The sequence below is a fragment of the Hemitrygon akajei genome, chromosome 3 (assembly GCF_048418815.1).
Source record: "Hemitrygon akajei chromosome 3, sHemAka1.3, whole genome shotgun sequence".
NCBI classification, from domain to species: Eukaryota; Metazoa; Chordata; class Chondrichthyes; order Myliobatiformes; family Dasyatidae; genus Hemitrygon; species Hemitrygon akajei.
The window spans coordinates 128,468,693-128,540,781 of NC_133126.1; positions in this window are offsets into that span (position 1 = coordinate 128,468,693).

The following is a 72,089-nucleotide window of genomic DNA, read 5'->3' on the forward strand; positions in this document are numbered from 1 at the left end:
AGCTTGCTAAAATGGCTGATAGTCTACACTTCGCCAGGCAGAGGTGCAGAATTCCTCCTCCTCCTTTCCCTGCCTCAATAAGCCCAGTCAGCAAAGCTTCCAACACACGCACTCCCGTGACTGCAAACTGCACAGCACCAGGTCTGTGCTTTTACCACCCTCATTTTGTTATGAACACGAGGAAGTGCCAACCAGCTAGTTGGCTTCTCAGCAGCATTCTACCCTCTTCAGCACCTATTCCTACCTCATTATGGTGCCCTGTTGACCAACATTCTGCCTTGCTTGTTTATGTCTGCCATGATGCACACCAACATCTCCTTTGGCCCCCTTGTGATGGCTCGTTCCACGTTTTGGAACAGAGAGGAATAACTTTTATCATAGATATGAGGGCTAAACCTGAATGCAGATATCCCACCTCTCCCGGAAGTTCCGAGAGTCTCCCGCAAATTGATAGCAGCTCCCTGACACCTGCAAATTATATACAATATCCCGGAAATCAATTTTTTTGAGAGCGAGCAAGCGAGAGAGAGAGAGAGCGAGAGTGAGCAAGAGAGAGAGAGAGAATGAGTGAGAGAGAGAGAGCGCAACATGGCAGAGTGTTCCAAAAAAAGAAAATATAAAACGTTCTTCACCCCAGACTACACCAAAGTGTACCCCTGCCTAATAGGGGTCAAAAATAATGATAGTGTTGCTCATTGCACTGTTTGCAACAGTGACTTTTCTATTGCCCATGGTGGGTTAAAATGTAAAATACATGTTGAGGTGAGTTTAACAGGTGTCATTCGTTCATTAGCATAGCTAATGTTATTTAAGCTAGCTGCTAAGGAGCTACTCTATTGCAGACATTCCACCTCTCCCGGGAGTCTCCGGCAATTTGATCGTGCTACCTCCCTGAAATGAGTTTTTGCAGGGTGGGATGTCTGTGAATGTGTTTTGGTAAATCGCCTTATACCAGACCTTCAAGATTTAAAGGATTCCTCAACCCCTGTCAACAAGTCAACCCACTTCTGGATGAGCCTGAGGCACCTGTTGTGATTCTTCTCATGGAACATTGGACCCGAGCCAGATGTTTCATCTAAGCTCTAGACAGGTTCACAATGCTAATTTTGATTAATTCTGGGGGGGGGGGGATGCAGGCAGACCTCTGTAGAGTAATGTAATGGGTGGAAACATATGTATAATTCACAATCACTTTCATTGAGTTGGGGTTCACTTTAAGAAGCTGGTCTGATGTGATGACATAAAGTTTTTTTTTAACCACACTTTATGTTTGACGTTTGGTTGAAAATGAAGGAGTTGTTCCAGTTTCCCTTAAACTTAAAACAAGTTTGCTGTTTTATTTACGAAAAACCTACATTCTAGCCTAGAGAGAATAACCTAAGTTTGTCTAAACTTTCCTTATAACTCAAACCCTCTAAACCAGGCAGCATCCTGGTAAATCTCTTCTGCAGTCTCTCCACAGTCCCCATATCCTTCCTATAACCTTTAGTTCTAGTCTCACACAACCTCAGTAGAAAAAGCCTGCTTATCTCCCTTATCAGCCCTATCTATGCCCTCATATTTCTGTATATCACTATCATTCTATTATGCTCTAAGGGAAAAATAAAGGCTTAACCTATTCAGCCTTTCCCTCTAACTCATATTCTCAGGTCCTGGCAACATCCTTGTAAACGTTCTCTGTACTCTTCTAATCTTAACATCATTCCTGTAGTTAAGTGACAGTGCTCCAAATTTGACCTCATCAATGTCTTATACAACTCAATACTCTTATTTATGAAGGTCAGTGTGCCAAAAATTCACTTTATGACTCTATCTACTGTGATACCACTTCCAAGGAATTATTGTTCTGTATTCACAGATCCCTGGTTTACTACACTCCTCAGTGCCCTACATTCACTGTATAATACCTATCCTAATTTGTCCTCCCAAAGTATGACAAGCTTTGATGATCTTCGTCACTACCCGACCAACCTCATAGAAAATGCAGAAGAGTTTTGACTCAAAAGCAGAGCAGCAGAATTGATATGGCAGGAAATGATATTTTCCTAATAAACTGCAAAATAACAAGCCACATGGAGCCACAAAACAAGAAAGAACAGAAACTTAACACAAGAAAGTAACTGAAGTCCAGGAGCAATTGGTTGAGGTTGGCTGGTTAATTTGAATAAACAAGGATTGTGGATGAGAGATGGGTTTAAATGGGCTGCAAGTGATGACTTGGAAACAAGGAGCAGTTAACTACTGCTAGCTGGGTGGAAACTCAGGGTGCCTGCCTTTACAGGCCTGACAGGGGACACCTTTTGTATGGCTGGCACCTAATGGCCCAAGGCGATCCGATTGGGTCCAGTGGAACTTCTTGATGAGCAATGGATCCAAGGTGAAACTAGATGGATGCTTCCCAGTTGACCAGGTACATCCACAACAACATGAATCCATCAACCAGCAAACTGTGTACACTACACCACCTTCCATCATCCCTGGTTCTGGAGGTGCAGGCTCAGGTGGGTTGAGAGGTCCATGGCAACTAGCTTAAGGCAGGACATGTGGAAAATTGGTGTGATTGTCAAGGACGGTAGCAGCTGAAGGTGTTAAGTGACAGGGTTGATGCGATAGGTAATCTTAAAGGGACCAATGAACTGTGGAGAGAGTTTATGGAAGCTGATGTGAAGGGGCAGACCTTAGGTGGATCACCGACATGGTTCCCAGTCTGGAGTAGTCTGGCTGGGCACCAACGGTGGTTAGTCTGGAAGTAGTAGACGTGGTTGGCAGCGAGGATGGCCCTCCATGCACTTTTCCGAGCATTCCAGCATTGAAGCACTTCTAAGGGTGACATTCCTGTGCAGAGGAGGTGTGTAGATTGTGGGACGGTTTGGCCCAGAGCAGATACTTCTTCCATGTGGAAGGGTTAGAGGCGGCAAAGCATCACAGAAACTTCTCCACTTGCTGACTGGCTCTCTCTGATGTCCATTGGTCTGCAGGTGATAGCCAGAGGACAAACTCACTGAGGTGTGGAGAAGGGAGCAGAAGACCCACCAGAAGCTGGAAACGAATTGTGGGCCCTTGTCCAACATAATGTCCTGGGGGAAGCGATGGGAGCAAATTACTGTTGGAGAAACAGGACTGCCATTTCAACAGCTGATGGAAGTTTGGAGAAATCAATGAATTGGTTTTCCTTGCAGAACCAATCCACCATTGTGATGATCACCATGGCCCCAATCTTTTTCCCATCATCTGCCTGTCCTTCACAGTTTCACTACACACTGCATCTACTTGTATACTAATTGCCCCATCTTCAGCCCTGTCACTCTGGTTCCCATCCCCCAGCCAAATTAGTTAAACTCTCCCCAACAGCTCTAGCAAACCTGCTTACAAGAATATTATGCCTGTTTTGAATTATTTAAAAAATAATGCATTCAATTAAGCTAACTGTTCATTATTCCCTCAGTTGCCTTTAATTTTTTTCAGTGCTCATGGTCCTTATCCAAGTTTTCTGCATAAAATTGGAATTTGTATGGTAAAAAAAAGAGTTTGACTGAAACAACGCTGAAAATCCAAAATAATAGAAAAAATACTGGAACTATCCAGCAAATCATGTGGTTTAAGTGGAGCAATCTCCTTTCTCTCCTGACAGATGCTGTCAGATATACTAAGTATTTCCAACTGATTCAGTTACCTGGTACTAAGCAAAGCAGTCTAATTTGAAACATTATGTACCACTAGCACAGATATTCTGGATTGGTATTGGATTAAAAAGGCATTTAAATGCCAATGAAGCAACTAATTGTACTACGGTAAATACAGCAGTAGAGCTAATTAATTCCTGAATTAGTTAATGCTAAAATAGAGAGTTATAGGTCAACCTTTTGCTCTAAATATCTTTCGGATCAATGGGAAGATAGTTTAGCAGCAACCATTTGGTTTTCTTTGAGGCAGGGGTCAGCAACCTTTTTTGCACCGCAGACTGGTTTAATATCGACAATATTCTTGCAGACTGGCCGACGGGATGGGGGTGGTGTTAATCATGCCCGCAGTATAGGTGATAAGTCAACTATGAGTCACTTATAAGTGGCTAATACACTCAATTTTGTTTCTAAAAGGGTTTATCTAATGAATTTAATATTAAACACACAGCTCATATTTTCCTCACATGAATATAGTGATAAGTCAATTATAAGTCAATAGCATCATACATTTTGAGTAGCGTTTGGATATTAAACACACAGCGCATATTTTCCTCATATCGACATATAAAATCATTGCAACGCACCAATATTGCTGAATCAGTGGGAGCCCTGGGCTTGTTTCCCTGCAACAAGATAGTCCCATCGAGGGATGATGGGAGACAGCGATACTCGAAGGGGGTATCTTATGTCCAGTCTATTCCGCAATTTAATTTTCGTGGCTGTCAGCACTTGCTTCTGTCCCACTTGCTCATGTTTTTTCTGCTGAAAAAATTCAATGGGTTTGTCTTTAAGTGCAGGGTGCTTGGACTAAAGGTGCCAAAGCAGTTTTGAGGGCTTCATTGCCTCATTAGACAGCCTCCGGGCCCGAACTCCAGCCTCCCGCCCGCCCGCTGCCAGACACCTTGGCCAGGTGTGGGTGGTCATGGGTGGGGTGAGAGGACAAGGCAAGGGCTGGAGGTCCCCGTACCAGGGCTGCTGTGGTCGCAGTCCGGAGAGAGCGACCGACCGAGCAAGGAGTATGACAGGACGCTGGCCCACCCTCCTTGTAGGTAGGTAGGATCTATCGGTCAACCAAAGTTTGGCTCGAGGGATGACTTTCAGTAGATTGCAGCAAGGTAGCTGCTCTGCTACTTATGAAACCCTGAGCCCGAATTAGGTCATCTACGAATATTTTAGCACTGGATTCCCCACGAACATTCGATGTGCTAAACAGGTTTAGAGGCAGCACCCATCTGTTCGTGCTCCAGGCCAGTAGCAATGGCACTTCTCACCGGCCGCTTGAGGCAGCCGGTTACCTGAGGCCAACCAGTGATCCCTGGCGCTAGGTTATAACTGCATTTAGGCAGCTGATGACCTTGCGTGTGGTTCAAGTTCAACAGTGGACGTGACAGGGAATGAGGAAAGGTGCAGCTGACTCATATCGTTTCATATCGCCAAATCATATTGTTTCCTCGTGGCCCGGTAGCACATGCTTTGTGGCCCGGTGGTTGGGGACCTCTGATTTGAAGTACAAGTAGATGCAAGAACAGTGCACACTTTTAAATTTAGATTTATTCTCATGGTTGAATTCATAGTTTTAAAAGCAGAAGTACAGTAAGTTACTTAGCTTCTCAAACCTTCTCCAATCTTTAATAACATAATGTATGAATCAGACTCTAACCTCAACTCTACATTTCCCTCTCCACTCCAGTGACATTTCACTCCCTTGTTAATCAAAAATATGCCTTTAAAAATATCATCTACTCTGCTTCCAATGTCATTTGATGAAGAGTGCTCCAAAAATGCATGGTCCTTTATTAGAAAATATTGTTGCTTCACTTCCATCTGAAGCAGACAAACCCTTTTATTTAAACAGGTTTATCCATTTATGTACTGTATCCCCACAAGTGTAATCATGCTCTCCCACTTTATCAAGATTCCAGAGACCTTATGTACTTCAAACATCAAATCTCATTCTTCCAAATTTTAGTGGATACAAGATTAGTCACTCCAACCATTTCTCATTGGGTATCCACCCATTCCAAAGCAGAGGTTTGAGGTCCAACTATTTCAACTACGGGAGATCCTCAGGTTGGAGTTCTGGGCCTCATCATCTTCAGTTGCTTCATGAAAGACCTACTACACACTACAAGAATGAAAGTGATATGCTTTGTGATCAATGTGAAAAGTTCAGAGGAAATGGTAATTTTGAAATTAAAATAACCTCCCATGATGCAAGTAGCAAGTCCTGAACCGTAGCCAAGTCTAAGCAGATAAATGGAACATAACAATCACACTAAAGAAGAACTAGACAAGGAGCACCTACAGAAGAATAGCAATCTTGCTTGGCATTCAATGGTTCAAAGTTCATCCTTGAGTGATGTAGAGTTTACCTTTGTCATGGCTTTTCAATTGTATATTTTATTCATATACTTGGAGATACAGCACTGTAACAGGCCTTTCTGACTCCTTATCCAGTTACACCCATGTGACCAATTAACCTACTAACCCATAATTCTTTGGACTATAGAAGGAAACCGGAGCACCTAGAGGAAACCCACATGGCCACAGTGAGAACTACAAACCCTTTACAGATAGTGGTTGCTGGTACTCCAACAACATTAGGTTAACTGCAACACTACTATGCAGGACAATCAGACTTCTGTTCCGAGCCTAGGAACATATCACTGTATTTAAACTATCAAGCTCCATAAGAACATTATATGTTTCAGTTGATTGGTGAAAGAGATACAGGGCTGGAGAAGGGGTATTCTAATAGGAGAGGACAGAAGACCATAGAAGAAAGAAAAAAGGGAAGGAGCACCAGAGGAAGGTGATGGACAGGCAAGGAGATAAGGTGAGAGAGGGAAAAGGGGATGGGGAACAGTGAAGAAGAGGGTGGGGGCATTACCGGAAGTTTGAGAAATCAATGTTCATGCCATCAGGTTGGAGACCACCCAGACAGAATATAAGGTGTTGTTCCTCCAACCTGAGTGTGACCTCATCATGACAATAGAGGAAGCCTTGGATGGAATTGTCAAAATGGGAATGGATCTCATTGATATACAAGAGGTCATACCGGGAGCACCAGATACAATAGTTAACCACAAAAGACTCACAAGTGTAGTGTCACCTCATCTGGAAGGATTATTTGGGGCCCTGAATGGTAGTTAGGGAGGAGGTGTAGGGGAAGGTGCGGCACTTGTTCTGCTTGCAAGGATAAGTGCCAGGAGGGAGATCAGTCAGAAGGGATGACTGGATAAGGCAGTCATGGAAGGAGCAGTTTCGGTGGAAAGCTGCAAGTGGGAGGAAGGAAAAGATGCACTTGGAGTTGGAATCCTGCTGGAGGTGGTGGAAGTTACAGAGAATTATGTTCTGGACACAGAGGCTAGTGGGGTGGTAGGTGAGGACAAGAGTAACCCTATCCCTGCTAGAGTGGCGGGAGGATGGGGTAAGAGCAGATGTGTACAAAATGGAAGAGATACGGTTTAGGGTAGCATTGGTGGCTGAGGAAGGGAAGCTCCTTTCTTTGAAGAAGGAGAACATCTCCTTCATTCTGGGATGAAAAGCCTTATCCTGAGAGCAGATGCAGCAGTGATGGAGGAATTGACAGGAGGAGATGGCGTGGCATTTTTACAAGCAGCAGAGTGAGAAGAAGTATTGCCACCAAACTTATAGTTCCTTCACACTGCATCTACCATTTCTACTTCCTACCTAAGATCCACAAACATGCCTGTCCAGGTTTCAGTTCGTTTCAGATTGTCCTTGCCCCATTGAACTCATATCTGCATTCTTTGACTCAATCTTAACCCCCCACCTCCCCACCCCGGTTCAGTCCCTTCCTACTACATCCATGAAACTTCATACAGTCTTGATCTTTTTCATGATTTCAGGTTCCCTGGCCCCTATCATCTTATTCTCCCCATGGATGCCCAGGCCTTACACACCTCCATACCCCACCAGGAAGGCCTTAAGCTCTCCATTATTTTCTGGACACCAGACACAAACAGTTCCGTCCACTACTACTCTCCTTCGTCTAGTGGAACTAGTGCTCACTCTCAATGATTTCTCCCTAGGCTCCTCCAACTTCCTCCAAACAAAACATGGGCACTCGCATGGGTCCCAGCTATGCCTGCCTGTTTGTTGGCTATGTGGAATGGTCTATGTTCCAAACCTACATGTGTCACTCCCCCACTTTTCCTACACTACATTGACAAATGCATTGATGCTTCTTCCTGCACCCATGCCGAGCACATCAACTTCATCAACTTTGCCTCCAGCTTCTACCCTGCCCACAAATTTGCCTGACTATTTCCGACGCCTTCCTCCCCTTTCTCGATCAGTAATGCCCCCTTTCTCTACACCCCATCCCTTTTTCCCTCTCTCACCATATCTCCTTGCCTTCCCATTGCCTCCATTTGGTGCTCCTCTCATCTTTTTTTTCTTCCATGGCCTTCAGTCCTCTCCTATTAGATTCCCCCTTCTCCAACCCTGTACCTCTTGCATCAATCAACTTCCCAGCTCTTTACTTCACCCCTTATCCCCCAGTTTCACCTAATACCCTGTGTCTCTTCCTCCTCGCCTGTCTAACTCTGACTCCTCACTTTTTTCTTTAAGCCCTGCAGAAGAGTCTCAGCCCGAAATGTCAACTGTAGTCTTTTCCATCGATGCTACCTGGCCTGCTGAGTTCCTCCAGCATTTTGTGTTGTGTTGCTTGGATTTCTAACACTGTAGATTTTCTCTTGTTTGTGAGAGTATAGATCAAGTCTGTTTAATCCTACTCTGGGAAACAGTCCTCTGGACTGCAACAATGTTGACAGAAAGCTTCAGAGACTCTGTCTGTGAGAAATCCTAGAACAAACTGGTCATACCCTGTTCTTCGGACTTTGCCTTCCCCTGAATCCTCTGTAAAAGGCATTTGTTAGATGTTAATAAAGTACAGAATTCACTCACTCACTGCTGACATGAAACAAATATCGTAAACATTTGCCTTACCTAAGGAAACATTGATACATCATTGGGCATTACCACCGACTTCAATAATTACAATTTATGACACCATGACATTTTGGCAGCAGGATCATTATTTCTCCTGAAGGGTTTATTACTGCCCTATCAACACTCCCGTTGATCAAAATTATTGTTTTGCTATAATATGTAAAATAGTGACATAAATAATTCATAAATTCTGCAAACTGCATTTTTATTTTGAGTGCAGGAACCTACAGAATTTTAAAAATTGGCAGCAGTGATTGCAGTCATCACGATGCACGCATACTTACTGCAGTTCTCTTGTTTCCTCTCATTGAATCTTGACTATGTGTAGATGTGGAAATGTTTCCTCATTAAAGTTGGCACTGTGTCAACTTTACTATGGATAATAGATGACTTGCTTCTCTATACCTATCTTTAACTTTTTTTCTATTCTCCGGTGACAGAAAGCAAAAGAAAACATTAGCAGTTTCTACAGCTGTCAAACTGTAAAGAAATACAAAAGAAAAAGTGCCTAAGAGGAGAAGGAAAAAAGAAAATGAAAGAGCAATAAATAATGCACATGCCAATGCCAGCTGATGATTCCTTGGAGGCAAGTGATCGAGGTTCCAAATGTATGTTAATAACAACAGCTTTACATCTTGATCACTCTCTCAACACATCCACACACCAGGTGTGTTGGTCTAACATCCATCCCTGCACGATTCCCAATTTCCTTCAGCTAATTATTGAGATTGAAGCTATTGTCTTCAATTCTCATCAGTAATTGCACACCTTTGCACCATTTCCAGCCCCATTCCTTTGTTGAATTGCACTGTTTCCAAATGGAGCATCTTATCTCAAGCACAATGTATTTCTGTACTTTATCTCGATCCCATAAGCATATATTGCCACTCTCATGGGTTATGGATGAGTGCGGAAACAAAAGAATTAGCTGCTCCATTTAAACTGCTCCTTCAACAATTCAGTGAATATTTACTATCAGTATTATACAGTTATTATATAAGAAGTGTCCAGATAGTCTCAGGTAGAAAGATGTTACAAACATTTATTTATGCAGCATAAATAGCCTAGAAAGTACTCCAACCAAAAATAACGTCTACATAAGTCAATTGAAATTCCTACAATATAATTAGGCTTTGTGAACTCTAAAGAAAAGCAAAATTGGCATATTACCAGGAAATACAATAGTATGTATGTCCCTTGGATTTCTTGTTTTCTAAGTCTGCCTTTGAATGTACAAGAGTGGAATATAAAAACATAGATAACCAATGTGGCAAATGATCAAATACTGATTTGAGATATTGTCATTGCTGTTAGCATAGAACAAGAAGGGGTTTTCAACTGCTTGACACCTCTTAAAACTGTAAGCCAGAAATATACATTACATTTCCACAAATGTTGGACACCTGTGGGTCTCAAATCTTTGAAGGAGTATTGTAAATGATGGAAGTTGCCGAGCGCAATTTCTCCTTGTGTCAATGATTGACGTATCACTTGAAATGCTCTTAAACTACATATACCCTAGTCTAGCTACGTCTCTACTGGATAATGAACCCCACTCTTAGCAATGAATTTTGCTTTTATAAATCTGAATTTTCTTAATCTGTCTTTCTATGTTATGTCAAGAATAAATTGGGCTGAAATCCCATTTACAAATGACTTAAGAAAGAATAGGTTTAGGGTTGGTAAATCAGTTTCATCAGGTTATAACCCTCAGCTGGTTATAATTTTAAAAAATCTGATTAACCCTTCCTTTTCTTCATTGTTTCTTACAATAACTGATTGAATTGTGTTTTAAAAAATGTATATATATGATCCCGTTCCCTAAAGCAAGAGACATAAAGAAAAACCAAAGATACAAAGTAGTGATGTAAAACCCTAGTCTTAACTTCTACAGTATAAGCTCATGAGTTGAGTGGACTATGGTAAAACAAACAATACCAGTGCCTCACGGTGTAATTTGATTATGGCCTGTGGTGCTGTCTGTGTGGAGTTTGCATACTGTCCCTGTGGCTCCGTGTGCTTCAGCTGGATACTTCAATCTCCTCCTACAAACACTTGGAAATAGAGTATAACACTGGACAGAGTCAACATGAATTGATGAAAAGGATGTTACGTTTAACAAATTTGTTTAAGGTTTTGAGATTATACTTTGCAGGACATGTATCACATATAAGCAGTGGGACCTTGTTGAATATGATCTCTCTTCTCCCCTGCCCCCATGGGGACCAATGGTATTATATGCATGACCCCACTCTCAGTACATCCTAGACCAAGCTGTCTCTGTTGCAACTGTAAAACTAATCCATCTATTTCTGATTCTAGGAGTTGTTCCTTGAACACCTGGAATGAATTGCCACAGATGGCTGCAGAGGCCAAATCACCAGCTACATATAAAGCGGAAGCTGCTAGGTTCTTGATTAGTGAGGGAGTCAAGGTTACATGGAGGAGGCAGAAGAACGGGGTTGAGAGGTATAATAAATCAGCCCTGATGGAATAAGCAGAGCAGACTCAATGGGCTGAATGTCCTAAGTCTGCTTTCATGTCTCATGGTCATCTCTGAGAAAAGATTCTATTGCCACATCTTGTACTGGAAACTACTCCCACACATGATACAGGAGCAAGGTTTCAGATCTCTGGATCACTGGGACCTCTTCTGGGGGCGGGAGGGAGTGGAGGTATGACCTATACAAGAAGGACGGGTTTCACCTGAACTTAAGGGGGACCAATATCCTTACAGGCAGGTTTGATAGAGCTGTTGGAGAGAGTTCAAACTAATTTGGCAGGCGTTGGTAACTAGAGTGATAGGGCTGAGGGTGGGGCAGTTGATACACAAGTAGATGCAGTGCGTAGTGAGACTGTGAGAAAGAACAGACAGAGGATAGGGAAAATAGCACTCAGTGGGGTGAGAAAAGTGTAAAAATAGGTGCAAATCGAAAAGGGTGATGAATACAAAACTGAAGTTGTTATATTTAAATGCAAGCAGTCTACCAAATAAAGCAGATGATCTTATAGTGCAGTTAGGATTTGCCAGGTATGACATTATGGGCAACACTAAGTCATGGCTGAAAGAAGATCATAGTTGAGAGCTTAAAAGGATGTAAAACAGGCAAAGTTCAGATAGTCATGGGGGATTTCAATAGGTAGGTAGATTGGGAAATCAGCTTGATGCTGGATCCCAAGGGAGGGAATTTGTAGGATGCCTACGAGATAGCTTTTTAGAGTAGCTTTTGGTTGAGACCACTAGGGAAAAGGCAATTCTGGATTGGGTTTTGAGTAATGAACCAGATTTGATTAGGGAACATACGTGGAATGTAAAAATGAGGCGAGAGTGGATATTAGGCTGCTGGAAAATGACACTGGAGAGGTAGTAATGAAAGAATATGTGGATGAACATAACAATTATTTTGCATCAGTATTCACTGTGGAAGACACCAGAGGTATTCCAGAAATTCAAGAGTATAAGTGTAGTTGCTATTACTAAGCAGAAGGTATTTGGGAAGCTGAAAGTAGATGTCACCTGAACTAAATGGACTGCACCCCAACGTTCTGAAAAAGTAGGTGAAGAGATTACAGAGGCATTATTAATGACCTTTCAAGAATCAATAAATTCTGGAATGGCTCCAGAGGACAGGAAAATTGCAGATGTCACTCTATTCTTCAGGAAGGAAGGGAGGCAAATGGAACAGCTAGACTGACTCCAATGGTTGGGAAGATGTTGGAATCCATTATTAAAGATGATGTTTTAAGGTACTTGTAGACACATGACAAAATAGCCAACGTCAGCATGGTTTCTTTAACAGGAAATCTTGCCTGACCAAATCTGTTGGAATTCATTAAGGAAATAACAGGCAGGATAGACAGTGAATGTTGTTTACTTGGATTTTTAGAAACCCTTTGACAAGGTTCTGCACATACGGCTGCTTAACAAGATAACAACCCATGGTATTACAGGGAAGATTGTCTGACTGGCAAGAGGCAAAGATTAGGAATAAAAGTGGTCTTTTCTGGTTGGCTGCTGATGACTAGTTGTGTTCCGCAGGGCTCAATATCAAGTCAGCTTCTTTTCACATTGTACGTCAATGCCTCTACTTCTTTTGGAGTTTGTGAAGATATGGCATGACACCTAAACTTTGTGTAACCTCTATAGGTGTGTGCTGGAGAGTATATTGATTGACTGCTTCACAGCCTGGTATGGAAATTTCAATGTTCTTGAACGGAAAATCTAACAAAAAGTTATCGATACTGTTATGTTGTGTAACTCCAAAATGAACTAATAGGGAAACAAGGGAGCTGAAAATGCAAGACTAACTTTGTTTTTAATTTAAGTGAGGCAAACACATATGAGTTGGGGTGTGATGACATATGCCATGGATATACTTTTACATATAACCCATACTGAATTATTTAAACAAACAAGAATGCTTAATCATACAATGTATTCACAATATTACTGAAATAGTAAATACACAACACTCTTCCCTACTTTTCTATGAACCTCACCCCAATACAGAAAGCAACAACTCAAATGCTGTCTAGTTTTGTATGTAGAAATATACACATCCCCTGAATAGTAAATTTTAATTTGTTCCATTCAGGCCTAAAGTTTTAATGACTATGGAGGATTCCTTACTCTTGGTTCTGGGGCTTCCTCTTTGTTGGTTGTATAAGTTGATTCTGGGACTGCAGGAAGTTCTTCTGACAGCTCTGGACACCATGCTTCTGGTCTTGTTGTCATCCTGAACAGTGTGTGGCAAGGTTCACTGGATGATGTGGATAATAATATCAGACACTAACATTTACTTTGCCATTTGGAAAGCCACCTCATATTGCTTTGTCCATTGCCATTTCTTCCTAATCTGTAGTAATGAGTTCAAAGGGTAGAGCACAGTATCCAGATTTGACAAAAACCTGTTATAGTAAATGACAAACATTAAGAATGACCACAACTGTGACACATCCTTTGGCCTTGAGTCACCCACCACTGGTTACATTTTCTCAGTGCTTTTGTACAATCCTTGTACGTCAATAGTGAGACCATAGTAGATGATGCTTGATCTAAAGAAACCATACTTGTTGCATTATGTTCTAATCGCATAATCTTCTAATCTTTTAATACTGTTGATATTTTGAAGATGTTCCTTTTCATCCTTACTGGTAACAATGATGTCATCCCGGTATCACTGAGTGCCTGCACAACCCTTCAGCACCTGGTCTATAGCTTTCTGTCAGAGTGCAGGTGTGGATGCTACTCCAACAATAAGCCTATTAGAGTATAAAGTATAAAGTGTTTCTGGTGAGAAGCACTTTGGACTCTTCTTCCATCTCCATCTGCAGGTATGCCTCAGCAAAGTTAATTTTGCTAAAGGGTTTCCTTCCAAAAAAGTTTGCAAAGCTATTCTGGATCCTCAGAACACAGTATTGATCTACTTTCAGTACTGGGTTGATGGTGACCTTAAAATCACCCCAGATTCTGATAGGGCCATTTTTCTTGCCTACTGACACCACTGGCATTGCCCTTGGGCTCCATTCAACCTTGGAAAGAATTCCTTCAGCCTCCATACGATCTAGCTTACTGGCAAATTTATCAAGGATGGTATAAGGAACCAGACAGGCTCTGCAAAACTTGGCTGTAGCACTTTCATTGAACACTATTTTATCCTTGATGTGTTTGAGTTTTCCAATGCCATCCTTACACACTGCTGTGGCATCATCCAGTACCTTTATTAATTTGCTTTCAGTTGACTCTATTGCAGAGCATGTGGCATGCAAACTGCAGATGGATCTCCAATGAAGTTGAAGTTGTCTTGACAACTGACATCCCCAAAATGCTGGCACTCCTGTTTTTACTACAAGCAAGCCCAATGTTTCTTGTTGGTTGTTGTATTTCACTGTTACAAATGTCATTCCCACATATTGGATGAAATAGTGTGTCATCCATGAAAAGTCAATTCACAATACTTACACAAAAAAAACCTAACCTGTATACAACAGGATTACAATCTGTAAGCTATTATACACATTCTATTTCAATTTCAAAATAAATCAGTATCATATTGTCATTTCGAAGCATTTCTCAGTTACAACACTACTGAGCATGTTTCATACACAATTTATACACTCGGAACAGTAAAGGTGTTTTAACTCACCATATCCCTTGGTATAATTAAACAGAACTAATTCCTGGTTACACAGTACAGATCTTAGACACTATTCTTTGTCAATGTTGTCTCGTTATAGCCGTAGCCTCTCCTCCAGGAATTTCACCCCGAGAGTTTCCAGTGAGTAGGGTAGAGATAGTAACCTCTAATTACAGCCCGGTGGCTCATCTATCTTAATTTTTGCAAGATCTCTAGCACATTCACTTTCTTCATGTCAACAGGTTACAGCATATCAGCCTGTTCCACATTTTATCAAGGTCACTCTCACTGGTGAACATTGAAGTAAAGTGTTCATTAAGGACCTCTCCTACTTCCTCCAACTCCAAGCATATGTTTCTTCTACTATCCCTGGTTAGACCTACCCTCACTCTATTCATCCTCCTGTTCTTCACGTACTTGTAGAACGCCTTGGGGTTTTCCTTAATACTATTCACAAGGCCTTCTCATGCCCCCTTCCAGCTCTTCCAAGTCCATTCTTAAGCTCTTTCCTTGCTACCTTCCTTCTGTCAAGAGCCTTGTCTGATTCTTGTTTTCTAAACCTTAACTAAACTTCTTTCTTCCTCTTGAATAGATGTTTCATACCTCTTGTTAACCATAGTTTCTCTAGGTTACCATCCTTTCCCTGCCTGAATGGGACAAACCTATCAAGAACCCCATGCAAGAGTTCCCTAAACAATTTCACATTTCTGTTCTGCATTTCCCTGAATATGTTTGTTGCAAAATTACACTGCCAAGGTTCTGCTAAAGGCATCATAATTTACACTTTCCTAATTAAATACTTTCCCATACTATCTGCTCCTATTCCTGCCCAAATCCATGGTAAAGGTCAGAGCGTTGAGGTCACTGTCTCTGAAATGCTCGGCCTCCAAGAGATCTGTCATCTTACCAGGTGCATTGCCAAGTACTTGATCCAGTGTGGCCTCTCCTCTGCTTGGCCAGTCTACATTTTGTGTCAGGAATCCGACCTACCAAATGTTACTCGGACTAATTTAATACCTTTTTCCTAAAGTACTCAAATACAAACAAATGAAACTGCGTATCTGAGACGAACTTTTCTGATCAGCCATACCATGAGCAGATGGATCTCAACAGAATATTCTGTTGTGCTGTAAAAGCCTGGATGTTTCATTGTTTCAATTACTTTTGAAGAGTATAAAGAGTCACCAATCCCTTTCAGACACTTATCAATGGAAAAGCCTTGTTTATTTAATCTATCCTACTCTGGTGGCTTGATACTGTACCCTTGCCAAAGGCTACACTATCTGCTACACTCTTCAAAGTTTTTAATCCTAAACCAATAAACAAATCCTCCGGCTATTGTCTTTCTGTTCACATGACCAGGTTCTTTGAAATTTGCCTTCTCAACATATTCCCCGTGACAACTCTCTATTCCCCTTTAATACAATCTGCCTACACTAACATGAATGGTGGTCAGTTATGTTATTGTCTTCATTTGGACATTCTCTGATTCAATTCATCCTTAAAAATATTCTCATATGGTTATAATGTGATGATGCTTTTTGTCATCTTCAGTATCTCCATTATTATAACTAGAAAGTAATTCCTTCCATACACTTTCCAACATTAAGATTATTTTCTTGCATGCTTTCTCCAGGTTATTAGAAGAGAATTCGCTCAAGCCACAGCAAATGTATTTCCTTCTACTGCTAATTATGTAATTATGTCGTGTCACAAAGCTGACCACTGCTGCATTCTTAGTACTGATATTGTGGGATTTGATAATGTAGTACAACCACCAATTGCTAACATGAGGCTGAGAGTGAGGGGACAAACAACGGGTCTGAAAAATAGAAACTGAGAATGCTTTTCATTCTAAAGAAAAGTCCCAGAATCCTTTCTCAGGAAGTGATGAAAAAGATTTAAAAAATAATTTTCCACTGCATGATTAATAATGACTCCTATTGCACAATTTGGCTTAATGCCAATGTTGTATCATAGGTTACCCAGATGCCTAACTTGTCATCAGTAAACGATGTGATGGTGTTACTAAAATGCAACATAGAACATAATTAGTTTATGGAATGCAGTTGGTTTATTATCAATGTACTGAGATACAGTGAAAAGCTTGTCTTGCCTACTGGTCACACAGAGCAAATCCTTACATAGTGCAAGGTAACAGAATGTAGAATAAAGTGTAATGCCTACAGAAGAAATGCAGTGCAGGTAAACAATAAGTACAATTTCCATATTCTAGATCTGCAATGCTGTCAATGTTCCATTTTCCTTCTCTCTTCCTTCATTTTTTCTTTGATTGTCTGCAGGCCATTTGAGTCTATTTCTGCATGATTGCATAATTACAATATTTAAATGATGCTTGGACTGCTTCCTAGATTGGAAAGGTGTAGAAGGATATGGGCCCAATGGATGCAAATGGAAATAGCTCAAGAAGGCACATTGGTAGGTTAAGCTGGGTCGAAGAGCTCATTTCTATGCTGTTTAACTCCGTAACTCTATGATTTGCTTCTATTGAGCATTATATTATGTTCATACAGCTATCTGAATATTTCCTTGATTATTTTAAGATTTCCTTCTTTGATCCTGTAGCTTCTGTGCATGAATTTAAAATGCTCAGATCATTAACCATTCAGAGTTAACTGTAGTCATTAATTGATCAGTAACTATTGTAGACTGAAAGGCCCTAAGGAGATACCTTTACATCATAAGGTAGTATTTATGTTGTGTGTACAAAACCAAGGTGCATGAAGTGTCAAACATCACAAGACTAAATACATAAATGTACGTGGTAGATCTGATCTGCTGAAATCTTTACATCCTGTTCATTCTCCCTATATCTTGTAAAGTAAGAAATAATTATTTTTATTGTCATCAACCACATCCTACTGTAAACCATATTTTAATATTTGTACCTAGCATTAGTCAATATCCCCAGCATGCCTCAATGTCAGCTCCATTGATGTTATCGTTTTGCAGGCAAGATCAAGCATTGGATTCCATGACTTTAATCAGATTTGCTTGTTTCTTAAACAGCAAAGTAACAACACAAAATATACAATCTAAAAATGTGCCAAAATGTTCCAAGACTAAGGTAAATCCTTTTTGGAAGCAATATACTCACTGGCAGTCAGATTCTGACTTCTGATTCCTAGTTCTAAATTTTGTGCCTCGTTTTAATTTTTAGGGGTTGCAGACTTCCTTAAATCAAAATTCTTTGCTCTCCATTATATTAGAAGACTTGATAACATACTGTGTAGCTGTGAACCTTTTTTAGTCAACAGAACAGCTATCATGTTCTTGTGAAGTATTGTTTTCTACAGATGCATTTTCATCATTACCAGATTCATTTACTTAGTGACATATTTCATGTGTCATACACACCCAGTCATATAAGCCAAGTTTCGAGTCGACGCAGCCATTTTCTCCTTTTCTTTCTCACCAAGTCTAATAACATCACACCAGATTACGCCTGACGTGTTGAGGGATCCTCAGTAAAATTAACTACAATTGTTTTCTCCGGAGGAATTATTGGCAGGAAATGAGAGAAGAGCTTGGAAAACAATGGAACAAATGTTCTAGTATGCTATGTGATTTGATTGTTATACTAACCATTCTAACTTTCGTGGATACTGTTATGTTTTGTAACTTCAAAACATTAAACTAATTCAATGGAAGATGCGGATGTCAAGGAATGCAGATCTAACTTCAGGTTTACTTAAAGTGAGCATGTGGCAGCATGATGTATGCAATTAACATATTTATAAATATATCCCGTCGTGAATTATTTAAACAAACAAGAATGTTTAATCAACCAATATATATACAGGATTATTCAAATATTGTTGAAATATTAAATATATGCTGAGGTATAACCTCCAAGTCAATAGAGAATGTACCTCAGCTATATACACATAATACAACTACTTTCTAATGACATCCACAGCATGGTAAATTTAAAATTGTTCCTTTTCAACCCTGAAGATTTAATCGCCATGGAGACTTTCTGACTCTGGTAGGATAACAGCTTTTCTTGATGGGTGAGATTTGTGGCTGTGAAACAATCTCAGCTTTTGGGGCCTCCTCTGTGGTGGTTGTAGGAGTTGACTCTGAGACTGCAAGAAGTGGATCTGACAGCAGTAGCCACTTTTCTTCTTCTTCTACCTTTTCCTTCTTCTAGTTTCTGCACCTTGATCTTGAGATGGTCAGCTAGTTCACTAGAGTATTCTCTTATTAATCCCTCCATTGCTCCCTTTATGATCTGATCTCTCTTCTTGGTTTCCTCATCCACAACATCAAACGCCAGATCCTCTGCTTTTGTATCTCCATTGTCTCTCACTTGAAGTTAATAAATAACCTCCTGCACACAGAGTAGATTTTGCTTCTTTATACTCACAAAAACTAAATGCTTGCAACTTTCCTGAAGCTCCTTGAACTCTCTTTCAGCTTAAACCAAGCCACATTTTGCACGTAACTGCCTGATTAACATATCAGAATCTTTCTCAGATGTGTTGCCTATGAAGTTCCTTTTTACCAGGCATCTCTAGAGATGTGACTCATTAGCCCCCTCATTAACTGCCACTGGACTCAGCAGTGAGAAAACCACCTTTCTCACACTCCATTTGTCTAGAGTCAGTACAATTTGGGTCCCACCTAAACCGGGAAGTTGGATGTCTCGATGACCGGAACTCCAATCTGTACAAGTTCTGTGTAAGTACTGCCCCCATGCAATTAGCCATTGGCAAGGAATAACAGATCTTACACTACATACAATTATAAAGAAAGCATATTTACAAATTTCAGCATTATCGAACAGTTAGTAGGGATAAGAAAAGGAAAAAGAATTAAAAAGAGCCCATTAGAGCTAACCCAGTCCAAATGTGCGCATAAGTTGGAGCTCATCTTGCAGTTGTCTTCAATTCACTGTGTAAAAGCACACACCACCTTCCGAACATCGCTGGAAATTCATCACGAGCAAATGGGCTCCCCCACAGGAGTATTGGTCCTTCCCCTTTAAGCCATTCATCTGCACCAAGCACTTTATGCAACAGGGACGGCATCCTCAGCCGTCTTCTCCCAGCTCCCGCCAATAAGAACTTGACCCACATCAGTATCTATCACAAAGCCTCTCTGCCCAGCATTCTCCCAATTCCACCATCCTGACTGGCTGACACAACATTGCTAAGTGGAACAACATAGACCCTAGTCTTTAGCACAAACCCAAACAGGCTAAAAGCAGAATAGATTGTTCGTGTAGAACCACTGAAATGAAATACCTATGATATATTAGTAAAAATCTTAACCAGGGCATTGAAGTCAGACCATTGATCTCATCACTTTCATAGTTCCTCTGAGCAGCATAATCCTTCCTTGGTCCAATATGTTTTCCAACCAGGGGCACAGAGTTTGGCACCAACACCTGCTTGTCCTCTGTTGGGCAAAGCTTCATGGTGTACGGCATGAAGACAATTATGGCATCTTCTGGTAACTTTCTTAATTCATTTTTAATTGAGTTCTTTGCAGGAAATTTGGCATGCAAATGATGGATGAATCTCCAACCAAATTGTAGTTGTCTCACCCAATCACATCCCCATAATGCTAAAGTTGTATGAAAGTTGGCCTGCCTGTTTTTACAACATACAAGCTCAATGTGGCTTGATGGTTGTTGTATTTCACTGTTACGGATGTCATTCCCACAGGAGTTATCTTTGCTCCAGAACGAGTTCTTAGTAGGATACCTGTAGTATCTTTGAAATGACATTCATATTCATTTTGTAGAACGATGAAGCATCTACACTAGTGTCTAATGACAGTTTAATAAATTTGCCACTGGCTTCTGGCATAAGCCATATTGATTGCACATCATATTTATGTTAATTTACTATTGTTAATTATATTGTTAATTTTCATATGGTAAATCTTAAGGCTGCACTGTCCTGTGTCATTCTCATCATCATCAGATTTTTCATCAACAGCATGCAGAATAGTGCTCTTTTAAAAACTGTAACTTGAAATTTTATCTTTTTCTCATCTCTGTGTAGTGCACTGATTTTTGTCTGTCCGACATGCTGTTTGCATTTTCTGCAACTTTTGCCTTTAAACCTGCATTGGTCTGATGCATATGAGCCCCTGCCACAACGGTAACATAATTTATTCAGCCAGGTGGTTTTGATTTAGGTGCTGCAATTTTTTTACTATATTTCATTGATGACTGCAACCAAGTTGCATCTCTGGTTTTGCTTCGAACAATAGCATTGGATCTGAATGTTCCTGCATTATTTTGAAAATATCAGCAAAGCTTATTTCTGCTAGTTTGGTTGGAGCAGTTAAACTTCAAAGCTAATTGTATTCCTTTAAGCCCAATGCACTCAGTAAGATTAATATTTTTTTCTCATTGGCTATTTCATTTGCTTTAAAATACTGTTGAATTAGCTCAGTATATAATAAAGTTTATGGTCTATTCCTGTTGGTACATTCTTTAAGCAAAATTGGTTTCTTATTTCCACTTAGCATCATTGGGTGTCTGCATGTATTATTAGCAAAGTACATATATCCTTATTACTGGGGCAAAGGGCCTCACACCTGAAAAGTTAACTACTTGGCATTCCACAGAGTTGAACTCATTCCCTGTTGGAGTTGAGCTTTTGAACCGCCTGTACAAATTGGCATTTCTGCAGTGGGAACTGAAGCCTTGAAGATTCAGAATAGTTGCAGTGTGCTGTGTGTGGGATGAATCAAGGTGGCAGAGTCCAGAAAAAAGGGAATGACTGGTGCGAACTTGGAGGCAATTCGATACGGCAGAAGGTGGTGGGGCCCGGGCCCAGACATGGGCCTGAGAGTGAGGAAAGGCTCAAGGTTTGATCGATTTAAGTGCTGAGCCATATTGCGAAATTTTGCTATGGGCCAAATTGAGATGGCAGAGCACTGGCCCAAAAGCATATTGAAGCAGCAGGTGCTGGGACGGAGGGCAAAGAATAACTTGAGGTTTGAACGATTGAAAAAGTCAGGGTGTCTAGGCCAGAGGTGAGGGATGGGATGGTCCAATTGCTGCTCTGCAAGTTTTACTGAAATCTGCACTGAAATTCAGCTCATTGCTCTCTGAGGTTTACTCATCTCTGGACCAAAATGTGGTTGTGGCTTGCAACTATCAAGACTCAATTTCTGTAAACTTCAGTTTTGAATGATACTTGCTTAATTTTATTGTTTGCACATTTTTTCCCTGCACATTGGATGTTTGATGGCCTTTGTTTTATTAAACGGGTTCTACTGCATTTCTTTGTTCTGTAGTTCCCTATAAGAAAATGAATCTCAAGTTTGTATAAATACTTTGATAATAAATGTACTTTGAACTTTAAACTTTGAACAGATGCTACATCACCTGCTGAATGTTTCCAAAGTTTCTATTTTTATTTAACACCATTGCACAATTGTCCACTTTCCTCTTTGCCTTTTCTGAAGCCATTGCGTGACATTAATGAATCACTTCACAGATACTGGTGGCAGTCCAGCATATTTCCCCAAGGGAATTTCTTCAGCTGTAATCTCGTAATCAGTTATGGCATGCAAGTCACCACAGGACATCACAGACACACAAATGCACACTCAGTCTCAGCAGGAGTTCTTGGGCAGTATGCATAACTAGAAAATACTGTTTATCAAGCCTTTAACCTCTTTATCCCTCGGAGCTACCATATACACAATTCAGTTGCAAATGACATAACTATGTTTTTACCAAGCTGTTACCAAGCCTGCATCTTTAGGTTCTCTTCCTCTCTTGTTCTGTGCTTGCATGCACTAAATTGATGGGAATACCATAGGACCATAAGATAGACGAGAAGAATTAAGCCTGTTGGCCCATCAAGTCTGCTCCACCATTCAATCATGGCTTTCATCTTCAACCCCTTTTGCTCATAACCCTAAACACCCCCACCAATAATGAACTCATCAGCCCCATTCTCCTGCCTTTTCCCTATAACCTTAAACAATCATACAACTTTAGCCCACAGAGTCTGTGCTGACCACCAGTCACCCAATTAAACCAATCCTAATTTATTTTCCCTATATTCTCATCAATTCTACCCAAAACCTACCATCCATCTACACACTGGGGGCAATTTACAGTAGCCAATTGACAAGTGATTCAAATGTCCTTGGGCAGCAACTAGAACAATTGGGAGAAACCCTCTGATACAGGGAGAGCATGCAAACTCCACATAGACAGCATTTAAAGTCAAGATTGAACCCGGGTCTCTGACACTGCAAAGCAGTAAATCTACCAGCTATGCCACTGAGCTACCTACAAGTGAAAACATCTTCTCCATGTCCACACTATCCAGACCACTTGGTATCCAGTAGGTTTCAATGATATCTCCTCTCATCCTTCTGAGCTCCTTTGTGTACAGGCCAAAAACATCAAACAGCTATCATACATAAAGCCCCTTTCTCCCAGGATCATTATTTTGAAGCACATCTAGACCATCTCAGTACATCATTCCGTAGTTGCTACAGACGGCTGTGGAGGCCAAGTCTTTGGGTGTATTTAAAGTGGAGGTTGATAGATATATTGCTAAAATTGCTAATTAAGCTGGTGTTCTGCATGTTTTTTTTCATAAGTGCCTCGTTGGTCGTTGGGCATGCATGCTGTGTTTGATAGACGTCATTTTTGCCAGTAAGATGTTTACTGATACATTCATAGCAATTATCACCAATGCAAATGCACCTCAAGAAAGCAAAGGTAATCAAAGATAATCACTTGCAACATGCAAATCTACCTTTGCACAGTGATACAGGGATGTAAGCAATTTTACTATGTGAAGTTAAGGAGACTTTTTCTTTTAGCTTTATTTCTACAACTGTGTAATGTCTGTGGTGCACTGTCACACAGGAGTTGGGTCAATATTAATGTGACACTGCCAAGATAATAAATTGAGGGTGGACCACAGACCTCAAACACTAATGGATCACTGATTTCTGTAATGGCCTTAGAGTCACATTCTGCTGTTTTGTGGGAGTGGTGTATCTCTTAGCAGTGGCACAGCAAATGGGCTTGTTAATCTTCTGAAACAGAATGACACCATGACTTCTTCCGCTCCAGTTAGATAATCTTGATGTATCAATGGAAAAGAACTTAAACCTGGCACTGATAATTAGGCAAAATAACACTGCACTGCTGAATAGAATCAAGATTTTCAGGCAGAGTGGAATACAGAATTGCAAGCTGCATTAGCAATGACAGACATTTGGGAAAAAAGGAAGAAATTTCAGCCCTGTCTCTTCAGTGTGATTTTGTGTGATGCAGATCAAAGTATATTTTTATCAGCATTAATTCCACCACTGTCTCAGCCTGGAAAAGGACTTGTTTGATTGTTTTCTTCTGAATACAAGCCATTAAATTATACCTGGACCTAGTTAAGTTTATGCTGATATACACACCAGTGAGGAATTGCTTCAAAAAGAATAGATAATATGAAGAATCAGACATGTCGATTTTGCCTTTATATTGTAATCTTTTGGTCATTAATGAATGACACATCTCCCTCAAAGAAGGGAAATTCATTCTTTTAATTCTCTTCTGGGAGGGAAATATAATTGAAATCCTTTCTGGTGGGCCTAGTTAACAAGCGCTGGATTTTTTCAAAGTCAATGAAAAATAGAAGTAAATGAAAAATATTAAATACCACTTGCAATACACTTAACTTTCATAAGAAACCTCAGCGGAATCACTGATCAAGATGATTGTGCCAACTCAAATCACTGATACATTTTATCACTAGTGCTATGTATTTTATATAAACATTATCCCTGTTATCATAATGATGAGAATGTTTGCCTGAACCTGTACACCATTTTTAATGTTCTTAATTGCACTAAAATGCTTGCTACATATTTCTAGATCCTATAAATCTATTCCTAGCCCAACAGAATACCTATCAATGATGGATAATTTATCAAGGTAACTAGTTGATAGATTGAATTTCTAAACCAAACTGGCATTTCAAGATTAAGGTTATTCTTTGTACAATAAACCAATAATCCCTTTCCCTAACTACATATTTATATGTATTCTGTGTGTATCAAATGGATAATTTCACATTCTTTCCACACAAGGTCATGATTTCTCTAGAACAACGAGTATCCTTGCCTGTGCAATGGTAGAGTGGCAGTGTTTTCTGTACAAAAGGGGGAAGACATTAATTTCAAGAATTGCTCTGTTTTGGAATAGATTAATATTATAACTAAAACCATGACTTGAAAGATTAGGTTACTGTAGTAAAGTAGACAAGGCACTGCTTCAGCGAAATCTATTCTATTCCTAATCATATTCAGTTGTAGAGCAAACATTTTGTCATTCATGAGGAACGAAGGTCTCCATTTATCCTGTCAGAGACAAATGGTGTTTACCCAGGGCCAAAATGTTGTTTATGCCTGAGGCTGGCAGAGTTAGGGCTTGGTGATGACTTCCACACAAGTGATCCATGGCTTGCCCCTGCACTCATGCCAAGGAAATTCTTGTCATTTTTAAGGCAATGGACTAATTTGCATCAGGATGGGGAGAGGGTGCATATTGAGGGGAGTTCTGGGGGTTGGTTGTAGCACTGGAGAGGATGGATTCCTGGCAGAACTGCTAAAACTGAAATAATATTCTTCTTAACATTTTCTGGCCCTTTCAGTTCTTGAAAACCTAACTGCTGTAATAAAATAGGTCTAGAAAATGGATCAGTCTCCATGTAACATTGAACAATGTGCAATGATGTCAGATTCCTTGTCCATTCCATTAGGGCATGAAAGGTGCCAGGAGGTTGTTTCTGCCCATTACCACTGATGGTGCTCATGCTTAAGATAGAAGTGAGAACAGAAGGAGGAGTGACTCACAAGTCCATTGGTACCAAGATACTGAGGTCAATGTGTGACCATTGATCATTGAGATGTCTATCCCCAGTTCAAATCACACGCTATGTTATAGAGCCATAAAACTATACTGCATGGAAACACGTCCCTTGCTCCAACTGGCTCATTCCAACCAAGTTGCAACTTCCAGGATTGTCCCATTTGCTAACATTTGGGCTGTAATCTTCCAAATCCTCCAGCTTCGACTGCATTCCAGAACACTTGTCTCCAGACGCACAAATGACCCATGTTCCAAATTCTCCCAATCCACGTTTCTGACCACTGGCTCTAGCTGCGCACCTGACTCACATTCCTGACCACACACCTTTCCCTCAATTCTATCATCCACCCGATAATATCCTCCTACCATTATCTGTTAGTAGTTTAATTGCTGACCACATTTACAAATGGATATTTTAAAAAAACAGAATTCTGCTTGAGTGTAATTGTCATGATTCACATACTGCCTTGTCCAGCACTGACAACACTGCCTCAAGGTAATGGCATGTATCATCAGTGATCCCACCATCCGAGCCAGGCCGGCTTCTGGCTACAATCGGACAACAAGTACAGAAGCCTAAAGTCCTGCATCAGCAGGTTCAAGGACAATTACTTTCCTGCAACCATTGGGTTCTAGAGCTGGCCTGCACAATCCTAATCCTTCCTCAGCAATGGCACATTATAGACCACCTCCTGCACTACCATGAACTTGGCACTGATTGATTTTAATTGCACCACATTTTTCTTCACTGTCTTGTATGAATGGGGCAGATGGGATTACTCTCCCATGGTCTGGCATGGACACAATGGGCTGAATGTCCCTCTACATCTTTAGGGTGCCATGGTAGGCTGGCAGTTAGGGCCACACTTTTACAGTTTGGGACGTACCAGAGTTTGGAGTTCAATTCCAGCGCTGTTCTGATAGGAGACTGTATGTCTTCCCTCTGAAATGCATGGGTTTTCCCTGCATGCTCCGATTTCCTCCCACAGCTCAAAGACATACTGCTTAGATCAAAAGATCATTGTAAACTGTCCCCGATTAGGTTAGTGTTAATTGAGTTTGTCAGGGTTTGCTGTTGTGGCATGGTTTGAAGGGCTGAAAGGCCTACTCTGCACTGTATTGGTAAATAATAATTTATGTATAATTTAAGTTCTGTGTGTTGTCTGAATCTCCACAGCCTGCTCCAGCACTCCAGCATTTCCAATGACCTGTGCTGTTTGTTGTTGTTTAAAAACATGTTCCTGTGATTTTGGTGGGATATTCAAAATCAATTTTTGTTACATTTTAGCTCAGGTTATACAGGTGTTCACTTGTGTGTTTGTGGGTCACCCTGACTGTAACCAGGGTGTGTAATAATCACCTCCCTTGTATGTATGTGACTGAGTGGGTTCTCTCCATGGGTCATAGTGCCTGGTCTGTTCTTGTGCGTGTCGCAAAATGGATGTTAGTTGAGATAAATGAGCGTTTCTCGTCTGTCATCATACTCTGAATACTCGCAACGCTGGTGTCAGGAGTGGGATTAGAAAATGACAATGAGATTGAAGAGCTACAATGTCTGATGGAACGTCTAAAGACCCTGGGGAAGAAGTCAAGGGACTGGGCAGTTTGACTCTCCCGACACCTGGGCTGGGCTCCTGAAGACGGAACCCGGAGGGAGGACCTAGGAACCAAGCATCGTGCCTTCCCCAGGGAGCCCCGACAGAGCGAATCTACCCAGGCTCTCCAACCCGGGGGAACTGGTGGAGTGCATCACCCTCCTCCCTCATGGCCCACACTGGGAAACCCAAAACCCTGCAGCCATGGGAGGACAGGCAACATGGCAGGCACCACCGATGGCACTAGAGTAAGAGCAGGACCAACGGGCCTCAGCAATTAACGCCACAAGGTCCACTCTGAAGCTCCCCAGATACAATGGTACCAGCTGCCTGGAGCCCGACCTGGTGCAAGTCAAACTTGCCACATGGCACAACGGGTGGAGCCCCACTGAGATGGTGGTACACCTTGTTGTGGTCCTCTAGGCCCTCCTCACCCTAATGCCAGCTGAGCAGCATGGCTACAGGGCCCTTGTACTGCACTGGAGCAGCATTTTGAACAGTGGCCATTGGAGGAAGCTATGAGGGAAGAACTGTGCAGCAGATAGCACCATGTGGGAGAAAGCTTGGGGATGCTTGCAGCAGATCTCCACCACTGTGCTTGGTGTGGTTACCCCCAGTTCCCTCCCACGGCCCAGGAAGAGCTTGCCCTCCACACCTTTGTAAAGGCGTTGATGCCGGAGCACCTTCTGTAGCTTGTTCGCCTGATGTCACCATCATTGCTGGACGAGGCGGAGAAGGCAGAAGCAATTTCAGCCCCCCAAGGTGTTCCTGCACCCACTCCCTTCAGGCCATGAGCCCGGAATTGTGTTACTGAGGTGAAGGAGGGAACTGACAAGGGGCAGCCAATGAAACAAGTCCGATCAGTGCCACGCCGGCCCCATTTTGTGCCACAGAGTAATCTCTGCTACCGGTGTGACGAAGCAGGCCATGTTGCCCATAAATGCCTCTCACCAGTGCCAGGGCACAGCCCAGCACAGCCATCAAGAAATGGCAAGCAGGCTGCACTGCCCCAGAACTCCAGCAGTATCCCTCCATTGTTGCCCCTTCAGGTGGGCAGTTTGAGTGAAGAGCAAGGCTTACCCGTTATGTTGCCCTTAAGGCATTTGCTTAGCTTTATTACATTTTCGCTTTAGTAATTTGTTTGTAATTATTTTCTAGTTAAAGTTAAGGTTGTTGAAAGTAAATTCTTTGTCTGTGATGTATCGCAGCATGCGATGACGTCACACCCGGTTTCACCGTGTCTTGTGGGAAAATACCGGTTTGGAGAAATGGGAAGGAGGGGGCTTGTGTGTGCAGCATCAGCACGAGAAAAGTTTTCATTCTACACATTAAGAAACATCATAGGAGCAACGCTGTCAGTTCATAAGACAATCGATATGTTGGAGTAAAAATGTTAACGTTGATTCTGTTAAAAGTAATGATGGTTGATAAAGTTTATTTTCTTGTGCTATTGAAAGCGTTGCTGGACAGTTTGTGTTGAAGTGTATTTAAAGCTGTTGATGGCGTAGGTAGATCCTGACTGTATGTTGTACTTTAATGAGACTTTAATGTAATATAGTTTGTTGTAGTTTTACTTTTACAAGTATTTATGATGTAAATATGATGCCAAGAAGGAAACAAATACTGTATATATTTTGTATTGTTTTATCAACAGTTTTCACCATACGTTAATGTGGAAGAATGAACAGTAAACGGTTAATTTTACTGTGATCCTGCCGTCATTGACTACGGTTTACCTCGGTGTTTAGTTCAGAGTTCTCTTGCACATGTACGAGAACACTACAGTGAAAAGGCGGCATTACCAGGTGTTTCTACAAATGGTATGATGGCCAAGCGATCAAGCGTCAAGTCGTTGCCATCCAGCGCCAGGAGCAGTGGCACATTAGCAAATAAGGCTGCCCAAGCAAGAGCTAAAGCAGAAACTGCCAAGGTGCGAGTGTCGTACGCCGAACAGGAAGCAAAATTGAAAATGGAAGAGGCTGCCAAAGAAGCCAAAAACTAAAGGGAAAAGGCTGCCAGAGAAGCCGAAAACCAAAAGGAAGCGGCTGCCAGAGAAGCCGAAAACCAGTTGGCAAAGGTAAGGATAGAAACAGAGTTAGAAGTGCTGGCGCTACGCCGAGAAGCCAATACTGCCAGGGTGGAAGCAGAAATATTAGAAAGCGCTGAAGAAATGCACGTTCTAGATGAAGTAAAATTTACTTCAGAAAGGACCAGATTGGAACGTACTAGTGAATACGTCTGATCTCAAATGGACCTGAAGATTCTTTCTTCCTCTCCATACTTATTTGCTAATGTCCCACTTCATGAGGAGACAAAGGGAAGCCCAATTGCATCGCATCCATCTGTAACCCCCTGGGTCGCCTCAGGCTCGCTCAGCTCGTTCTCGTCTAGGGGGAGCAGCCTTCGGCCCCGCCAAACTGGGTAATCAGCTGGTGTGGATGCTGTGTGATGTCCCCGCCTCGCCCAAAAACAGACAGTACACCATATGCGACTAAATGAGTACAATTTATAAAGGTTACTATAACTAAGTGATTAATAACGATACAGTATACATGAAGGGAAAATAATAAAGAAAAGGCACCAAACTTATCAAAGTCCAAACCACTTTGTGCACAACCATTGCAGCTCAATTACTAAAGTCTTCTGGCCACCATTTGATCCCCTCCGAACTCCTCGACTTGCAGCTTAGGACCACCCGAAGTGGTCAACCAAGCACATCTAGCTTTATCTCCTCTCCTCGGAGTACCTCCTGGCCTTGGACCCCCGCTTGGGGTCCGTTCCTCGCCCAGCTTACAGCATTGCGTCCTCTCTCTCTCAACCCCTCGCGCCGATCTCCCCAAAAGCCCGCCAACAATAGCTTACAGACTCAGAAGAAAGAACAACATTAATCCCAATTGGTTTACAAAGGAATACAATTCTCGTTATCAGTAAATTTTAACCCAAACAAGCTTCCAGCACTCTCTCGCAACAAAGAAGCATTCCTGCTTTTAACAAAACAAAGAAGCCATTTTGATTACATACACAGTAATAAAGAAAAAAAAAGAAACCCCCTTTACACAACTGAGGAAGACAACTTACCCTTGCAACTTTGCGACAAACTCAAGAATGAAAGGGCTGACGACAAATACTTCTCGACACCAAACTTACTAGATTTGGCGAGAGAAGAGGCAAAGTCTGAATTCAGAACAGCAAATCCCATAACGAATGTACACCCTCAGTCATATGCCCGCTGATATATTCCCCCAGCCAGGGTGCCACTTGCAGTTGAACCCATGGCCCAGTATTCAGCACGACGAGATCTTGTCACTTCAGGACTATACCAGTTTGACGATACGCCTGAAAATTACCGTGCATGGTACTCCTCATTCGCTAATGCAACCAGCAGAGTCCAGCTCACAGCAAGCCAAGAGTTGGATCTTATGACAAAATGGCTGGGAAAAGAATCATGTGAATAGGTGAGATGCAAACGTTCAGTGTACATCAACAACCCTGAGCTAGCCTTACGCAAAGCATGGGAGAGACTTTGTGAGTGCTATGTGGCCCCTGAAATTATTGAAACAACACTATTTCGAAGGCTGGAAAATTTTCATAGGGTGTCAGCCAAGGACCACACTAAGCTAAGAGAACTCGGAGATTTACTCATGAGATTGAAGGCGCTAAAGAAGATGGCTATTTAACTGGCCTGCGGGAAAGGTGGGTGTCTGTTGCCTCAGAGTACAAGGAAGAGAACAGTGGTCGATTTCCTCCCTTTAAGTATTTCACTAGGTTTGTGTGCAAGGAGGCGAAGAAGCGAAACGACCGAGCTTCATGAGTCAAGGTAGCAATACAATTCACACCAAGCCAACCAAATCCACTTCGAATAATTTTAACATCAATAAACCTGTCTCGGTGCATAAAACTGAAGTCTTTACAACTAACAATGACCCTAGCAAGAATTGTCCATTGCACAACAAACCCCACCCCCTCAAAAAATGCAGAACGTTTAGAAAAAAACCCTTTGATGAGAGAATGGCCCTTCTCAGGGAGAAAAAAAAAATGTTTTACATGCTGTTCCTCTACCTCTCACCTCGCTAGAGAGTGTACGTTCTTCATGAAGTGCTCGGAATGCAACAACACTAATCACGGAGGGGCCATACATCTTGGCCTGTTACTGCAAACTGACAAAGCTCCTTCGCCCTCATAAGAGGACAGCGGGGAGGGAGAGGATCACTCCAAGACAACTGTTGTTAGCTCGAGCTGTACAGAAGTTTGCGGTCAAGGTCAGTCAAGCCATTCTTTCTCAAAGATCTGCCTCACTAAGGTGTACCCTAAGGGAGCCAAAGACAAGGTCATTAAAGCCTATGTAATTCTGGATGACCAGAGCAATCGCTCGCTAGTCAGACCAGCGTTCTTTGACTTGTTCGACGTAGAGAGCATTCAGTTCCCATACTACCTTGGAACTTGCTCAGGCAGCATAGAAGCATATGGCAGGAAGGCAGAAGGCTTCCAGCTCGAATCGCTAGAAGGTAAAGTTGTCATCTGCCTCCCTCCGCTCTTAGAGTGCGATGAAATTTTGAATAACCGCACCAAGGTTCCGAAGCCAAGCACAATGTGCAGTGCGACACCAGCCACATCTCCACCACATTGCCAAGCACATCCCAGAACTGGATCCAAAAGCAGAAATACTCCTGGTACTCGGAAGAGACGTTCTCCAGGTGCACAAGGTCAGGCAGCAGGTCAATGGACCACACGATGCCCCCTTTGCCCAATGCCTGGATCTGGGCTGGGTGGTATTAGGAGAGGTGTGCCTTGGCAATGTACACAAACCGACAGTTAATACGCTCAAGACCAATGTGCTAGAGAGTGGCTGCCATTCAATTTCTCAACCCTGCACAAGCTTCATGTGTATCAAGGAAGCACAAGAAGGTTTTAACAAGTGTAATAAAGTAACCGAGAAGACACTGGGACAGTCAGTCTTCGCTCAAACTGAGCATGATAATAAACCTGCTCCACCAGCAGAAAAAACTCAAATGAGTGAGACATTTGAGCTGATCAAACCCGAAAGTGACTCGGAAATTCGGCCACAAATACAAACCGGTTTCACCTACCTGGAAGAATCAATAAGCACCACTGAACGCTTTCAGCGGTTCTCCACTTTGAATTCCTTAGTGAGAGGACTTGCGTTCCTCATTCACATGGCCAGATCACACAAACACTCATCGTAAAATAGAAAATGCAAGGGATGGCACAAATGTAACTTACCTCACACTGCGGACGAATTGGCCCAGGCAAAGGACGTCATCCTTAAAGCAACTCAAAGAGCAGCTTTTGCAAGGGAGTTTTCGGCCCTCCAAGCTGATAAACTAATACCAAAGGACAGCCCTTTCAGGAAACTCAACCCGATCCTGAAGAACGATCTTATTTGCATTGGAGGCCGGTTAATACACTCTCACCTTTCAGCTGCAGAAAAGAGCCCAGTTATCCTGCCCAAAGACAGCCACGTGTCCTTACTGCTCACACGCCACCACCACGAACAGGTAAGGCATCAGGGCCGTCACCTGACAGAGGGAGCAATCAGGGCAGCGGGACTGTGGATCTTGGGAGGCAAAACACTGATCATTTCAGTACTCCACTGATGTGTAACCTGCTGGAAACTGCGAGGGAAGCTGGAAGTTCAACGTATGGCAGAACTCCCACCAGAACGCCTTAATGCCTGCCCTCACAGCCGATGTATCACGGCATGCAATGACGTCACACCCGGTTCCGCCACATCTTGTGGAAAAATACCGGTTTGGAGAAACAGGAAGGAGGGGGCTCGTGTGTGCAGGATCAGCATGCGAAAAGTTTTCATTCTACACACTAAGAAACATCATAGGAGCAACGCTGTCAGTTCATAAGACAATCGATATGTTGGAGTAAAAATGTTAACGCGGATTCTGTTAAAAGTAATGATGGTTGATAAAGTTTATTTTCTGGTGCTATTGAAAGCGTTGCTGGACAGTTTGTGTTGAAGTGTATTTAAAGCTGTTGGTGGCATAGGTAGATCCTGACTGTATGGTGTACCATAATGAGACTTTAATGCAATATAGTTTGTTGTAGTTTTACTTTTACAAGTATTTATGATGTAAATGTGATGCCAAGAAGGAAACAAATACTGTATATATTTTGTATTGTTTTATCAACAGTTTTCACCATACGTTAATGTGGAAGAGTGAACAGTAAACTGTTAATCTTACTGTGATCGTGCCTTCATTGACTACGGTTTACCTCGGTGTTTAGTTCAGAGTTCGTACACCTGTATGAGAACACTACACACATTGTCTGCATGGTGGAGAGCACTGATGGACACAACTATCACCTTCATCCTCCGAGTGTCCTGTCCAACACGGACCAGCCATCCCCGCCTGGGTGGACAACGACTGCAGTCCAGCTGTGTACGGTGGCTGGCAACTGTGCAGCGATGAGAGAGAAGAGGTGCACAGGGAGAACTGGTGAGGGGCACGAGGTGTGGCTAGCTGACTTCTTGGAGTCCTGCATCATTGGCTGGACCTGCTGTCCCAGAGGGCCCATGTGGATGTGCCAGGGGCAACACTCTACCTCGGCGCTGAAGCTGTGGCTCTCCAGCAGGGCAGCTCCAGGTAGAGGACCGGCCGGATGCAGCAATAACCACCACCAGTCTCACAGTGCAGCACACCACGCCACGGCCCAACGCAACACAGTGGAACCAGGGGCAAACAGTAATGGTGGCATGTCAGGCCCAGCTGTCAGTGGGGCAGACCTTCCCACCATTGACCAGGAGTGACGCAGTGAACGGGTGAGCAGTTCCGTGTTGGCCCAGGTGAGGAGATGGCCGATCATGGGATGGTGGCCAGAGCGGGAAGAGGTCATCATGCTGGATCCAGAGACCAAGGCCCTATACTCGCAGTGTGGCATGCCGGAGGTGCGCGACGGGTTGCTGTTCCAACGGTGAGAGACATCTCCTACAGCTGATGATCCCCCAGGGGCTCCGCACCACGTTGCTGAGGTCGGTGCACGGGCTGGTGAGGATTGCCCATTTCGGAGTGCAAAGACTCTGGGCAAGTTGTGTGAGTGTTTCCACTGGCCTGAGTAAAGGCAGGCCGTGAGCTGTTCATGCACTGGTGCAACACTTGGGCATCCTAGAAGGGGCCGAAACGCCAGTCCAGGGTGCCAGTGCTGCAGTACATGGTAGGGGCGTCAGTATGGGTTTACTGCCCCATCCAGAAGAAGGGCCTATCCCCCCAAGCTTGGAAGCCACTAGAGGGAGTCAGGAGATGTGCTCAACTGCATCTCTAATATCGTTTACTGGGTGAGGTTGCCTGAGCAGCGGAAGGCAGCCATGTTGCATTGAGACCAGCTGGCAACATATCAGCCCTCAGCCACCACCAACCCAGCAATACTGAAGGAAGAAAGCGACACTTCAGGTGCCATGACTCTTACCTCACCCAACAATGCCTTCCATGGGGGGCGGGGCCACAGACATCTCCCAGTGCCCCACGTGGCAGTGTCAGGACTCTTGACTCTGCTCCAGCATTCCTAATTGCCAGTGTTATTCATTGTTTATGTTTTAAAATACGTTTGTGGGATTATGGTGGGATGTTCAAGTTAATTTATTGTTTTACAATGCAATTTATTGTAGTTAATGGCTTGTGTGTTTGTGGGTCACCCTGACTGTAACCACGGTGTGTAATCATCATGTCCTGCCCCCCCCCCCCCCCCCCCCCGTGTATGAGACTGAGTGGGTTCTCTCCCTGGGTCATGGTTTTGTGCTTGTCGTACTAAAAATAGCTGTTTAGTTAACAGAGCTTGCCTCGTCTGTAATCATAGACTGAATGCTCACCACTGTATACAGCTGCATGCAATAATAACCCAACTGCTTAATAGTTGCTGTGGTTATGTTTGTATACTGAAGAAAAGATAAATATAACATAATTTCCATTCTTAACCTTTTAAACAAAAAAAAATCAAATGGCTTTTAATGTTCTGCGATAATGTGATGTATTGGTGAAAATTTATGGAATCCAAATTCTGTTTTTTTTCTTAATCTATACAATTCCATACTGACTGTGAACAAGAAAAAAATGATTTATTTTGCTTTATTGGACATGAGATCTAAGTCACATATATGTGAGCTCTCAAAAATTCCTGCATCAGTCCAAAAGATACGAAGTAAGATCTTGCTTGCAAGGCAAAAACTGACAACTCACTTGACATCTTAAAATGTCACTGAGCTACGAGTGGCAAATAAAACTACATTGTGTTGGTTATTGTGGGAGATCTGCTGAATACAAAAAAAGCGGTCAATAGAAACGTGAAATTCTAAAATAAGACTTCACCAACTTTGAATTCCGAACGCAAGTAGTAAATTATATGAATATTTAAACATATTACCAAACAAATTCCTGTAATGATATAATTAAGTCACAATATCACTACATCCTGTTGAAAAACATTGCCAGAGAAATATTGTCAACAAGCTTAATATTTTCTCAAAATCAATTAATTCCACTAACTTCTGACTCTAACCCCATGAATCTGTCTGTCATTTGATTTCTTTTTTTTCCCATCTTTTTATTATCATTATTAATAACAACAACAAAAAATTGGTACATAGATAATGGGATTAGAAACGTACATATTTCAACTAACTATAAAAGATTACAAGAACAATGATTACAGTATAAATAAGTATTCCCACATCGTAAATGATACAATATACAAACAGACAAGGCAAACCTAGGTGTATCATAATATAAAATAAAAAGAAATAAGAAAAAGGAAAAAAGAAAAAAAATCATTATGCTGAAAAACTAATCTAAATATCTAATAACTAATAGAAAAAAAACAAAAAAGAGAAAAAAAAGGGCTGCTTATAATATCTCACAAAAATACAAAATCATCAGTGTCATCAACTCCAATCCTCCTGACATATATGAAATCAAAACTGGAAAATCAAATAGGCCTGGAACAGGGTCCTATTACATCAAATGAAAATATTGAATAAATGGTCTCCATATCTTTTCAAATTTAGTAGAAGTGTCAAATACACCACTTCTAATTTTTTCTAAATTTAAACATAACATAGTTTGAGAAAACCAATGAAATACAGTAGGAGGATTAATTTCCTTCCAATTCAACAAAATAGATCTTCTAGCCATTAGTGTAAGAAATGCAATCATTCGACAAGCGGAAGAAGATAAATGAAGTGAGTCCATCATTGGTAAACCAAAAATTGCGGTAATAGGATGGGGTTGTAAATCAATGTTCAATACCGCAGAGATAATATCAAAAATATCTTTCCAATATTTTTTCAAAAGCGGACACGACCAGAACATATGAGTTAAAGACACTATTTCAGATTGACATCTATCACAAATAGGATTTATATAGGAATAAAAATGAGCCAATTTATCCTTGGACATATGAGCCCTGTGTACAACCTTAAACTGTATTAATGAATGTTTAGCACATATAGATGATGTATTAACTAATTGAAGAATTTTATCCCAATTCTCAATAGGAATAATAAGGTTGAGCTCTCTTTCCCAATCATTTTTTTTGTCTTATAAAGGGGCTCTGAATGTATCTTCATAATTATATTATAAAGTTTTGATATAAGCCCTTTCTGAAAGGGGTTTAATTCAAACAAATTCTCCAAAATGCCTGAAGACACAAAGTTTGGAAAAGTAGGAAGTACAGTATTTAAAAAATTCCTAATCTGTAAATATCTAAAAAAATGAAATCTAGGCAAATTATATTTATTAGATAACTGCTCAAAAGACATAAAACAATTATCCAAAAATAAATCAGAAAATCGTAGTAATCCTTTAGTCTTCCAAGCCAAATAAGCTTGGTCTATAATTGAAGGGTGGAAAAAACAATTGGATACAATAGGAATATTTAAAACAAACTGAGTCAACCCAAAAAATTTCCGAAATTGAAACCATATACATAAAGTATGTTTAACTATCGGGTTGTCAATTTGTTTCAGCAATTTAGAAAGAGCAAAAGGGAGAGAAGTCCCCAAAATAGAACCCAGTGCAAAACCTGGTACCGATTTAATTTCCAGGCTCACCCAATGAGGGCTAAAAGATCCATCCCAATCTTTCAACCAACATATCAAATATCTGATATTAACTGCCCAATAATAAAATCTAAAATTAGGCAATGCTAATCCACCTTCCTTCTTTGCCTTCTGTAAGTATATTTTACCTAACCTAGGATTTTTATTCTGCCAAATATATGAGGAAATATATGAGGAATTTCTTTTTATAGACAAGGAACAAATGGTTGAAGCTATTTGGAATTAATAATAGTTTGTTTTAGTTTGCAAAGATTATAAACTTACACCCCTAAAATATATTAAAGTTTAGAAATAATTGTAAGACACATTCAATGAGTAAAATATATCATATTTTATTTTATTTTGACTGTTAAGTGTGTAGAAATTGATTTTACCTTGAGTAGGATTGATTCTGTGTGAAAGTATGATTACGTAATTGAGCAATAGAGAAAAACTGCTGTGGGAGCTTAACAGGTCAAGCAGCATCTATGGAGGAAATAAACAGTCAATGCTTCAGACCCAGACCCTTTATCGGTGTTATGGTGGGGGGGGGGGGGGGGAGATGTGACAACTCATCCCTCCCCACACATCTCCCACATGACTCTTATCCCTGCAAGTGTGACAAATGTTGTAACTGTCCCTACTCTTCCTCTCTAGGAGAGGCAATGCTTCCCTGTGAGTCTGTCAGGGTCACCTATTGTATCTAATATTCACAATGCAGCCTCCTCTGCATCGGTGAGACCCAAAGCAAATTGTGGGATCGCTTGGTTGACCGCCTTCATTCTGTACGTTGCAACAGATAGACCTCCCAGTGGACATCCATTGCAGTCTGACTTCCCATTCGCACATCGCCATATATGCCCATCACCTCCTCTATTACCACAGCAAGGGAAAGCTTCGGTTGATAGAGCAACATCTCATATTCCATTTGGGTAGCCTGCAGCCCGGTGGTATGAGTGTCAGCATCTCTAACTTTTGGCAACCACTTCTCTCCACTTCCCCCGTGCCCAGCCTCTTATTTATTTTTCTGCATCTGTAGGCCTCTCATCACTTCTCTTCTCCTCCCCCATTCTCATGACCTGCCCATCAGCTCCATCTGTTCCCCACCTCCTTCCTTTTCAATCATGGCCCACTGTACTCTCATATTAGATTCCTTTTTGTTAAGCCCTTTACCTCTACCACCTATCACCTCCCAGCTTTTCACATCATTCTTCCTCCCCCACCTACCACCCTTTTGCGTCACCTCATCTCACCTATCTCCTGCCAGTTTATATTCCTTCCCCTCCCCCCACCCCCTTATTTTGGATTCTGCCCTAGACTTTCCAGCCCAGAATGTCAACTATGTATTTCCCTCCAGTGACGCTGCCTGATCTGCCAAGTTCCTGCAGCATTTTGCATGTGTTCAAGGTTCCCAATACCTGCAGAACCTCTTTTGTCTCAAATTACATTAAAACTGATTATGATCCATTCTAATGCTCCTGACTTTCCCAACCAACTGATGGTGTCATTGTTAAGAAATACCCAAATTTCATAGAAGTGACATGAATTGGATTTCAAACCTCCACTCTATAAACATCATGGAGTAGTTTTATTTGATCTAGAAGCACTTTGCATCTGTTCTTGTGTTTCTTGCAATTTAAAGGGACAGTTTTGTAACTTCAGAAGGCCTAACTGGTCAGTTGATCAAACACCTCACCAATAATGCACTTAAAATAAGAGTGATTGTGCATTCTTAGCTGCTAAGATACCTAGTTGATTCAGGCCAAAGTGATGACACTGATTACTGGAGACAAAATGTTGTCTGTGACTCACCAGTCTAGGTGATCCATGAACTTGGAAGTCATCTATGAGGATATTATTTCCAATAAGTCTTCAGGGAAGCATCTCCCTCCTGGACTTCTCTTGTGAAGAATATATTTCCAGCTTTAGGTTTTTCTGATTTGACTTATCAAATCTATCTCTGAGAAGGCCATCTCATAATTTTGTAGCAGATCTATGTTCTTGGTGAAGGTCATGGATTCATAGAGCAATTCAGCTTGGATACAAGCCCTTCAGCCTAATTACTCCACACCAACGATGGTACCAACCCAGCTAGTCCCAATTTCTTGTCCTTTCCCCATATTCTTCTAAACACTGCCCCACCACATAGCTAAGTGTTTCTTAAATGACATTATTGTACCTGCCCCAACCAGTTCCTTTGGCAACTTATTCCATATACTCACAACCCCTGTGACACACCACTAGTCACTGGGCTCCATTCCATAAAATAAAGGTAAATGTGATTCCGATCTGTCCTACCACAGGATCATTCCAGGTGATTACAGCAAATCTTCCAATCTACTTTTCACTGCTGCATCACAGTGAACAGGTAGTGTTCTGGTAGAAAGTTAGTTTCATCTTCTTTGATTAGATTGAGGAGAAGGCGATACCTTGGATGATGACAGTTGGCAGCGTTGCATGCTGACCACAACAGCAGAGAGTTATACACATAAGAGCATATTTATTAGACTGACATTCAATGTAAGTGAAAATACACTAAGGGGCTAAAATTGCAAGCCAATTAAGTCCATAAACATTTAGTAGTGGGAAATCCATCATGAAACTCCAGTTACGTGTCATTTATGCCATTAAATCAATTAATCCTTTAAGGTACATAATGTAGATTAATTGATGACCACTCAAACTGGATCAGATCACTCCTTCCTGCAGAACGAATCATTTTTCATTGGCAGTCTGCACCAATACATGCAGGAAGTGTGGCTAACTACACCTACACTGGTAGGGCCAGGTAACCATATGGACAGGTGTACAGAAGAAAGGCACTTCGTGGTCCGTAAGTCCAAAGGTTGAGCACAAGTTTAATTTCCTAACATGCTGTGAAAGAACATAAGCCTCTATTTGTGTACAAGGTAAAGTAACAGGGAAACAGGGAGCCAGGGTGAGAGAGCAATGGAAGGATATATGTGTCTGACCTTGTGCAGAATGAATCCACAAAAATATAACATTCATAAACCAATCTTACAATAGACCCTAAATAATTCAAACTGGTCACATTTAGAATATTGTGAGCATATCTGGATTTTCTATCTCAGAAAGTATGTGCCGACCCTGGAAAGAGACCAGAGAATGTTCACAAGAACAACCCCAAAAATGAAAAGTTTAACATACAAGGAGCATGTGATATCTCCGGCCAGTACTCAGTGGAATGTTCAGAAGAAGGCTCTGCAGATGAGAAAGAGAATCCCGGATGGTACGTTGCCTCCACGGTGCCAGACTCTAGCATATCTTGGGTCAAATCATCAGCATTTTTAAGTGAGAGGGTGAACAGCCAAAGGTCATGGTCCATGTAGGTACCAATAACATAGATAGGAAGTGTGATAAGGTTCTGCAAAGTGAGTTTGTGACATTAGGAGCCAAGTTGAAGGGCAGGACCGCCACAGTTGCGATCCCAGGATTGCTAGCATGTGCCACAGGCTAGTGAAGCCAGAAATAGGAAGATTATACAGTTTAACGTGTGGCTAAGGAGTCAGTGTAGGAGGGAGGGCATAAGCATTTTGCATCATTTGGCTCTTCCAGGGAAGGTGGGACCTGTACAGAAGAGATGGTTTGCACCTGAACTGGAAGGGGACTAATATCCTAGTGGGAGGGTTTACTAGTGCTTCATGGGGGAGTTTAAACTAGAGTAGCAGGGGAATAGGACCCACAGTGCTAGAACAGATAGTGGAGTGGTTGCAGAGACAAATGTTTCAAATGTAGAGACAAAAGGACCTCAGACAAAGTCAGGAATCAAAAGGTTGAGTATGGTGCGATGAATGTTCTGAGCTGCATATATTTCAATGCAGTAAGTATCGTAGGAAAGGAAGATGATCTCAGGGCATGGATAAACACCTGGAATTATGTCTTCACAATCTCTTCAGCCACCACTTTCAGAACACTGAGCCATATTCTATCTGGTCCAGGTAACTTATCTGCTTTCAGACATTTCAGATTTCCTAAGGAACTTCTCCCTAGTAATGGCAACTTCACACACTTCTGTTGAGACAGAGCCTGGAGATATACAACCTCCAGGTCACCGCAGGGAGAGGGCCAAAGTTGCTCAAGTGAGGCTGTCAGTTGCTCTGTGGAGCCAGTCCATCTTCTGATCCTGGAGAGATTTGATCGTCACCTGAGTTCATGCCATGGCTTCCTCATCCAGTGCTCATTAATGTTTGAACTCCAGCCATCCGGGGTTCCATTCAGACAGCAGAATGGGGGCCTTCATTACCTCTATTCTGACTGAAAGAAGCCCTGGCCTGGGCCACCACATATTGGGAACATTGTTAGAGATTTTGGAGGAAATCATGGCCGTCATGAAGAAGGCGTTCCATCATTCCACCAGAGCCAGCCAAGTCTCGGACTGCCTGATGAAGATTCGACAGGGTGGAATGTCAGCAGCTGACTATGTGTTCAAATTTTGGACACTGGCACAAGAGAGTGGTAGGAACAGGGTTGCCTTGGCCACTCTATACTGCCATGGGCTCCGAGATGAACTGAAGGATGGCCTCACCTTGGGAGAAACAGCCGAGGAGTGAGAGGTTCTGATCGACCAATCCATACATCTTGATGATCATCTGGCAGAGCGTAAATGGGACTACATCAAGATGTCGAAGAGGGCTAGCCTGAACCCGGCCTCAACCCATCTTAGTTCCACACGCCCCAACCCCATCTCAACCCATGACCAACTTATCTCCTAATCAGATGTCAATCCCATGCAAATTGGCTGCATAAGTATCTCTACCGATGAGAGGTTCCAGCATCAGAGTTGAGGTTGCTGCCATTACTGCGGGGAAGCAGGTCATCTGCGGGCTGAACGTCCAAAGTTGCAGCTGTCAGGGGAACAGTTCAGACAATTTGGTGTTGGGAGGGCTGTTATAGTAGCAGCCACTTCCCCCAACCTCACAAATTTTGGTGTCGTGCAGGGCTATGAACTAATGAGAGGTGAATTCTTGTTGGATTCTGGAGCAGCGAGAAATTATCTGCACTTGGGAACCACCCATTGGCTCATCATACCGCTGCAGCTGTTGAGTCAGTCCATGCCCCCAGCTGTCTTGGACTGCCATCCACTTGGTTCTGGGCAGATTTAGTAGCAAACATTGGTCTTGTGGATGAAGATAGAGGACCATGCAAAGGAAACACGAGGAAATCTGCAGACGCTAGAAATTCAAGCAACACGCACAAAATGCTGGTGGAACACAGCAGGTCAGGCAGCATCTATAAGGAGAAGCACTGTTGACGTTTTGGGCCGAGACCCTTCGTCAGGACTGAGCGAGGGGAGATTCCTTAGTATGGTCCTCGGGATTGGCTGTTTATCCCAAGTTCTTTCCGGTCCCATATACTCCAATGGCGGCATTTATTGAGAATTACTACTCACTCAGGGATTGTCAGGACCCTTGAGTTTATCAAGAGGTGGTATTGGTGGCCCGGAATGCTGAAGGAAGTTTGGCAGTATGTGCAGGCATGCAAGGTGTGTGCCCGGAACAAGGAGTCCCATTCCTGACATCAAAGGCTTCTCCACTCTCTTCCTGTCCTGGACAGACCATGGACACACATCTGCATGGATTTTGTTATGGGTCTTCCTCCTTGCAAGGGGAGGACTGTTATCACGGTAATTATGGATTGTTTCTCGAAAGCCTGCAAACTTATTGCCTTGGACGGACTATCATCAGTGGTGGAGATAGTCAAAATTGGCTTGCACCAGGTCTTCAGGATTTATAGCTTTCTGGTAGATATTGTGTCAGATCATAGCCCACAATTCATATCACATTTCTGGAGGGAGTTTTACAAAATGATTGGGGCAACAGCGAGTCATTTCTCTGGGTTTCACCCACAGTCTACTGGCCAGATGGAGTGGGTGAACCAAGGTATGGAACATACCCTAAGATGCCTGGCCTCTGAAAGACACAACCAGTTGATGTGGGCAGAGGTTGCCCACAACACTTTATGGCATTCGGCACATGGAATGTCCCCTTTTGAATGCCAGTTTGGGTATTCTCCACCACTCTTCTCTGAGCAGGAGGCTGAGGTTTGGGTTCGTGCAGCCGAAGACCTCATCTGACGCTACAAGGAGAGATGGACTAGGGCAAGGGAGATCTGTTAGCTCCTACCCTGAAGACTGAAATAACGACTACCCACAAGAGAAGACAGGGACAGGTTTGCAGCCTGGGATACAGGTCTGACTGTTGACTCAGGATTTGTCTCTTCGAGTAGAGTCCAGGAAATTGGCACCCAAGTTCTTGGACCTTTCAAGATTCTCAGGGAAGTAAACCCCATGGTCTGCACCTTGGAGCTCTGCAAGATCCTTTTGATCAATCCCACATTCCACACTTCCAAAGTAAAACCTAGCTGCACCAGCCCTTAGCCCCACCATCATCAGCCCTGCCACCACCAGGGTTTATTAATGGGGAACAGGTTTTCACAGTGGGAAGACTTTTAGATTCACATACCATTCAAGGTATTTGGTGTTACCTCATATACTGGGAAGAATTCAGACCCGAGGAGATATGCTAGGTGCCTGAAATAGACATCTTAGTTCCAGCTATCATCCACAACTACCGTCACTGCCTCTCCAAATGGAGAGGGCCATCAGGATTGATCATATTGATCATAGGAGAGGGGTTCCTGTTATGAGACACTGCTAAACATGCTAGCTTTCAGGATTTAGATCCTCTAGAGTATGGTTAGCTGGCACAGCCCCTTTAAGGGTTCAGGATGGTCCTGCTAATTGGCAATCATGTTTTGGGCACTAAGAATTGAGTATTTAAGGAGCACATGAACTGAGGTTCAGCGCTTCATGGTAAGCCCTACCAGTGATTTTTCTAGCATTTGTTTTGTGTTCTGTTCTTGATCCAGTTTGATATGGTGCCTTGATCCCTGCTTCAGATACTTCAGTATTTGGATGGGTCATCCTTGTCAAGGACTTGTCACAATAATCAATTCTGGTTCATTGCACACCACCCAATCCAGAAAAGCTGATCTGCTAGTGGGCTTGAACATGGTCTACTCTAAAAAGCCATCTTGTATGTATTTTAGAAACTCCCCCTTCAGTTTTCCCAATCTACTTGCATATTGAAATTCCCCATGACTATTATAACATTGCCCTTTTAGCATTCATTTTCTATCTCCAGTGTTTTGTAGACCACATCTTTACTATTGTTAGGTGGTCTATATAACTGGGTGTTTTTAATCATTGCAGTTCCTTAGCTGTATCCATAATGATTCAACACCTTCCAACCCTATGTCACCTCTTTCTAATGATTTAGTTTCATTTTTTTACCAACAGAGCCATGCCCATCCTGTTGGGTGCATTATTTAATTGATTCTACTGAGTTTCTTTTTTGTTTCTTTTATTTGCTGTGAATGCCCACAAGAAACTGAGTTTCAGGATGTATATGTACTTTGATAATAAATGTACTTTGAACTTTGATCTTTGACATAGAGGCACTACAGTGCCGCCTTTATAATGGCACTTACATCAGGGTCCAGGACAGATCCTCTGAATTGATAATGCCAAGGAACTTAATGCTGCTGAACCTCTCTACTTATGATGCCCTGAGGAGGACTGATAAGGCCATAAGACCATAAGATATATGAGCAAAATTAGACCATTTGGCCCATTGAGTCTGCTCCGTTATTTCTACTTTTCCTCTCAGCCCCAATCTCCTGCCTTCTCTCCGTATCCCTTCATGCCAATCAAGAATCTATCAACCTCTACCTTGTATACTTAAAGACTTTGGCCTCCACTGCTGCTCTCTGGCAAAAGAAATTCCTCCTCATCTCTGTTCTAAAAGGACACCCCTCTATTATTAGACTCTTCCACCACAGGAAACATCCTTCCACATCCAACCTATCAAGGCCTTCTACCCCTCATTCTTCTGAATTCTAGTGAATACATGCCCAGAGCTTTCAAATACTCTTCACATGATAAGCCATTCAATCCTGGAATCATTTTCATGAAACTTCTTTGAACTCTATCCAGTTTTCAGCACATCTTTTCTAAGATAAGGGGCTCAAAACTGCTCACAATACTCTAAGTGAGGCCTCACAAATGTTTTATCAACATTACATCCTTGCTTTTATATTCTAGTCCTCTTGAAATAAGTGCTAACAATGCATTTGCCTTCCTCACCAGAGACTCAACCGGATCATGGACCTCTGGGTCCTTCCTCCTGCGCTCGCTAATCAGCCCTTTGGTTTTGCTGCGTTGAGTGAGAGGTTATTGTTGTGGCACCATTCAGCCAGATTTTCACTCTCTATTGGCACTGAGACTACTCCAGTGTCACCTCAGTCTCCAGACCCAGAGCTGATCCTGCTAGCAGACTCTGGTTGAATGATGAGACATCCCTGATGTGACCTTGCTCATTCTATTGGAATCAGGTTTCTGCATAATCTGATATGATTGTGCCCATGTAGAAGAAGTGTGTAAGTAGAGGAGGGGTTTGTGTATGGTAATGAACAATGCTTTATTTAGGGGGTGCATGCGCAGCCGGAGAACAAAATTTGAAGTACCAGCAATTTCTGGGAATATAAAATGCTGAGCGCAAGCAATTCACACAAAGGCTGATGGAGCAGCATTCATTGATATCATATTTCAAAGCTGACTGGGGATGGGTCTGTTCGTTGTCCAGTAATGAATTATCAAAGTACAGTAGTGTAGACTGTAGAGTTGCACTTAGGAAACATACCGTTTCTGAGGAAGTTTTAAATAAAGACTGGAAAATCACATTCAAGGCCATTAAGTTGACTTTTTGTAATTCACTTTCCAGCTTTCCAGACATGGACATTGGCCAAATCTATCTGCAAGAAGTTGGTAGTAGGTTACCTTCTTAAACTGGTAAAGTGCTTCTTCTAAACGTATTCCCACAGTGCTTTTGGATCAGGTATTCTTGAATTAAAAGACAGCAGTATATTTTAATGCTGCTCTCACCCTCATTTGTTCATTTCCTGCAGATCTGCCTTCACCCCATTTTCCAGCTATCATAGCGGGAATAGAGTGTCTCTTTGCTTTACCTACCATCCTGCCTCAGTGCTCCACATCCAGCACATTATTCTCTGCAACGTCTGCCATTGCCAATGGCATCATTCCACTAAGTATAGCATCCTCTCGCCCGCTGCCTACATTATGTAGGGGTCGCTCTCTGCATGACTCCCTTGTCCACTCATCCGTTCCCACTGATCTCTTTCCTCTTCTACATCAGCGAGACCCGACACAGATTGGGAGGCTGATTTTTGAGCTGTTTGCCACAAAAGGAAGGAACTCCCAGTGGCTGCCCATTTCAACTCAATTTCCCATTACTATTCTGTCATGTCTGTCAGTGGCTTCTTTGCTGCCATGATGATGCCAAACTCGGGTTGGAGAAGCAACACTTCTTAGTCCATTAGGTAAACTTCCAACCTGACAGCATAAATGTCAATTTCTCCAACTACCAGCAATTTTTCCCACTCCCTCCTCCTCTCTTTTTTCTATTCCTCATTCCTCATTCTTTCTATTTCCCCCTTTCCTTCTCCTCGCCTACCCAACACCTCACTCTGGTTCCCCTCCTCTTTCCCTGACTTCCATGGTCCACTGTCCTCCCCTATTAGATTCCTTCTTCTTTAGCTCTTTACTTCTCCAGCTTATGCCTTCATCTCCCCTCTTCCACCCACCCAATTTCCCCCTCACCTGGTCTCACCTATCACCTACCAGCTTGTTCTCCTTTCCTTCGCCCACCATCTTATTCCAGCTTCCTTTCCAGTCTTGGCCCAAAAGATCGACTGTTTACTCCCTTCTATAAAGGCTGTTTGACTTGCTGATGTACAATGTACTGTGTATGTTAATCAAAATGGCTTCTTTGGTTTGCTAGAGTAGGAATGCTTTTATGTTTAATAAGTGTTTTCTCTCGCAGTTGTTTAGCTTTGGACTTGCTGATATAGGGATTGTATTCATTTTTTAACCAATGGGGAATGTTATTTTGTCTTGTGAGGCTGGGAGCTTGGGGGTTTCGCGGTCATTTCAGGGGAGGCAGGAAGGAGACGCCGAGGAAGGTGGACATGCGCTGCACTGCTCAGTCGACCACTGGGGGTGGTCCCAGGTGCGAGGACGGGGAGGTCGGAGGAAAGTGACGAGGGGTCGAATGGTTCGATGGTTGAGCTCCAACGATGTGCACTAAACTGACTGAACTTTGATAAGTTGGCGCCTTTTACTTTATTTTCTTTTCCTTCATATATATTGTATTGTATAGTACTCTTTTAGTTTTAGTAAAATCTTTAAAGTGTATTCCATAATGGTATCTGGTCTGAGTTTGATATGGTGTGTGTGCGCGCGGCATAAACTTGATTCTCACAGCACCTGCGTGTACGGGAGGTGGGGTTGGTGAGTGGCTGGATCTCCTTTTCCCCTAAACATATACCAGCCTGTTGGGTAAGTGTTACACTGATTTCCTCCAACATTTTGTGTGTGTTGCTCTGGATTTCCACTATCTGCAGAATCTCTTGTGTTTTTGAATATATTTCTAAATCAGGATTACATCTGAATTCCAATGGAATCTGCTTGTGATGTGTTTGCTAGGTACCTGCTATTCTTGTTCTTGGTGGAAGAGGCTGCAGGTTGGGGAGGTACAGCTGATGCAGCTTCAGTATACCCTGAGCAAATAACTCCATGATTATTGTGTAGATGCCACACACAGCACCATCTGTGTGCTGGTACTGGGGTGAATAAATATTTGAGGTAATTGATGTTGTGCTATCAGACAGGCTGCATTGATGTAGGTACAACTAGCTTTTTGAGAGTTCTATCCTCCACAATAATCAGACATGTAGAGTGTATTCTATCACACTCTTCATTTGGCTTGTCAGTGGAGGAAAGGGTTTGGGCTGTCAGACTATGAACCATCACCACAGGATATCTAACTATGACTATCTCTTGTCATCACAGAATTTATTTGGTTTATTGGAAAATGAGTGGGTGCACAAAGAAATTTATTTTGAACAACAGCAGATATATGTATTTTAGAACAACTCAGAACAATGATTGAGACTTAGTGAGGATATACCTGCTCCTTGCAAATATTCTATTTATAGGGATACTTATTTTTAAATGAACTGAATTCAAAGACCAGTCCATACCTGAAACATTAGGACCAAGGAAACAAGAAAAGAGACTTCTTCAGTCTTCTGATTTTTAATTAAGATAACTTTGAAACTGTAAGACAGCTTGAGTCAGATGACATAAATGCCCTGAGACTTGCAGAGTTGGTCCCATGCAAATACTTTTGGTTACATTGCAACAATATAAATCAGAAGTTACAATTCCAAAAGGGCTACTTGAATAGAGATATCAAACAATTGAAAGTGGCAAAGCATGCTGAGATAGTAATTAAAGTACCGTAGATTCCGGACTACAGAGCGCACCTGATTAAAAGCCGCTGGCTCTAATTTTAGAAATAAAATCAATTTTTTAATTGTAAAGGCCGCATCGGATTTTAGGCCGCACCGGATTTTAGGCCGCACCGGATTTTAGGCCGCACCGGATTTTCGGCCGCAGGTGTCCCACGTTGTAATATGAGATATTTACACAGAAAGATATTACACGTGAGGATTTTTTTAACTTTTAATTAAATCCATATGGTAACAAAAACAAATACATATTGCAAATGCTTTTTTTCGAACCGTGCCCGTACGCGGCTACTTTTAAATATACATTGCGTATACTTCTTTACTGAACAACATTCCAATATCTCCTAACGACTGGTAAAAAAATATATATATTGCAGCCTACCAGGAAAAGTTATTGATCACCTTTAACTTAAAAGCAGCGTTCGCTCAGATCCAAAGCCGCTCGCGTAATGCGCTCCCCCCTCCTTTCCGTTTATCGCAAACGGCATTTAAAAGCAGCGTTCGCTCAGATCCAAAGCCGCTCGCGTAATGCGCTCCCCCCTCCTTTCCGTTTATCGCAAACGGCATTTAAAAGCAGCGTTCGCTCAGATCCAAAGCCGCTCGCGTAATGCGCTCCCCCCCTCCTTTCCGTTTATCGCAAACGGCATTTTCCCACAAGACACCGCGAAACCGGGTGTGACGTCATAGCATCCCGCGATGTAGTACAGAAAACAAATATAGTTTAAACTAAGTAGGCAGCACAATGCTTCGAGTGTTTTCCATGTTGATGAGGGTGAGTACAAATGACTGATTTACAATAATTTAATTGTGAAAGTGCGCTTGATTTATCGTACAATTTCATTGGACCTCTGTGAACTACTCATCAATTTTATTGGTCTACTGTTATGAGGCAAAATGTTTACGAGGCGGCATGAAAAAAATAATGCATTAGCCGCTTCGGATTATAGGCCGCAAAGTTCAAAGCTGTTCAAAATGTGGGAAAAAAGTAGCGGCTTAAAATCCGGAATCTACGGTATGTGAGATTTTGAGCAATATTCGTAAAGGCAGAGATTACAAAAGCCAGTAAGTTATAATGAATTTTTATAGAACACTGGTTCGACCATCTGAAGTATTGTGCCCAGTTCTAGGTATTACACCCTGGGAAGATCTAAAGTCTTGAGAGAAAGTGAAGAAGACATTTAATAAAAGGATTCTAAAAATGAAGAAATTCATGCTGAGAATAGATTGGAATGGTGATGTTGTTCTGTTTGGAACACAAAAGGTTGCAAGGGAATTCAGTATACTTTCAATGATTAATAGTCAAAGGGGAGCCCCAACAGGTATGCAAGCCTTGTACCTTGTCTTGCTGTCCTCCAAGATTAAATTCCAAGGCAAACGCTGATTGGTAGAGCAGTTGTATTGTGCTTGTTCCTCCATCCATAGGAGAATTTTGTGATCAGCAGCCTTCAAGGCGAGGTTGGATCAGTAGTGTACTAGCATTCTGACAGACTGATCTATAAATCAATCTCTGTCAGACTATGTACAAGCTAAAGGCTGCCAGAACTTCTTGTTTCCTATGAAGTTATGGATGAAAGCAACTGGAAGAGTCTAGGTGAGCAAACAATTTTTGATCACTATTCAACTTGGCATGAATTTGCATGAAAACTCATCATAGCCCTGCAGGAAAAGGAGCAGGTGGATATGGTAGCTGGAGCAGCAACCAATCTGCTGGAGGAACTTAGGGAACTGGGCAACATCTGTGGGAGGAAAAGAATTATTGACATTTCAAGTCAGAATCCCACATCAGGGCCTGTCACCTGGCTCTCTATTCAGAGTGTTAGAGCCTTCTCTTCAAACAAACACCAGATTCTGCTTGGCTGGTGGTGCAAAGAATCTTGTCCGTCAAAACCTTTAAGTTAAGTGTGGACCTCACCACGCTCTCGCCTCATAACTGCTGTATTTGAAGTGAAACCAACATCTCTCTTCTGCCAGAATGTTCCTTTGTCAGGAAAATCTGGAGAGAGGTGCTGTAATATTTGTTGAGGTTCTTCCTGAGCAGCTCCGTAATGTAAGACTCGGTGCTGTAGGGAAATCTGCCCACTGAGAAAAATGTTAGCCATGTTGAAGAATTATTAACTCAAAGATCTCCTCTGGTGTGCCTGGGGCTCACAAGGCTTACAGTGCTCAGTGCTGCCCAGATGCTGGCATGATTTTAGATCCAAGGCAATGTGCTACTGCTGTTAAGGCCCAGTGGGGAAAGGCTTTGGATTAAGATTCCCCCTCCCCCACATACTGAATAGCTGGAATCTGTGTCAAAATATACGCGCTTTTTTCTGAAGGTTGTATGTAAATGATAAATGATGTCTTTTTAACATTAAGTGTCTGCAAGAAAGATAACTTTTAATGCAAATGTTAATTATTTTCAGAATGAAATGAGACTAACAGATCGGATGCTGGGAGAGAATGATAACAAAAAAAGAAAGGTAATACTCAAATGTATCACAGAATATCCATTGGAACTGGTCAGATTATGTTCTCTCGTGCTTCTTGTCACACATACAGAAAAGCCCAAGCGAAGGTCAGAATGATGTGAGCTGACCTCAGCTGAGGCTAAAAGAACTCACACTGAGAACTAATCGATCAAGTTACTCAAAAGAGGTGAACCATATGACAAGTGAACCCTTTAAGTTTCAGCCAAGATGACCCAGCCCCCAGAGCTGACTCATGAACAAAGACTGCTTAAAGAAACAACAACCTTTCCTAGAGTTATGGTCTATGAGCTTGGAGAAAATTGATGACTTCTACATCTCTACAAGATTTCAAGACCTTATGCCATTCCAAAAATTTAAAATTAAGTTTATAGAAAATTCAAGGATTAAATTATGGGGACTATTTTCATGAACAAAGTATAGGATTTTCTAACACCTTTGATATTTTAATTGTTAATGGAAAAATTTGTTGTAATACTATTTTGTTCTTCTGATCAACTGCAATTAAAGACCATATCTGAAGCCTACATTTTGCCTCATATGTAAGTATGTTTTGTATGCATACAGTACATTTATTGAATGTGCTGTACTTCCTTTGCAAATTGATAAAGGTAAAATTTTCCCACCACAATGTAATTTTCTTTATATTTTGAATAAGACAATAGGAGTACTATTTCCACATAGTTGATGCCATTGAACACATTAATTTGCACTCCTGATTGTAATTCACTGATGAAGGATGTGCAGGTCCCAGTTGTTTTGCTCCTTGCCTACTCGAAGCTGTCATTTGAGCATCAATACAAAATTATTAAAAAAGCCAGCCTGTAGCTACAAATTAATCCCTATTATGAAAAAATGAATTGTTATTAACAATCATTATTTTACCTTAGACAACCAAGCAGTGCCTACTTTGAAAATTATGCACTTAAACCTCCTACTGTTAACAATTTTAAGAATGCTGGAGTCTCAGCAAGTTGCCTGTATGTGTTCTAATGAATCAGGGATAATTAATGAGAACAGGCAGTTAATTCCAACAAAAGGACTGGATTTTCAGCAATGAAACATAAACTTGGCAGGAACACCAGGGAGACAGTTCTTGATTTCATGGAATAAGCTCCTATGGAAGAAAATGGGAGACTAATTTTAATCATGGGACCCTTTGGACATTCTAGCTGACATGGCTCTGCTGTGATTCCCAGTACTAACAACTTTGCCTTTGTGTCAATGGTTTCAAATCTCACTATACCTTAAAACCAGTGCAGTTCTGTGGGAGTCCCTTACTAATGGAGATGCCATCTTTTGGATGAGGTGTTGTGGTAGCTTGCTGTGGTGAAATTAGCTGCAGAGGATCCAAAAATAAAATTATAACATCACCTTAAAGACAGCTCACTGGCTATAAACTTCTTTGAGATGTAATGAGTTCACAAGACACAGAGTATAAAGTCATCCACATGGGGCAAATCTTGATCTTGATCCTCATGTCCAAATATCAGCCTAATCACTGTTTTTAACAATTTAATTGAATGAGGTGGCTGTTCTGAAGCACCTGTCCTGTCATAGTTTTCAATGACAATGTCCTATTTTAAGCTTAAATCAATTTACAATATATTCTTATAGGGGTAAATACTAGGATAACAGGTATAGAGAACCTTAGATTTTGAGGGACTTCTAAAGTTTGGTAAGGAGATGAAAATAAATATATGACATGTTTATGGAACTAATGATGGGCTGGTCTATCAGGAGTATAGAAAGGTAGGAAAGCATTTGAAGAAAATTAAGAAGTCTAAGAGGGATAAGGGAAGATCACTGGCAGCCAGGATTAAGGCAAATTGTAAGATGTTTCTTCAACTACATTGAGGTCAAAAGGATAACAAGGGAAAAATAAGTCTTACCCCAACAGCAATATATCATCTATAACCTTTTGCTGTTTCTTCTTTGACTGCTTCCCACTGTGCAGATGCTCACTAACCACAATTAAATGTTTTCAATCTAATTTTGCTGGGTCCTCTTTTAATAAATTATATTGTTATTTCAGTGTGAAACTTGGACATGAGGACTAAGATTAAAATCTGCCTCATTTGGAGGACTTTAACTTATACACTGCTGGTTACAATCTCATTGCATATACCAAAGAAACTTACAGCCAGTGAAATGTCTTTAATGTGAAGTTATCATTTTATGGTAGGGTACTCTGCAGCCAGTTCAACCACAGTGAGCTCTCATTAACGCCACATTGAACAGGTGGAACTTCACTCAGTGTAGAAGTCTCACAACATGTCATTGGACCAAGGCTACACTGAGGTCTGGAACCAAGTGGTCCAGACCAAACACAAGTTATGGCCTTCTGCCCTCCTCGTCACACCAAGATTGATTCCAGAGCTCAATGCTAGTGATATGGAGAAGGCTATGTTCAACTCTGAGGTTACAGATGTGTAATTGTGGGGGAGAGGTGAAAATATGTTTACCAAACATATATTTACCTCCTTACTCCTCAACTTCCTGCAGGGATCGTTTCCTCCGTGATTCCCTTTTCTATTCGTCCCTCGTTACTAATCTATCTCTTGGCACTCATTCCTGCAAGCGGCCAAAGTGCTACAGCTACCCATTCACCTCCTCCCTAACCTCCATTCAGGGCCCCAAACAGTCCTTTCAGGTGAAGCAGCACTTCACCTGTGAATCTGCTGGGATCGACTTCTGTGTCCAGTGCTCCCAAAGTAGCCTCCTCTATATTGGTGATACCCAATGAAAACTGAAGGACCACTTCGTTGAGCACCTCTGCTCCATCTGGCAAATGCAAAACTTCCCAGTGACCAAACATTTTAAATTGGATTTCCATTCCCATTCTAACATGTCGGTTCATGGCCTCTTCTTGTTCCAAGATGACACAAACATCAATTTTTCCTCCCCTCTTCTTCTGTTCCCCACTCAGGCCTCTTACCTCTTCTCACCTGCCTATAACCTCCCTCCTGGATCTCCACCTCCTTCCCTTTCTCATATAGTCCACTCTTCTTTCTTATCAAAGATTCCTTCCTCTCCAGCCATTTACCATTCCTGCTCAACTGGTTTCACCTGTTACCTTCTGGCTATCATCCTTCCCCTCTCCCTACCATTTTATTTTAATGTCTTCCCCCTTCTTTTTTAGTCCTTAGGAAGAGTCTCGACCTAAAATATCAACTATATATTCAATTCCATAGATGCTACCTGACCTGCTGAGTTCCTTCAGCATTTTGTGTATGTTGCTTTGAATTTTCAGCATCTACAGAATTTCTCATGTTTATAATTGTGGTGAATAATGCTGGTGTTGGATTAGATAGTATAATTGTTACTTTCATTGCTGTTTAACAATTTATGCCTGCTTGTATTTAACATAACTATCTTTATACACGTATCTGATCAGTATGTTTCCTAATGGTCACAGTATTTTTTTGCAATTGTTCAGTGTGCCCCCTTGTGGTTACAATTCTTTCTCATTCTGGAAGTTTCTTTGGTGTCACATTACTTGAATAGGGGCTTTTTGTTCAGTTAACTCTTATTTACAAATGTGAATTGAATGTCTCTTATCTATGGTATAAGTTGGGCTGAACACACTGGCCCACCATCTCTCTGTCTTTTTCTTTTCTTTGCTCTTAGCTACTTCTTCTTCTTCTTCTTGCACACTTAACTCCTGGTGGAGTCGTCGGGGTGCCATCATGACAAGCTTTGCACCAGTCTGTTCCAACTGTCATGGTTGTGTGCCAGGGCCTGGATCACCACAAATGCTTTCCCTGTCCATTCTTTAATGTTGTCCATCCATCTTTTCCTCTGTCTGCCTCTCCTTCTTTTCCCCTCCACAGTTCCTTGTAGAACGGTCTTTGCAAGGCCACTGGATCTTGTTACGTGGCCATACCATCTCAGCTTTCTTTTCTTCACCATTGTGAGAAGGTCTTCATGGGGGCCAATGTGGTGCTGAATGGTCTTGTGGATCTGCTCGTTTGTGATGTGGTCCAAGTATGAGATGCCCAAGATGTTGCGATAGCATCTCATTTCCAATGCCTTTATCTTCCCCTGCAGCTCTGCTGTGAGGGTCCATGTCTCACATGCATACAGGAAGATGGAGAATACCAATGCATGCAGGAGTCTGATCTTGTACTTCATGGTGATGTTGCTGTCCCTCCATATTGTCTTGAGTTTGGATAGTGTAGTCATTGTCTGTGCGGTTCTTGCCAGGACTTCTGGTCTTGATCCTTTATCACTGATGATTGCCCCCAGGTATTTGAACTGCTACACTGTCTCAAGTTTCTGACCATGCACTGAGATATCTGTTGTGATGGCACTGTAGGCATTTGCCATGAGCTTGGTTTTCTCGGCACTTATTTCCATTCCAAACTGTGTGGAGGCTCTGTCAAGATGGCTGACCAGGTTGGCCAGTTCGTCCTCTTTTCCTGCAAGTCCATCAATGTCGTCGGCAAATCTTAGGTTTGTGATGTTCCCCCTCTGATGCTGACTGTGCCCACATGATCTTCAAGGGCAACTCCTATGATCCGTTCCAGAAAGACATTGAAGAGAGTGGGGGAGAAGAGGCAGCCCTGATGGACTCCTATAGAGGTATGGAACCACACTCCGATGGTGCCCTGTGTGAGTACTGCACTGTTTGTCATGGCGTAAAGCTGATGGATTGTATGAATCAGCTTCTGCCCCATGTTGAATTTCTTCATGGTGGCCCATAAGGCATCATGCCAGACTCTCAAACGCCTTCTTGAAGTCTATGGAGACGTGGTAGAACTCTCTCTGCTGCTGAAGGTTTTTCTCACAGAGGGTGTGGAGGTTGAAACTCTGCTCAGTGGTGCTTCTGCCCTTATGGAAGTCGGCTTGTTCCTCAGCAATGATGTCTTCTGCCTGAGGTCTCAGTCTATTCAAGATGATTCTGAGCATTACCTTGCTCTTAGCTAGTAGACCCTTGCTATTCCCTATTTCCAATTATCTTTGTTTTATTAGTGCTTAACAAAATTATTGTAAAGCAAGAATTTTAATGCCTCTTCCTTGACTTCCGAAAGAACCTTGGATTAAAAACATCAGAATCCAACAATGGATGTAGCACATAATAACTTTCAAATGCCCAGGTTTGAGAAGCTGCACCTTGCACCTGTATAGGTCTGTACAGCTACCACTGGGGTCTTGTGTTATCACTGGGACGGGACTGCTCTAGGGATTGTAATGGAGGACTTTGGTATGCTGTCTGTGGAGTATGAATGGTTACATTTATGTCTACCCCTGCCAACATGTTGAATAAGAAGAATAGTTTTGGTTCAGTGTTAAGTTTATGACAGGAAAGATGTGAGTGGAGAGATAAAATAAGCAATTAAAATATAAGACATCAGAAGATTTATCTAAATCTTCTCCTTGTGTACAAATAGCAAAGGGCACATGAAATGATTTAGCCAAGTATTACCTACACACATTATCTCATAATGTCATAAATCTGTCAGTGGCAAACTCAAATATACAAGTCATCTTCAAAATTAGTTCATTCTTTTGCTCAGATATTAATAACTTCAACATGCCTTGGGAGACATCTGCAGTCACTGGATTCATCAGTCTTTCCCTGTAAATCAGTGGAGCCACTCGAGTGCTCTCAGTAAAATCCATGATTAACTGCAAACAGTGACAGAATTGGGAAAGTCATCCCCCTAAGCTATTCATATCAGAGGTGCTCACACTATCTGTAGAAATTCCATTAATTCTGATCTGAGATCAGCTGGGGTACCTACTCACTCACAGCATTAATCCCCTTTCCAATAGGATGATCTTTTACAGGACATTGCATTGCAGATAGAATTAATCCGTTCTGACAGAAGCTAATTACGAAAGAAAATCTTGAGTCGACGCCTTACAGCTATCATTTTTTTAAGTACCTTCAAGAACCAATATCACATTGCTGGGGAATAGAACTTTCCTACTTTAAAGAGTTCCAAATTTAACATTGCACACAATAGATGAATGAGTAGCAAATTATGGGGGTGGGAGATTATCCTTGGTGCCTGGCCAATAATTACCTTCAGCTAATGTCACTAAAACAGATTATCAGCCAGAATCACATTGCGGTTTGTGCGACAGTTTGCACAAATTGGCTGCTGTGTTTCCTACATTAGACAGAGTCTACACTTCATACGTGCTTCATTGACTGCCAAGAATTAGAATGCCCCCAGGTCATGAACAATGTTTTATAACTGCAAGTTATTTCCTTCCCAGGTGTAATTACATTTCTGTTTATTCCTGAGCTATTGGCAGCAGTGACTAGGACATCATTTATTCTCCATCTCCAGTTGTTCTTAATAAGGTAATGGTGAAGTGTCTAATTGGATGACTAACACTTAACACCACCGATATTTCCGGTGTGCCAATAGGCAGCTTGCTCACAATGTTTTTCACTCAGCAGTGATGGAGGAACTGCAATACATTTTTTCAATGTCAAGATGGTGACTTCAAAGGCTAACGTGAAGATGATGGTGTGTGTGGAGGACAAGGCAGCAAGGGAGATGTGCAAACAGACTAGATTGGAAATGCTTCTTTTAAAACATAACTGGCTATTTTTTTTCTTTAATTTGTGAGAGAGATTGGGAGCTGCACTTTAATATTTTCATCTCCAACAGACAAAATATTGCACAATTGGAAATGTGATAGTGTGGTATGTTATTATCCTTCAATTAGAGAAAAATATTCATGGAACTTAAATGAAATACTTGATCATAATTAATTAAAATATACTTTCATGAAGTTCTTTGATTAATATTATACAGGTTGAATTTCACTTGGAAGTTCATTTAGAAGTATTGAACGGTTGGCAGTCAGGCAAATGGTTGGGTAGTCAGACAGATAAAATGAACGAGACAGTTAGGATTAGAGTACATCTAATTTACATAAATTCAGAAGATAAAATAAATGACATATTAGAGTCATAGAGTCATAGAATCATACAGTAGAGAAATAGGCCATTTAGTCATTCACATCAATACCAACCATTTTGCTCATCTACATTAATCCCTCATGTTCCATTAGGTCCCTATTTTTTCTGTCTTCCCTATTTAAGTTACTGCCTGTTATACCGATGACCTTTAGGGCAGCAATGAAGGTCATCCATCCCTGTCTTTCTTGGCCATATACCCTTGCACACAGATATAGAAGGATTCTTCATTGCTGCTTCCATAGCAGTTCTTGTTTGACAGTCAGGGATGTTAGCCCTAAGCTGAACCCCTGAACCTAGAAGATTGCTGGACCATTCTTAATCTGGCCTCTACCCTTTAACTTGCTTGGCATGGGTGACCATACTAAGAGCCAAAGCATAAAGCCCTGACTCCAGCCTACATAGCTCTGGGTCATTGAAACACACAAGCCTCCAAACCCTACGACAAGGTTGTGGTCCTCTTGGAGGTACCCTATTTAAGTTTATGTCTAGATTACTTTTGAACATAGTGAATAAGACCATAAAACATAGGAGCAGAATTAGGCGATTCCATCCATCAAGTCAGCTCCAGTATTCATCATGGCTGATCCTGGATCCCACTCAACTCCATGCACCTCAGTCTTCACCAGATCCATTGATGCCCTGATCAATCAGGAAATGATCAACTTCCACCATAAATATACTCACAGACTTGGCCTCCACCACAGTCTGTGGCAGAGCATTCCATGTATTTACTACTCCCTGACTAAAAAAATTCCGCCTTACTTCTGTTATAAGGATCACCCCTCAATTTTGAGGTTATGCCCTTTGGTTCTGAATACCCCTATCATAAGAAACATCCTCTCCACATCCACCCTATCTAGTCCTTTCAACATTGCACTACATTCTTTGAAATTCCAGTGAGTACGGGTCCAAAACTGCCAAAAACTCCTGATATATTAACCCCTTCTTTCCCAGAATCATCTTCGTGAACCTCCTTTGTACTCTCTCCAATGACAACAGAAGCTTTCTGAGATATGGAGCCCAAAACTGTTGACAATACTCCAAGTGCAGCCTGACTAGTGTCTTATAAAAGCTCAGCATTATCTCCTTGCATTTATATTCTATTGCCCTTGAAATAAATGCCACCATTGCATTTGCCTTATTTCTCACAGACTCAACCTGTAAATTAACCTTCTGGGAGTCTCCTAAGTCCCTTTGCACCTCTGATATTTGAACTTTCTCCCTATTTATATAATAATCCACACAATTTTTCCTTTTACCAAAATGCATGATCATACATTTCCCAACACTGTATTCCATCTGCCTCTTTTTTGCCCATTCTTCCAATTTGTCTAAATTCTGCTACAATTGCATTGCTTCCTCAGCACTACCTACTTTACGTCATCCACACACTTTGCTACAAAGCCATCTACTCCATTATCTAAATCATTGACAAATGATGTGAAAAGCAGTGGTCCCAACAATGACTCCTGAGAAACAACACTAGTCACCAGCAACCAAACAGAAAAGGCTCCTTTATTACCACTCACTGCCTCCTGCCCATCAGCCATTCCACTATCCATGCCAGTATCTTTCCTGTAACACCATAAGATTTTATCTTGTTAAGCAGTCTCATTTGTGGCACCTTATCAAATGCCTTCTGAAAAATCCAATCATAACACCCTGGTAAAGGTCTCACTGCTAATGTAATGGTCTTTCTGTAGGAGCAGTGCTTGGGCTGTCATTAGAAATAACAGGTGCTTTGCAATGTGAGCCCTCCAATCAGGGGAGTGGTGTTTTTTTGTGCGTCTGACATGAGTGTGAACTGGGGTCTTGGAGATGAAGAGAGAAGATGCTGGAGAGAATTGGACATAGGATTCAACATGGCGGGGGACCATGATTCGATGGAGCAAGGTGTAGAGGTCTACTGACGATCAGTGAATATGACTTTTGGAAGTATTGAGCCCCAGCTTGTGCACATTTGAATGTTTAATTATAATGGGCCCTTTTTGTTTGTTTTTTTTTCTTTCTTTACTAACCCATTAGTTAAGTTAGCATTCAGAAATATGATTTCTTTAATTGTATGCAGAGTGCTATTTGTTATTTCTTGACACAGAATTTTAACAAGGTATCAAATTAAACAGTATTCACACAAACCAGCGTTTGGGTGGGACAGCCATCCTAATCTTATGAATTTGTTGGGATTAGAGTGTGTATTCCCTAGACTTACACATCCTTAGGCAACCGGGGTTTCACAAGTAAATGATATCTGCAGCCTCTCCTTTGGCCACCCTGCTTGTTACTTCCTCGAAGAACTAACAGATTTGTCAGGCACAATTTCCTTTTACAGAAACTATACTGACTTTGACTTATTTTATCATTATTCTCCAAGTACCTCGAAATCTCATTCTTAATAATAGACTCCAACACTTTCCCAACCATGAGGTTAGGCTAACTGGCCTATAATTTCCTTTCTTATGCCTTCCTCCCTTCTTAAAGAGTGAAGTAACATTTACAAACTTCCAGTATTCTGGGACGATGCCAGTGTCAAGTGATTCTTGAAAGATCATGACCATCCATTATCCCTTCAGCAACATCTCTTGGGACTCTGGGATGTAGTCCATCTGGTCCAGGTAACTTATCCACCTTAAAACCTTTGAGTTTGCCTGGCACTTTTTCCTTTGTAATAGCAATTGAACTCAGTCCTGCTCCCTAACACTCACAGACCTCTGGCACACTGCTAGTGTCTTCCACAGTGAAGACAGATGCAAAGTGCCCATTAAGTTCATCTGCTATTTCTTTGTCCCCCATTACTAACTCACCAGAATCATTTTCCAGTGGTCCAATATCAACTCTCACCTTCCTTTTACTCTTTATATAACTGAAAAAACTTTTGGTATACTGCCTAATATTATTGGCTAGTCTGCCCTCATATTTCATCTTTTCCCTTTTTATAGCTTGTTTTAGTTGCCTTTTGTTGGAATTTAAAAGCTTTCCAATCATCCAACTTCCCACTCACTTTTGCTACATTATATGCCCTTCCCTTAGCTTTTACGCAGTCCTTAACTTCCCTTGTCTGCAACTGTTGCCTACTCCTGTCATTTGAGAACTTGTTCTTCTACAGGACGTATCTATCCTGCACCTTGTGAACTATTCACAGAAACTTCAGCCATTTCCATTCTACCGTCACCCCCGCCAGCATCCTCCTCCAATCCACCTGGGCAAGCTCCTCTCTCATGCCATTGCAATACTGATACATGTGACTTATGCTTCTCTCTCTCAATTTTAGTATGAATTCAATCATATTATGATCACTGCCACCCAAGGGTTCCTTTATGTTAAGCTCCCTAAAAAAATCTAGTGCATGGAATGGGCTGCCAGCAACAGTGGTGGAGGTGGATATGATAGGGTCTTTTAAGAGACTTTTAGATAGGTACATGGAGCTTAGTAAAATACAGGGTTATAGGTAAACCAAGTAATTTCTAAGTTAGGGACATGTTTGGCACAACTTTGTGGGCCGAAGGGCCTGTATTGTGCTGTAGGTTTCTATGTTTCTATTACACAACGCCCAGTCTAGGATAACCTTTCCTTGAGTAGGCTCAAGCACAAGCTGCTCTAAAAATCCATCTTGTAGGCATTCAAGAAATCTCTCTCTTATGATCTGACATCAACTTAATTTTCCCAATGACCCTGCGTATTGAATTCCCTCAGTATAAAATTGTGTCATTACCCTTATTACATGCCTTTTCCAGCTCCCTTTGCAATCTTAACCCCACATGATTCCCATAATGTTTTTTTCCACCCTTGCAATTTCTTAATTTACCCACAAAGATTCAAAATTCTCAGATCTTATGTCACTTCTTTCTAAAGATGTAATTCCAGCTCTTACCAGTGGAGCCACACCACTGCCTATGCCTTTCTGCTTGTCGTTTCGATACAAAGTATACCCTTTGATGTTAAGCACCCAACTATGGCCTTCTTTCAGCTACAACTCAGTGATGCCCACAATGTCATAATGACCAGTCTTTAGTTGCTTCATGAGTTTGTCCACCTTAAACCAAATGCTACATGCAGTTAAATACAGCACCTTCAGTCCTGCATTCTTCACCCTTTTGAATTTTGCCTCTGTGGTACAATTCAACTCTGCTCTGTCTGTGTTCCATTCCCCTGTTCTTGTAGCACATTCCAGGTATCAACAACACTTTGTAAAAATCTTCTCCTGCAAATCCCCTTTTAACCTCCATCCTCTCAAAGTAAAACGATGCATTCTTCCATGACCATGGGTGATAAAAATATGACTATTTACCTTAGCAATGGCCCTTATAGATTGATATAATAGAGATCTATCAGATCACCTATCTGCCCTCTTCATTCCAGGAATACAAACCTAGCCTATCCAATCTCTTGCCTTATCTTCTGCAATCCAGATAACCTCCTCTATATTCTCTCCATCTCAATTACATCCTTCCTATAATATGCTGACCAGAACTACACACCATCTTTGCACGGTTGTGTAGTAGTTAACACCACGCTTTACAGTATAGGCAATCTGGGTTCAATTCCTGATGCTATCTGTGACCGCATAGGTTTCCTCCGGATGCTCTGGTTTCCTCCCACAGTCCAAAAGTTGCACCAGTTGGTAGGTTAATTGTTCATTGTAAATTGTCCCATGATCAGGGGTTTCTTGGCTGAAAGAGCCAGAAGGGCCTGTTTTGCATTGTATCTCAATAAATTAAAAAAAGTTTTCTTTTTAATTTTGTAGAGTTCAACATAATGCCCCAACTCATACTTTATATGCTTGATCTATGAATTCAGATATGCCTTCCGCCTTCTTCTTAACACTTCTGCCATCTATCTTAACACTTTCAGGAAGCTAACAGATTTGAATCCCCAACATCACTAGAGCACCAGCGTATGCAATATATGTTGTACCTCTATTTGACTTCCCAAAAATGCATCATTTTTATTGGGATTAAATTTCACCTGCCTGCTATGGCCAAGTTTCCATCTGATCCATGTCTTTAGCCAATGTTCCTCACTCTCCATACACACTTTAACTTGTGTGTCATCTGTAAACTTTCTTATCGTACCTCCTGCAAAATCACATCCAAGTCTCACAAACAACGAGGACCCCTCCACATATATCTGCAGTGCACCACTTCCAATCAGAAAACATCACTCTGCCACTGCTACCTAAAACATTTCAAGTTCAAGTTTAATTTCTATTCAACTATACACATGAATACAATCAAATGAAACAGCGGCCCTCTGGAGTGAGGGTGCAAAATGCAGTGCCAACTATCACACACAGTACACAGCACAATAGCAGAAAAACATATAGTCACCCAAAAAATATAGCCAGGTCCCTGAGAGTCATGACTGGTAGGTTAATGGTGCATGGGATGTTGTTCTAGAGCTATATTTCTGCAAGAACAAGCATGCCGCCATCTTCTGCTTCCTGTCACCAAGCAAATTTTGGAACCAATTAGCTATCTTACCTTGGATCCCCTTTGCTTTGACCTTCTGGACCAGTCAATCTTGAGAGACCTTTTTAACTGCCTTACTTACTGCCATGCTTTCATTAGTTTTCTTAGTTAACCTTAATTTTCTCCATTTTAATTGTTCATTATTAAGTAATTTCTATTATTTTCTTGAGTATTTTAATACAGCACAAGAACTACTTCATGGACTGAAGCATTTCCTCTAGTCCATGGTAGAATATATAATTATATTTCATCTTGCAAGTTTTAAGGTACCAGAATAGAGTGAAATTTCAGAAAACCCCAAATGAATTCAACATAACTTTACATCCGAATCTACTGCTCTCAGTTTCAGGTCTGCCATTTAAAATCTGGTTTGCACATGGGTTTCAAATGAAATTAAATGAAGTTCAAATAAAAAGTTAAATTTGCTTTTTGAGGCAATGCAGTTGGATCATTGTCTGAGCAAATGTGACAGAGATGAAGTGTTTGCTGATCAATATAACAAAGGAGAAATTGGAGAAGATGAGAAAGCATTTAGTCTTCAGCAGAAAGCATGACCCTACATAAATAAAGTATCACAAACAAGAGAAAATCTGCAGGTGCTGGAAATTCAAGCAACACCCACAGAATACTGGAGGAATTCAGCAGGCTAGGCAGCATCTATGGAAAGGAGTAAGCAGTTAATGTTTGGGGCCAGCTTCATCACAACTGAGAAGTCAAAGCAAGAAGGTGGGAGAAGGACTGGAAGAAGTGTCATTGCCCCCCCCCCTTCACCATTTGCCATTCCTGTTCCCCTCTCTCACTTTATCTCCTTACCTACCCATCACCTCCTTCCAGTGCTCCTCCCCTTCCCTTTCTTCCACAGCTTCCTATTCTCTCCTATCCAATTCCATCTTCTCCAGCCCTTTACCTCTTTCACCAATCAACTTCCCAGCTCTTTACTTCACCTCTCCTCCTCTCCTGGTTTCACCTATCACCATCCACCTTGTACTTCTTCCTCCCTTCCTTCCATTTTCTTGCTCTGACTTCTCATCTTTTTTTCCAGTCCTGATGAAGGGTCGACTGTGTACTCTTTTCCATAGATGTGGCTGGTCTGCTGAGTTCCTCCAGCATTTTGTGTGTGTTGCATGAATAAAATATGTTTTTTTTTCTCCCAAAGGGAGCAAGAATAAATGTCATCTCTATAAAAACTGCTTCCCGCTGCAGTAACAATAAATGAAGTCACACACCTGCTTGTCCATTACTTTTCCAATTGCATATGATGATTTACAATAGGTAGGCTTAAGAATGTCTTCGGTAATAGATGCTTGTGTATCAGTCTTGACTAGCAAGACTTATAGTCCCAAGTAGATTTTTCGATATTGCAGAAGGCATTGAATCCCGGTTGACTGGCAGAGTGAAAACGCCAGGCTACTTTCCAGTACAGTTACATGAGTTGACTAATATTAGTGATTCTTATTGTTCATATGTTCTGTAGTTATGAAGGAGCTTTCATGAAAATTTACTTTGCTGTGAGGAAATGCCATGAAGTGTAACTGCCGTTGACATTTTAGCTTCTGCAGGACTCCAGCCAGATTGTTGCATTTGTACTGCTGTAGTTTGAATGGCCACCATGACCAACAGGCATTCGACTACAGTGTGACTAAAGCTGCATCAGGTACACAAATAACTCACTGCTTCATTCATAAAGAGGTGTTGGCAGCTAAGATTAATCCAGAGATTACCCTCTCCAGGGTTTAATGAAGCTAATTATCAAACAAGTATTAAAAAAAAGTGCTCCAACTCTGGTATTCTAACATTCATCCCTGAATCTTAAAGCATGTGTTGATATGGCTGTGACAAAATCTCATTGGCATATAGTGGCAATGTACTAAAATGTACCTAATGCACAAATATGGTATAATAGTGGGAGAGACCTAAGAGACTGCAGACACTGGAACCTGTAGCAATGAACCAGCTACTAGGGGAACTCAGCAGCATTCATAGGAGAGGAAGAATTGCCAACGTTTCAGGTTGAAGCCTAGCATCATGACTGAGTGGAGAGGCAAGATGGCCAGATTAACATGGAGAGAGGGATGTGTGAAACAGGAGTCCGAGGTGACTGGTGGACTCCCCCCCTCCTCAGCCTGGGGGAGGGGTGATTAAGAAGCTAGTTTGTGATAGGAGGAACCAGGTAAGGTGGGAAGTTCATGGGTTTATGGAGTCATGTATGGGACAGGGAGGGGACATTTAGAGACAGAGGATGGTAGGTGTTGTGTGGAAACAGAAAGAAAGAAAATAATTATGCAAATATATGCAGGTGGACAAGGGAAAGGGAAGGTACAGATAGGCATGAAACTTAACTTTTCATCTATCATCTGGGCACACTGTAGCATTCAGTGCTCAAAATCAAATTCAACAATTTCAGAAGACTTTTTTTTCTACATTAGAAATAATCAGTTCTGCAACAAAATTATCCATCTGCCATGTTAATTCAATTTTTCTCTCTCCTCTGATTTTCTGGCCACACTCAACATTTGCCCTCTGGTTTCTAAGTGCTTTCACTGATATATTCACCAGATGGTTCCATAAACATTGAGAAAACCTGAGCAACCATGGTCTCACTCTACCATCCCTCACCAACCCAACTTTAAACTACCTGGTTTTCTGTTTTTCCCAGTTTTGATAAAGAGGCTTTGATCTGAAACATTAATATCATTTCTATTTCTACAGACTCTGCCTCAGCTAGTGAATGCTCCCAATGTTACTTTTTGTTACTTAACTAGAAAAGTATTGCTCTTAGACTTGTTAACACAGAGCTCACAGCTCTCTAGGGAAGGGACAATTCACAACCCTCTCAGAGATACACTTCCTCGTCAAAGTTTCAAATGAATGATCCCTTATCCTGAATTAATGCACCCTGCTTTCCCAGATCAGGAGAATCACTCTCTCAGTACATATTTTGTTAAACTTGCTCAGAATTTTATAAAATCTCTTGTCACCCATCTAACTGCAGCAAACCATATTCCCTTGCAACCTAATCTATCCTCATAACTCAAAATCATTACTCCAGATGCCAGAAGAGCATTTCAGGTTCATCCAATGAAAAAGTTAAAACACTTTACTGAATAATTTTAATGAAAATTGGTTGCTATAGTAATGTAGTGGCTGGCACAACTCTTATACAGCTTGGGGCATTGGAGTTCAGAGTTCAATTCAAGTGTCATTTGTAAGGAGTCTGTATGTCCTCCCTGTGGAATGCCATGTGTTTTTCCTGCATGCTCCGGTTTTCTCCCACGGTCCGAAGATGTACCAGGTAGGTTAAACGAACCTTGTAAATTGTCCTATGGTTATGTTAAGATTAAATCAGGATTGTCGGGAGTTGCCGCGGCATCATGGCTCAAAGTGCCAGAAAGACCTACTCTGTGCTTTATCATTAAACAAATCGAATGCATTCTTCACACATTTCAACCAGTTTCTGCCCATCTAAAATACATTTATGGTCAACTATGATTTTCCATATAAAATAATCCCATGTTAAATTATTCTGATTTAAGCTTTGATATGATTCGTGATACAGGTTCAGCATCCCTTATTGGAAATGCTTGGGGTCGGAAGTATTTTGGATTTCGGATTTTTTTTAAGATCTTGGAATATTTGTATATATTTAATGAGATACCTTGGGGATGGGACCCAAGTCTAAACACAAAATCCATCCATCCATCCATTACCCTGCAGAAAATCCTGGCAATTCTGTACAAAGTTTCTCACCCTCTGCATGTCACTTTGGCTGAAGAGAGGAGTACTTTCAGTCATAGACTAAGAAAATTGCGCTGGCTGTAAAGAGTGCTATATGAGGTCATTGTTACCCTTGGCCATTAGGCTCTATAATGAGTCAACCTATAGCTGAGGAAGTGATGACCCCTTCCTGTTAGACTGTTTCTGGTAACTTATTTTTTATTCTTCCTACTTCTCTTCTAATATTTATATCTGTGTACTTGTAATGCTACTATGACACTGTAATTTCCTTTGGGATCAATATAGTATCAATCCATCTATCTATATCACAGCTTATGTACAGTTAGTGTGATGCTCTCAGAGTTGGACATGATGGAGCTAGGTCCTTCACAGACTGCCAGAGTTGAATACCGGGTTCCAGTGCTGCAATTGGATTCATATCCGCCATTGATTTCACAAACAGCTGCCTGTTCCACAGCAACTATGATGGGATGGCTAGTTTTATATGATATTTTAATGTTAGTGTAGAAAATAATTACCTTATTTTCAGTTCAATATAATAGATCTTTGTTTGATTCACGATCAGCATACTACATAAGCGGTATATGTTTACCCCAATGCTGATGAACCTCAATACACGATTGAGATCTTCATTTTTCATTTATGCAGTTTTTTTTTCTATTCTTCCTTATTTCTATTCAATACGTATGTGAGGTCCCTTCTCAGAACTGACTGTTATGTGCAGAGACCTGTGGATCACCTGGGAACCTTCCCCACATCACATAGAATTTTCAATTTGTGTTATCATGTCAGCGGTCAAAATTTCAGATAAGGGAGGTGTACTCAGCCTGTATCAGCAAAGATTTGATTTTGAAATTTAAGATGAGAGGAATTGTGTAAGCTTTCTATGCAGGAGTGCAACAGGTTGGCAATTCTAGCCAAGTATATTTTGGCTACTGAAAGCAATCATTTTGATCAGGTGGATCCTTCAATGAACAAAGGGTTAAAAATAAGCTTTGGTAAGGAAACAAGCAGAGGAAAACTATCTGTATGGCAATTCCCAAAGGCCAGATAAAAAAAATGGACTTGATTTGCAGGAACTTCAACAATGGGAAACATGTCAGTCACTGACAATTGCCCTATTTCATCTCATCAACAACAATCAATTACAACCCACTCTAGGTCCAGTGGGAGAAGCACCTGTCAGTCTATATTATGACAAAACAACAAAAAAAAATTGCTGCCACTGTTGCCATCAGCAGGAAAAGTATAGCATCGTCTTCCATTTTACATAAGGACATGGAGTAGATTTTAGGACTTTCTTTTAAAAATTAAGATAATCAGGCGAAGAATAAAACTGCTCTCATCATCTCCTTCATCTCATTATCTCCTTCATAGGGAACCACAAACAACCAGCATAGAAGTTCACAAGCAAAACCAGTGATTTATGGAAAGCTATTATCTTATCCATGGAAGCTGTTCAAACTCCTTTGTCTGGTTGGCCACTATACCAGGGATATATAAAGCCTTCACCAACAGTGTAATTATGAATCTCTCTCTTTTGATGCAAGCCATAGACGTATTAAATATACTTCCAGATAGAGTTGTGAAGTTTGCACATTTTCCATTTGACCTTGTGGTTCTTGCCTAGAAGTTCCAGTTCCCTTCCAAACCTTAAAGACATGCAGTTTGGTAGATGAACTGCCTGCTGTAAATTGTGAGTAGCATAGGTGAGCGGAAGGATCAAGCGAAGAGGAAGAGGGATGACAGAAATATTGGGAGAATAGGTCATGGGGAGAGCAGTAGGGGAATGGGGTGCTCTATGAGTTGGAATGGACTTAGGCTGAATAGCAATCTTCTATGTCATTAAGAAATGTGAAAATAATGACCTTATCAAGATTTAAATTGTAGATAAAGCCATGGATGTTATTTGTTAGAGCCTTTACGAGGACAAAGACTTTCAAAAGACTTAATCTATATTTAAACACTAAAATTGTCCATGCATATTAATGATCTCATGTATTACATTACATTTCCTCACATAAACGTCTTTGCCCCTTCCTTAAGTACAGAGATACATTGTATCTCTCAGAGATCAAGACCGAATTGTCCTACGTACTGAGCTTAACAGGAAAAAAGGCCACCACTCTGTGTAAGGCATTCACTGAAAAGATAATCAAGAATGGCATCTATAAGATCCTGCTGTCTCACTTTGTTTCTTGAAAGAGTGGACAGAAAATTGTCTAAAAAATCCTAAAGAACTGTCCTCGCAAGTACAGTGTATTAACAAGTAAAGTTAGCAATAGTCAACTAATAACTTGCAGCTAACTTGAAGGCCCCCAAAAGAAACAAATAGCTTCGAGGACATTTTTATCTTCTGAATGATTATCAATCATTCTGTATTAACTGTATGAAATTCAAATATATTGTTTAGGACATAATATTCATAGAATTGTTGCAATATGCACCTTTCAAGTTAACCGCTACTGTAATCCTTATCTGTACTTTTATAATAGCAAAGCTTAACCATTACAATGCACATGGTCACAATCTCCGAGGATCCCAATCTCTGAAAATCTGATGTGATCCAATCACTGCTGTCCTTACCTTTAAATTTCATTTACGCATTACCCCTGGATTTCCTTACCACAATATCTACATTGTTTGTGCAAACAATTTCTCAGTTTTAATATTATTCATCTTCTTTATCAAGTCCTTCTTGAATCTCACCCTTTCCTATTTCTGTATATTTCAATATATATCACCTTCCAAGATATCACCAATTTTTACCCCTTGAGTATCTCCAGCCCATGCACTATCAATGGATGTGATGTTACAGAATCCCAGAGTCATAGAAAAGTACAACACGGAAACAGGCCTTTCAGCCCATCTAATCTATGACAAATTGTTTAAACCATCAATGCCAAACAACCTGCACCAGGACTATAGCCCCTGATATGCCTACCAGCCATGTACCTATCCAAAGTTCTCTTAAACAGTGAAATTGAGCTTGCATGCACCACTTGTTTTGGCAGCTCTTTTCACACTCTCACAATCCTCTGAGTGAAGAAGTTTCCCCTCATGTTCCCTTTAAATGTTTCACCCTTCAAACTTAACCCATGACCTCCAGTTGTATTCCCACTCAACCTCAGTGGAAAAAGCTTGGAAAAAGGAATTTACCCTATGTTCTTATTGTGTTGCCTTTATGGCATTTGTTTAGTTTATAATATTTTCACTTTAGTAATTCGTTTGTTAGCATTTTTTAGTTAAAGTTAGGATTGTTTAAAGTAAATTCGTTGTCTGTGATATATAGCGGCATGCGATGACATCACATCCGGTTTCGCCGCGTCTTGTGGGAAAATACCGGTTTGGAGAAACGGGAAGGAGGGGGCTCACATGTGTAGGATCAGCGCAAGAAAAGTTGTCTTTCTACGTACTAGAAACATAGTGAAGCAACGCCGTAAGTTCATGAGATAATCGATATGTTGAATTAAAACGTTAACGCTGATTCTGTTAAAAGTAATGACGGTTGATAAGGTTTATGTTTTCGTTAGTTAAAGAGTTGTGGATAGTTTGTGTTGAAGTGTATTTAAAGCAGTCAATGGCGTAGGTAGATTCTGACTGTATGCTGCATTTTAATGTAATGTAGTTGTAGTTTACTTTTGCAAGTATTTACGATGTAAATGTGATATCAAGAAGGAAACAAATACTGTACAAATCTTGTGTTGTTTTATCAACAGTTTTCACCATACGTTAATGTGGAAGAGTGAACAGTAAACGGTTAATCTTACTGCGATCCTGTTTTCATTGACTACGGTTTACCTCGGTGTTTAGTTCAGAGTTCTCTTACACCCGAGCGAGAACACTACAGTGAAAAGGCGGCATTATCAGGAGTTTCAAGTGCTGCAATGACAACTCGATCCAGCATCAAGTCGTTGCCATCCAGCGACAGGGGCAGTAGGGCATCATCAAGTAAGGCCGCCCATGCAAGAGCTAAGGCAGAAGCCACCAAGGTGCGAGCGCTCTACGCCGAACAAGAAGCATAATTGAAGAAGGAAGCGGCTGCCAGAGAAGCCAAAAACCAGATGGAAAAGGCTGCCAGAGAAGCCGAAAACCAGAAGGAAGAGGCTGCCAGAGAAACCGAAAACCAGATGGAAAAGGCTGCCAGAGAAGCCAAAAACCAATTGGAAAGGGCAAGAATAGCGTCAGAGTTAGAAGTGCTGACACTACACCGAGAAGCAGAAGCTGCCAGGGTGGAAGCAGAGTTAATAGAAAATGCTGAAGAAATGTATGATCTGGTTGACGTAAGATCTTGATGCACCATCAATAACTCACGCTGAGACTTATGAAGTGAGATATCGGCTTTTATTGACTGGAAGAATAAACAGCACTTCATCCTGGGGAGAATGAGGGAGAGCGGCAGCCCACAGTCACCTTTATACAGGGGTCTGTGGGAGGAGCCTCAGGAGCAGTCAGACAGGTATATCTAGTTCACCACAGATCTACTTCGGAAAAGATCAGATTGGAACACACAAGCGACTATGTCCGATCTCAAATAGACTGGAAGATTCGTTCTTCCTCTCCATACTTATTTGCTAACGTCCCATTTCATGAGGAGTCTCAGAGAGGCCCGATTGCATCACATCCATCCGAGGAAGACAATTTACCCTTGCAACTCCGCGATGAATTCAAGAATGAAAGGGCTGATGACAAATACTTCTCGTCACCAAACTTACCAGATTTGGCGAGAAGAGAG